The sequence below is a fragment of the Triticum aestivum genome, chromosome 1D, assembly GCF_018294505.1.
Source record: "Triticum aestivum cultivar Chinese Spring chromosome 1D, IWGSC CS RefSeq v2.1, whole genome shotgun sequence".
Classification (NCBI taxonomy): Eukaryota; Viridiplantae; Streptophyta; class Magnoliopsida; order Poales; family Poaceae; genus Triticum; species Triticum aestivum.
In genome coordinates this window covers 141,150,894-141,222,982 of record NC_057796.1, presented here as the reverse complement: position 1 = coordinate 141,222,982, position 72,089 = coordinate 141,150,894, and the positions used below count along the sequence as shown (strand labels likewise).

Sequence of the window (72,089 nt, the reverse complement as noted above, 5' to 3'; positions counted from 1 at the left end):
CATTTGGTCTATACACACTAACCAACTACGCGGGAACAATTATGGGCACTCGACGTTGTGGTATCAGCCGAAGCTCTTCTTGACGTCAGCGACGGAGTGGCGCGCGCCGGATTGGACTGGAACGCCTTCTAGGCTAGGTCTGCTTCCGGCCGCGTACGCAACGTGCAGGTGTGCAATGGGCGATGGGCCCAGACCCCTGCGCGCATAGGATTTAGACGGGCGTGTTGACCTCTCTGTTGAGCCTAGGTGGGGCTGCGACGTGTTGATCTTCCGAGGCCGGGCATGACCCAGAAAAGTGTGTCTGGCCAAATGGGATCGAGCGTGTTGGGTTATGTGGTGCACCCCTGCAGGGAAGTTTATCTATTCGAATAGCCGTGTCCCTCGGTAAAAGGACGACCCGGAGTTGTACCTTGAGCTTATGACAACTAGAACTGGATACCTAATAAAACACACCCTTCCAAGTGCCAGATATAACCCGGTGATCGCTCTCTAACAGGGCGACGAGGAGGGGATCGCCGGGTAGGATTATGCTATACGATGCTACTTGGAGGACTTCAATCTACTCTCTTCTACATGCTGCAAGATGGAGGCTGCCAGAAGCGTAGTCTTCGACAGGATTAGCTATTCCCCTCTTATTCTGGCATTCTGCAGTTCAGTCCACCGATATGGCCCTTTACACATATACCCACGCATATGTAGTGTAGCTCCTTGCTTGCGAGTACTTTGGATGAGTACTCACGGTTGCTTTTCTCCCTCTTTCCCCCTTTCCATTCTACCTGGTTGTCGCAACTAGATGCTGGAGTCCAGGAGCTAGAGATCCCGAGGAGGATTCTACATGGAGTTCGGCTTCGAGGAGTAGTTAGGAGGTCCCAGGCAGGAGGCCTTGCCTTTTCGATCGTTGCTACTTTTGTGTTAGCCTTCTTAAGGCAAACTTGTCTAACTTATGTCTATACTCAGATATTGTTGCTTACGCTGACTCGTCTTTGATCGGGCACTTGTATTCGAGCCCTCGAGGCCCCTGGCTTGTATTATGATGCTTGTATGACTTATTTATGTTGTAGAGTTGTGTTGTGATATCTTCCTGTGAGTCCCTGATCTTGATCGTACATATTTGCGTGCATGATTAGTGTACGATTGAATCGGGGGCGTCACAGTATTTATTGAAAAACTAGTTTCAATAAAGTCTTAATCTGTGTCAAGAAATTTACATAACTTCCAATCAACAATATGTCATGTACATATAGTATTTAGAAATATTATCATGCTCCCACTTAATTTCTTGTAAAATACAAGCATATTCGCTTTACTCGATGAAATCAATTTATTTGACCATTTCATCAGTACGAAGATTCCAACTCCACTATGCTTGCTTCAGATCATTATAGGATCTCTTGAAGTTTGCATACTTACTAGCATCCTCTGGATCGACAAAATTACCTTGGATCATATGAAACATACAACCTTGGTTCTATTTCCATCTCATGGAATTATTTTGACATCCATCTGTTTTGTCTCATAATTCAAATATTTAATAATTGCTAGTTTAACCCGAACTGACTTTAAGTATTACTATGATGAGACAATCTCGTCATAGTCAATTCTTTGATCTTGTCTTTAACTATTTGTAACAAGTCAAGCATTATAAAACAATTTTGATCTTTGTCAGTTTATTGATCCATCACTATTCTTTAGACTCTAAGTCTTTCGAAGGGTTCATCAAGTTCTAAGCTTGAATTATGTGAATGGATACTATCTTGGATTATGTTGGCATATAGCCAATTTCCGGAGTCAGGGCCCATCAACTCTTCTCTGTAATTTATAGGTTCATTGTTTGCCCAACAATATAGTTCAGCTGCAAGTTCAACCGTAGTCTCTACATCTCATGTAGAGGCTTTTGTACCAGTTGTAGTAAGAAATTCTAGAATTACTTCCAGTGTTTCTTTTCTTTGAGCTGATTACAAAGATTCCGCAATCTTTTCGAGTTGCAGTGTCCTCCCACTCACTCTTTTGTAGAAAACATTTTCTTCAAAACTTCCACACTCTATGGCAACACTTTGCCTCGGCGTAGTGATAGAGGAATACCCAACTATTTAGGATAACCTACAAAGTAGCACTTATTTAAAAAAATTGGATGGCGCTCCCTTTTTCAGGGTGAAAGCTAGTCTATAAAGCATCATTTTGAAAGTATATTAGCGAAATAATTAATGTCATATTTGACCTCACCATGTCATACATAGTTTGATTGCATCTACTTAAAACAATCTACTCTCAGTAGTGTTTCTAGTAGGTGCAAGCTATAAAATTCTTTTATAGCTCATCAGACATTCGCTAAATTTGTAACTCAAATAACATAATTTTCTTGTTACAATAATTTCTACTTCATTCTGAAAACCTTCTGAAACACTTCAAAAGATCCAAATTTATGCCTCAATTAGTAAATATAAATATCTACTTGAGTCATTGATACATCTCCAACGTATCTATGATTTTTTATTGTTCCATGCTATTATATTATCTGTTTGGATGTTTTCTATGCATTAATATGCTATTTTATATTATTTTTGGGACTAACCTATTAACCTAGAGCCCAGTGCCAGTTTCAGTTTTTTCCTTGTTTTAGAGTTTCGCAGAAAAGGAATACCAAACATCGTCCAAACGGAATAAAACTTTCGCGATGATTTTTCTTGGACCAGAAAACATCCAAAGGACTTGGAGTGCAAGTCAGAGAAGCCACGAGGCAGCCAAAAGGACGGAGGGCGCGCCCAGGGGGTAGGGCGCGCCCCCCGCCCTTGTGGGCCCCTCGTGACTCCACCGACCTAGTTTCTTCGCCTATAGATTCTCATATATCCCAAAACCAATAAAGGGAGCCGCAAAAACACTTTTCCACCACTGCAACCTTCTGTACCCGTGATATCCCATCTAGGGGCCTTTTCCGGCGTCCTGCCGGAGGGGGATTCGATCACGGAGGGCTTCTACATCAACACCATTTCCCTTTCGACGAAGCGTGAGTTGTTGACCACAGTCCTACGGGTCCATAGCTAGTAGCTAGATGGCTTCTTCAATCTCTTTGATTTTCAATACCATGTTTTCCTTGATGTTCTTGGAGATCTATTCGATGTAATACTTTTTTGCGGTGTGTTTGCCGAGATCCGATGAATTGTGGATTTATGATCAACTTATCTATGAATATTATTTGAATCTTCTCTAAATTCTTATATGCATGATTTGATATCTTTGCAAGTCTCTTCGAACTATCGATTTGGTTTGGCCAACTAGATTGGTTTTTCTTGAAATGGGAGAAGTGTTAGCTTTTGGTTCAATCTTGCGGTGTCCTTTCCAAGTGACAGTAGGGGTAGCAAGGCACGTATTGTATTGTTGCCATCGAGGATAAAAAGATGGGGTTTACATCATATTGCTTGAGTTTATTCCTCTACATCATGTCATATTACTTAATGCGTTACTCTGTTCTTCATGAACTTAATACTCTAGATGCAGGCAGGAGTCAGTCGATGTGTGGAGTAATAGTAGTAGATGCAGGCAGGAGTCGGTCTACTTGACACGGATGTGATGCCTATATTCATGATCGTTGCCTTAGATATCGTCATAACTTTGCGCTTTTCTATCAATTGCTTGGCAGTAATTTGTTCACCCACCGTAATATTTTCTATCTTGAGAGAAGCCTCTAGTGAAACCTATGCCCCCCGGGTATATTTTCCATCATATAAGTTTCCGATCTACAATTTTAGTTTCCAATTTACTTCATTTGCAATCTTTTACTTTCCATTCTACAAACCAAAAATACCAAAAATATTTACTTTACCGTTTATCTATCTCTATCAAATCTCACTTTTGCAAGTAACCATGAAGGGATTGACAACCCTTTATCGCGTTGGGTGCAAGTTGTTGATTGTTTGTGCAGGTATTCGGTGACTTGTTCGTTGTCTCCTACTGGATTGATACCTTGGTTCTCAAAACTGAGGGAAATACTTACTCTACTTTGCTGCATCACCCTTTCCTCTTCAAGAGAAAAACCAACGCAAGCTTAAGAAGTAGTAGGAAGAATTTCTGGCGTCGTTGCCGGGGAGATTTACGACAAGTCAAGTCAAGATCTGTCTCCCATAAACTTGCCAATTTCTGGCGCCGTTGCCGGGGAGATCTACGCCAAGTCAAGACATAACAAGTACCCATCATAAACTCTCATCTCTTGCATTACATTATTCGCCATTCGCCTCTCATTTTCCTCTCCCCCACTTCTAAAACGATTTTCGAAAAGATTTTCCTTTTCTTCGCCCCTCTTCCATTCGTCTTCTTCGTTTGCCTTTTGGTTGCTCGTTTGCTAGATCCGTTTGTCGTCACCATGTCTGAAACTGGGGAGGTTATTGTTGAAAATATTGGGGAGAAACTTGAATCTTGTTCTTTGGATTATGAAACTGAAAAGCCTCCTAATTACAAAACGAAAAAAATTCATGTAGGAGACGGTAATATTATTGGAAAGAGTGTTATCCAAGAATTCTTCAATTGTACGGGATCCATGCCTATTAATAAAAGATCTATTCTTCTTGAGACAAATTGTTATGCAGATGCTATTATTATGCTTATTGAGAAATTAGAAAGAAAATTTGTGCATCGTCATCCTGCTTTGCAAAAAGTGTTTTATGAACTTCCTAATATCAATCATCCAATGGCTAAAAAGAGTGCCACCATTATCCTTATGCGTGAATTTGATTTTATAATACAAGAGGCTAGGGATATTTTTGCTTTCTATAAAAAGGATGTTGAACACCCTCCAATTATAGATATCCTCCATGACAAAGAAACTATGCGTAGTTTGGAATCTAGGGACTATCAATCTTATAGTGAAAATCTTAGGAGGAGAGTTCCTCATTCAGAGATATCTCAATCTTTGTATCTTGAGGCTTCTGAGGAGTTCGATTGGATAACTAGGGGAATTTATGTAGGATTTAATAGGGATTGGTTGAATAAAATGATGAAGGAACCCGTTAGAAACGAGCTACGTATTTTATATGATGATATATATGGTGATGATCCCGACTATGGGTATATGAATGTTAAAATTACCAATCAAAGTCCCTTTCATGATTTAAGTTTATCTACTAGAAGGGAAATAAAGGAAAGGATGGAATTGCTAAGACGAGTTTTGGAAGACTTGATGAGAAAATTATTGCATACCGAAGATGAAAAAACTTAGATCTTTTCGTGTTTTATGCCTAGCTAAGGGCGTTAAACAATAGTGCTTGTTGGGAGGCAACCCAATTTTATTTTTTGTTTTTGATTTTTAGGTTCTGTTTTGCAATAAATAATTCATCTAGCCTCTGCTTAGATGTGGTTTTATGTTTTAATTAGTGTTTGTGCCAAGTAAGACCTTTGGGATAGCTTACGATGATAGATGATTTGATCTTGCTGAAAAACAGAAACTCTTGCGCTCAGTCCCAGAATTTTTTAAAATCGCAGAAGCGTGATGAAATATTGATTCTTTTTGCAGAAGATTAATAAACAAATTGCTTAGGTTGTCCTAACTTTTCAGAATTTTTGGAGTTACAGAAGTATTCGAAATATCCAGATTGCTACACACTGTTCTGTTTTTGGCAGATTCTGTTTTCTATGTGTTGTTTGCTTATTTTGATGAATCTATGGCTAGTATCGGGGGGTATGAACCATGGAAAAGTTGGAATATAGTAGATATTACACCAATATAAATAAAGAATGATTTCACAACAGTACCAAAAGTGGTGATTTATTTTCTTATACTAACGAATCTCATAAGATTTTCTGTTGAGTTTTGTGTTGTGAATTTTTCAAGTTTTGGGTAAGGATTTGATGGACTATGGAATAAGGAGTGGCAAGAGCCTAAGCTTGGGGATGCCCAAGACACCCCAAGGTAATATTCAAGGACAACCAAGAGCCTAAGCTTGGGGATGCCCCGGAAGGCATCCCCTCTTTCGTCTTCGTCTATCGGTAACTTTACTTGAGGCTATATTTTTATTCACCACATGATATGAGTTTTGCTTGGAGCGTCTTGTATGATTTGAGTCTTTGATTTTTAGTTTGCCACAATCATCTTTGTTGTACACACCTTTCGAGAGAGACACACATGAATCGTGATTTATTAGAATACTCTATGTGCTTCACTTATATCTTTTGAGCTAGGCAATATTGCTCTAGTGCTTCACTTATATCTGTTTAGAGCACGGCGGTGGTTTTATTTTATAGAAATTGATGAACTCTCGTGATTCACTTATATTATTTTGAGAGTTTCTAAACAGCATGGTAATTTGCTTTGGTTATAAATTTAGTCCTAATATGATAGGCATCCAAGAGGGATATCATAAAAAATTTCATATAAAGTGCATTGAATACTATGAGAAGTTTGATTCCTTATGATTGTTTTGAGATATGAATATGGTGATATTAGAGTCATGCTAGTAAGTAATTGTGAATGTGTGAAATAGTTGTGTTAAAGTTTGTGATTCCCGTAGCATGCACGTATGGTGAACCGTTATGTGATGAAGTCGGAGCATGATTTAGTTATTGATTGTCTTCTTTATGAGTGGCGGTCGAGGATGAGCGATGGTCTTTTCCTACCAATCTATCCCCCTAGGAGCATGCGCGTAGTACTTCGTTTTGATAACTAATAGATTTTTGCAATAAGTATCTGAGTTCTCTATGACTAATGTTGAGTCCATGGGTTATACGCACTCTCACCCTTCCGCCATTGCTAGCCTCTCTAGTGCCGCGCAACTTTCGCCGGTACCATAAACCCACCATATACCTTCCTCAAAACAGCCACCATACCTACCTATTATGGCATTTCCATAGCCACTCCGAGATATATTGCCATGCAGCTTTCCACCGTTCCGTTTATTATGACACGCTCCATCATTGTCATATTGCTTTGCATGATCATGTAGTTTACATTGTATTTGTGGCGAAGCCACCATTCATAATTCTTTCATACATGTCACTCTTGATTCATTGCACATCCCTGTACACCGCCGGAGGCATTCATATAGAGTCATATTTTGTTCTAAGTATTGAGTTGTAATTCTTGAGTTGTAAGTAAATAAAAGTGTGATGATCTTCATTATTAGAGCATTGTCCCATCTGAGGAAAGGATGATGGAGACTATGATTCCCCCACAAGTCGGGATGAGACTCCAGAAAAAAAGAGGCCAAAAAAATGAGAGAAGGCCCAAATAAAAAATGAGAGAAAAGAGAGAGGGGGCAATGTTACTATCCTTTTACCACACTTGTGCTTCAAAGTAGCACCATGATCTTCAAAACATGATTGAGCATGTGTGTTTCATGATCTTCAAAACAAGCAAAAAATGCGAGTGTGTTTCATGAATGGATCAATGATTGAGCATGATGGGCTAGGGATAACTTTCTTTAGTGTTGATATTTTGAAAGACATGGTCGCTTGTTGATATGCTTGAGTATTGAAATCTTCATGTCAAAACTAGACTATTGCTTTGAACCATATAAAAGTCCAAATGTCTGATACGTCTCCAATGTATCTATAATTTTTTATTGTTCCATGCTATTATATTATCTGTTTTGGATGTTTAATGGGCTTTAACATGCTCTTTTATATTATTTTTCGGACTAGCCTATTAACCGGAGGCCCAGTGCCAGCCTCTGTTTTAGAGTTTTGTAAAAAAGGAATACCAAATGGAGTCCAAACGGAATGAAACCTTCGCGATGATCTTTTTTGGACTGAAAGCAAACCAGAAGACTTGGAGTTGAAGTCTGGAACTCCACGAGGAGGCCACGAGGCAGGAGGGTGCGCCCAGGGGGGTAGGCGCGCCCCCACCCTCGTGGGCCCCTCGTAGCTCCACTGACGTACTTCTTTCGCCTATATATACTCTTATACCCTAGAAACATCGGGGGAGCCACGAAACCACTTTTCCACCGCCGCAACCTTCTGTACCCGTGAGATACCATCTTGGGGCCTTTTCCGGCGATCTGCCGGAGGGGGAATCGATCAGGGAGGGCTTCTACATCAACACCATTGCCTCTCCGATGAAGCGTGAGTAGTTTACCACAGACCTTCGGCTCCATAGTTATTAGCTAGATGGCTTCTTCTCTCTCTTTGATTCTCAATACAAAGTTCTCCTCGATGTTCTTGGAGATCTATTCGATGTAATACTCTTTTGCGGTGTGTTTGCCGAGATCCGATGAATTGTGGATTTATGAACAAGTTTATCTATGAATATTATTTGGTTCTTCTCTGAATTCTTATATGCATGATTTGATATCTTTGCAAGTCTCTTTGAATTATCGGTTTAGTTTGGCCTACTAGATTGATCTTTCTTGCAATGGGAGAAGTGCTTAGCTTTGGGTTCAATCTTGCGGTGTCCTTTCCAAGTGACAGTAGGTGCAGAAAGGCATGTATTCTATTGTTGTCGTCGAGGATAAAAAGATGGGATTTATATCATATTGCTTGAGTTTATCCCTCTACATCATGTCATCTTTCTTAATGCGTTACTCTGTTCTTATGAACTTAATACTCTAGATGCATGCTAGATAGCGGTCGATGTGTAGAGTAATAGTAGTAGATGCAGAATCGTTTCGGTCTACTTAACACGGACGTGATGCCTATATTCATGATCATTGCCTTAGATATCTTCATAACTATGCGCTTTTCTATCAATTGCTCGGCAGTAATTTGTTCACCCACCGTAATACATGCTATCTTGAGAGAAGCCACTAGTGAAACCTATGGCCCCCGGGTCTATTTTACATCATATTAGTTTCCCGTCTACTTGCCAATTTCTGTCGCCGTTCTTTTATTTTGCAATCTTTACTTTCCAATCTATACAACAAAAATACCAAAAATATTTACTTTACTATCTCTATTAGATCTCACTTTTGCGAGTGACCGTGAAGGGATTGACAACCCCTTTATCACATTGGTTGCAAGGTTCTTGATTGTTTGTGCAGGTACTAGGTGACTTGTGCGTTGTCTCCTACTGGATTGATACCTTGGTTCTCAAAATTGAGGGAAATACTTACGCTACTTTGCTGCATCACCCTTTCCTCTTCAAGGGAAAACCAACGCATGCTCAAGAGGTAGCAAGAAGGATTTCTGGCGCCGTTGCCGGGGAGATCTACGCCAAGTCAAGACATACCAAGTACCCGTCATAAACTCTTCTCCCTCGCATTACATTATTTGCCATTCGCCTCTCGTTTTCCTCTCCCCCACTTCTAAAACGATTTTCGAAAACCTTTGCCTTTTCTTTGCCCCTCTTCCGTTCGCCTCTTTTCGCTTGCTTGTTGTGTTCTTGTGTGTTGGATTGATTGTTTTTTACAATGGCTCAAGATAATACTAAATTGTGTGACGTTTCCAATACCAACAACAATGATTTTATTAGCACTCCGATTGCTCCTACTACCAATGTTGAATCTTGTGAAATTAATACCGTTTTGTTGAATCTTGTTATGAAAGATCAATTTTCTGGCCTTCCTAGTGAAGATGCCGCTACCCATCTAAACAACTTTGTTGATTTGTGTGATATGCAAAAGAAGAAAGATTTGGATAATGATATTGCTAAATTGAAGCTATTTCCGTTTTCTCTTAGAGATCATGCTAAAACTTGGTTCTCTTCTTTGCCTAAAAATAGTATTGATTCATGGAATAAGTGCAAAGATACTTTTATCTCTAAGTATTTTCCTCCCGCTAAGATCATCTCTCTTAGGAACGATATTATGAATTTTAAGCAACTTGATCATGAGCATGTTGCACAAGCTTGGGAGAGGATGAAATTAATTATATGTAATTGCTCTACACATGGTTTGAATTTGTGGATGATTATACAAAAAATTTATGCCGGATTGAATTTTGCTTCTAGAAATCTTTTAGATTCGGCCGTGGGAAAATCACTTTAGGAGAAGCTACTAAACTCCTAGACAATATTATGGTTAATTATTCTCAATGCCACACCGAATGATCCACTAGTAAAAAAGTTCATGCGATTGAAGAGATTAATGTTTTGAGTGGAAAGATGGATGAACTTATGAAATTGTTTGCTAATAAAAGTGTTTCTTCTGATCCTAATGATATGCCTTTGTCCACTTTGATTGAGAATAATAATGAATCTATGGATGTGAATTTTGTTGGTAGGAACAATTTTGGTAACAACGTGTATAGAGGAAACTTTAATTCTAGGCCATTTCCTAGCAATTCCTCTAATAATTATGGTATTTCCTACAACAACTCTTATGGAAATTTTAATAAGATGCCCTCTGAATTTGAGACTAGTGTTAAAGAGTTTATGAGTTCGCAAAAGAATTTCAATGCTTTGGTTGAAGAAAAATTGCTTAAGATTGATGAGTTGGCTAGGAACATGGATATAATTTCTCTTGATGTTGATTCTTTGAAACTTAGATCTATTCCACCTAAGCATGACATCAATGAGTATCTCAAAGCCATGAGAATTTCCATTGATGAGTGCAAAGAAAGAACCGCTAGGATGCGTGCTAAAAAAGATTGCTTTGTGAAAGCGTGTTCTTCTAGTTTTCATGATAATAATGATGAAGATCTAAAAGTGATTGATGTGACTCCTATTAAATATTTGTTTTCCAATATGAATCTTGACAAAGATGGGACTAGAGATGAGTCAACTTTAGTTAAAAGGCGTCCCAATGATTCAGAGTTTTTAGATCTTGATGCAAAAATTTATAAAAGTGGGATTGAAGAGGTCAAAACTTTACATAGCAATGAACCCACTATTTTGGATTTCAAGGAATTTAATTATGATAATTGCTCTTTGATAGATTGTATTTCCTTGTTGCAATCCGTGTTAAATTCTCCTCATGCTTATAATCAAAATAAAGCTTTTACTAAACATATCGTTGATGCTTTAATGCAATCCTATGAAGAAAAGCTTGAACTAGAAGTTTATATCCCTAGAAAACTTTATGATGAGTGGGAACCTACTATTAAAATTAAGATTAAAGATTATGAATGCTATGCTTTGTGTGATTTGGGTGCTAGTGTTTCCATGATTCCAAAAACCTTGTGTGATGTGCTAGGTTTCCGTGAATTTGATGATTGTCTTTTAAATTTGCATCTTGCAGATTCCACCATTAAGAAACCTATGGGAAGGATTAATGATGTTCTTATTGTCACAAATATGAATTATGTGCCCGTAGATTTCATTGTTCTTGATATAGATTGCAATCCTACATGCCCTATTATTATTGGTAGACCTTTCCTTAGAACGATTGGTGCAATTATTGACATGAAAGAAGGAAATATTAGATTCCAATTTCCGTTAAGGAAAGGCATGGAACACTTTCCTAGGAAGAAAAATTAAATTTCCTTATGAATCTACTATGAGAGCCACCTATGGATTGCATACCAGAGATGAGAATACCTAGATCTATTCTTGTTTTTATGCCTAGCTAGGGGCGTTAAACAATAGCGCTTGTCGGGAGGCAACCCAATTTTATTTTTGTTCTTTGATTTTTGCTCCTGTTTACTAATAAATAATTCATCTAGATTCTGTTTAGATGTGGTTTTATGTTTTAATTAGTGTTTGTGCCAAGTACAACCTTTGGGAAGACTTGGGTGAAGTCTTTGCGATCTTACTGTAAAAAACAGAAACTTTTGCGCTCACGAGATTAGCTGTCATTTTTTACTGGAGAGTGATTTTATGTTGATTCTTTTTGAAGATAATTAATAGACAAATTCCTCACATCCACCAATTTATTTCAGAATTTTTTGAGTAATAGAAGTATTCTAATGATACCGATTGCTACAGACTGTTCTGTTTTTGGAAGATTCTTTTTTCGTGTGTTGTTTGCTTATTTTGATGAATCTGTGAGTAGTATCGGGGGGTATGAACCATAGAGAAGTTGTAATACAGTAGGTTTAACACCAATATAAATAAAGAATAATTTCATTACAGTACCTTAAATTGGTGGTTTATTTTCTTATACTAACGGAGCTCATGAGATTTTTTGTTGAAGTTTTGTGTTGTGAAGTTTTCAAGTTTTTGGGTAAAGATTTGATGGATTTTGGAATAAGGAGTGGCAAGAGCCTAATCTTGGGGATTCCCAAGGCAACCCAAGGTAAAATTCAAGGACAACCAAACGCCTAAGCTTGGGGATGCCCCGGAAGGCATCCCCTCTTTCGTCTTCGTCTATCGGTAACTTTACTTGAGGCTATATTTTTATTCACCACATGATATGTGTTTTGCTTGGAGTGTCTTGTATGATTTGAGTATTTGATTTTTAGTTTACCATAATCATCCTTACTGTACACACCTTTTGGGAGAGACACGCAAGAATCGGAATTTATTAGAATACTCTATGTGCTTCACTTATAACTTTTGAGCTAGATAATTTTGCTCTAGTGCTTCACTTATATATTTTTAGAGCACGGTGGTGGTTTTATTTTATAGAAATTATTGATCTCTCATGCTTCACTTATATTATTTTGAGAGTCTTTTAGAACAGCATGGTAATTTTCTTTGGCTATAAAACTAGTCCTAATATGATGGGCATCCAAGATGGGTATAATAAAAACTTTCATATAAAGTGCATTGAATACTATGAGAAGTTTGATTCTTTATGATTGTTTTGAGATATGAGGATGGTGATATTAGATTCATGCTAGTAGAGTAGTTGTGAATTTGAGAGATACTTGTGTTAAAGTTTGTGATTCTCGTAGCATGCACATATGGTGAACCGTTATGTGATGAAGTTGGAGCATGATTTATTTATTGATTGTCTTCCTTATGAGTGGCGGTCGGGGACGAGCGATGGTATTTTCCTAAAAATATATCCCCCTAGTAGTATGCGCGTAGTACTTCGTTTTGATAACTAATAGATTTTTGCAATAAGTATGTGAGTTCTTTATGACTAATGTTGAGTCCATGGATTATACGCACTCTCACCCTTCCACCATTGCTAGCCTCTCTAATACCGCACAACTTTCACCGGTATCATACACCCAAGATATAACTTCCTCAAAATATCCACCATACCTACCTATTATGGCATTTCCATAGCCATTCTGAGATATATTGCCATGCAACTTTCCACTGTTCCGTTTATTATGACACGCTCCATCATTGTCATATTGCTTTGCATGATCATGTAGTTGACATCGTATTTGTGGCAAAGCCACCTTCATAATTCTTTCATACATGTCACTCTTGATTCATTGCATATCATGGTACACCGCCGGAGGCTTTCATATAGAGTCATATTTTGTTCTAAGTATCGAGTTGTAATTCTTGAGTTGTAAGTAAATAAAAATGTGATGGTCATCATTATTAGAGCATTGTCCCATGTGAGGAAAGAATGATGGAGACTATGATTCCCCCACAAGTCGGGATGAGACTCCGGACGAAAAAGAAAAAAAAGAAAAAAGAAAAAAGGCCATAAAAAAAGAGAAGGCCCAAATAAAAAAATGAGAGAAAAAGAGAGAAGGGACAATGCTACTATCCTTTTACCACACTTGTGCTTCAAAGTAGCACCATGATCTTCATGATAGAGAGTCTCCTCTGATATCATTTTCATTGGGAATTTTTCATTATAGAACTTGGCTTGTATATTCCAATGATGGGCTTCCCCAAATTGCCCTAGGTCTTCGTGAGCAAGCGAGTTGGATGCACACCCACTTAGTTTCTTTTGTTGAGATTTTATACACTTATAGCTCTAGTGCATCCGTTGCATGGCAATCCCTACTCACTCACATTGATATCTATTGATGGGCATCTCCATAGCCCGTTGATACGCCTAGTTGATGTGAGACTATCTTCTCCTTCTTGTCTTCTCCGTGGCTCACGCTCATGTATTGCGTGAAGATTGAAAAAGTTTGGGAACATCAAAAGTATGAAACAATTGCTTGACTTGTCATCGAGGTTGTGCATGATTTAAATATTTTGTGTGATGAAGATAGAGCATAGCCAGACTATATGAATTTGTAGGGATAACTTTCTTTGGCCATGTTATTTTGAGAAGACATGATTGCTTTGTTAGTATGCTTGAAGTATTATTATTTTTATGTCAATATTAAACTTTTGTCTTGAATCTTTCGGATCTGAACATTCATGACACAATAAAGAATATTACATTGATAATTATGTTAGGTAGCATTCCACATCAAAAATTCTGTTTTATCATTTACCTACTCGAGGACGAGCAGGAATTAAGCTTGGGGATGCTTGATACGTCTTCAACGTATCTATAATTTTTTATTGTTCCATGCTATTATATTATCTGTTTGGGATGTTTAATGGGCTTTAATATGCTCTTTTATATTATTTTTGGGACTAACCTATTAACCGAAGGCCCAGTGCCAGTTTTTGTTTTTTTGCCTATTTTAGAGTCTTGCAGAAAAGGAATACCAAACGGAGTCCAAACGGAATTAAACCTTCGCAATGATCTTTCTTGGACCGAAAGAAAACCAGAAGACTTGGAGTTGAAGTCTGGAACTCCACGAGGAGGCCACGAGGCAGGAAGGCGCACCCAGGGGGGTTGGCGCGCCCCCACCCTCGTGGGCCCCTCGTAGCTCCACCGACGTACTTCTTTCACCTATATATATACTATTATATCCTAGAAACATCAGGGGGAGCCATGAAACCACTTTTCCACCGTCGCAACCTTCTGTACCCGTGAGATCCCATCTTGGGGCCTTTTCCGGTGATCTGCCAGAGGGGGAATCGATCATGGAGGGCTTCTACATCAACACCATTGCCTCTCCGATGAAGCGTGGGTAGTTTACCACAGACCTTCGGGTCCATAGTTATTAGCTAGATGGCTTCTTCTCTCTCTTTGATTCTCAATACAAAGTTCTCCTCGATGTTCTTGGAGATCTATTCGATGTAATACTCTTTTGCAGTGTGTTTGCCGAGATTCGATGAATTGTGGACTTATGAACAAGTTTATCTATGAATATTATTTAGTTGTTCTCTGAATTCTTATATGCATTCATGAGGCCATGACTACCTTGGATACGACCAAAAATATTGCATACATGCATATTTGTCGAGTGATTTCTAGTGCAAACTATTCAATAATCTATTTATATTATTCAGAACAAAAATACTTCACACACTTTTGTGTTTTGTCTAATTGCAGGTGTATGGGACATTTGTACAATCCACATATGGAGATAAGGGAAAATGAGAAGTTTAGGTTCTGTTCAGAAAGTCCTCTCACGTCACTTTTGGGCCAAGAGAAGATAGAGTCCAAGTCTCTCACGTTTTGTATTCAGATTCGGACTGCATAGACATACCTGACTCAAAACGCCAACAACTTTTTCATACGGACACCGAATTGGGTGATTCTTTTTTTGTTGGAAAGTAGATTTCATTCTCTTTCCAACCCAATTGGATTCACCTTCAAATTCGTCCGGAGCATTGAGATATCAACGAAACAATCTGACGTTGCAGCAGAATCTGAGTCAAACAACAAGTCCAAAGGTGTTGCATCACCTCCACTTGGGCCCATGAGCCTTGTACGACCTAGGGTTAGTTTTAGGCTTGCTTGGGACGTCGTTCCACCTCCTTGGCCGCCACCCTTTGCTCCTATATAAGTAGATCCATCTAGTAGCTTTTTCCTTGGGTTTTGTTTAGATTAAAGTTCGCCATAGCTGCAACTTCGCGTACTTCGTTTGTGTTCAACGACCAGACAAAAGCGTCACAGAACCCCACCTTGATCAATAAAGCTTTCCTCTTATATTTGCAATATCCAGATTGCAATCTTAGTTTCTTGCTTGTTCTTCGTTTGCCTGCAGGAAACATACCTTCGTGGTCAGGTTGATCGTGCTCCGGCGTGGTCAATAACCTCTCGGAGTTGGTTTAGCGATTGCTAAGGCGCGACGTCCTCGCACGTTCGTAGTCGGATCGTCAAAGTAGACGTCCTCCAAAACGATAGCCACCATCTGATCGAAAGACGGGACACCTTTGCCTCTATCAAGTGGTATCAGTTTTCAGCTCGCTCGGTGAGAATTTTCGGCTTTCCCTAGATTATATTTATTTTCTTACCTACTGTCCAAGAAATAGCCACAAAAAAAAGTTAGATCTATTCATCCTTTGTCCAAACCAGTCTGAGCCTTTGCATTTTTCTTTTCATTGTTTGCATTATTGAATTATCGGTTGCATCGTCGTGTCGAGTTGCTGGTCTTAGTGTCTAGTTCGTTTAGAGCTTCGAGTTCTGTTCACATTAGTCACACCGCCGCTGCATCGTTATCCCTTCCATTGTCCACCACTCCATCCATCAATTTCCACCATGTGTTACCCATCGTTCATTGTCACAATCATAGTTGATGTCGTTCACATCTTCGCTTGATCCAATCTGCATCTTATCTAGTTTGTCTTGGAAAGAGGGAGGGCAAAAAAAAAGGCAGAGAAAAAAAAGAGAAAAAAAGTTAAAAAAAGTCAGAAAAAAAGGAGAGAAAGAACAAAAAGTGTGAGGAAAAAAAAGAGAGAAGAAAAAAAAACAAAATTCAGATCTATCAAGACTCAATCTCGTGGTTGAATTCGGATTGGAATCTGTTTTGTGCAGTGTTCAGTAAAACAGGCATAACTTCCTCATACGAAGTCCGTTTTGGCTCCACGAGTACTCAAATGAAAGCTAGCGACGAGCCGCATCTATATAGTTGTAGAAGCTAGTTCAATATTTGGCACCTCAAAAGCAGCTTCGAAATAGGTCTTTTTGCCCTCCGAAGTTCGCGAACACAGCTTATTCCAGTTTTTCAGGCCAGTTTTAGAATTTTTTGACTCCTCATATCAACTTGGAGTTGAGTGATTCCTGTTGCGTTTGAAAGCTTGAGTCAGTACCTTTCTTGAGGAAAATTATCAAAAAAATTGGCACAAACTTTTCCAGAGGAAAGTTGGAGAGAAAGTTGTTGTATATCCTGCTTGGCAGTTGTTTTTCATCATTATCTTTACTGCCTTGTGATCTTCACTTATATCTTGCTGTCCAGAGCTACTTAGTATCCTTCATTGATGCTAGTTGTGCTACGCCGTGACCTCATTAGTGTTCTAGGCTCGCGTCTCTAGTATGGTCTAGCCTAGGACCAGCACAGTACCGTCGTTGAGCATTTATTCAACATTGCATCTTTGAATTGATTATTGCTAATCTTTTGCTACCATATGTAGCCAACCCAGCTCCACATATTCTACACCGTGTATACGTACATTCCACTGGCAATCGCTTTACACAATCTTCGGAGTTATTTGACACCGCTGGTTGCCTGTCACCACCTGCCGCATGGTAAGAACTTGTAAGATATTGATATTTGCTTTACTGTGAGCACTTTACAACCACATCCTACTAGTTCATAGGAACATTATTCTCGGATTTTGTTTCTTATTTCTACTAATCATGACAGGTTCCGGAGATAGAAGTTCTTGGACGACGGACACATCTTCACCATCACGAGAGTTGGGACAACACACACAAGCACATGGTCAGGTTATCTCTTTACCGTCATTTGAGGGTAGATTTAATCCTGCTATTTATCTAGATTGGGAGCTTGAAGTAGAACAAGTTTTTAGTCACCATTACTTTTCTGAACTTGAGCGAGTACGAGCTGCCACTAGAGCATTTACTGGTTTTGCTTCTGTTTGGTGGAGTGTGCATTGTAAGAAAAACATTGATAACCAACCCACAACTTGGTAAGATTTGAAAGATGTAATGAGACAACAATTTTTCCCTCCTTACTATCGTCGTGAATTGCTTTGCAAATTTGAACAATTTAAACAAGGCAACAACACTGTTCATTCTTACTACCAAGAGTTCAAATCTTATATGCATCATTGTGACATAGAAGAATCTGAGGATGATATAATGAATAGATTTTTTGGTGGTTTGACCCATGATATTCAGGCAAGATTTCAGTATATTCCTTATTGCATTACTGGTATGTATGTTCGTGCTTGTACTTTTGAGAGACAGTTACAGGAGGATGCATTAGGTGACTACAACAACTACTATTCCAATTCATGCTCACTACCATCGGTTGTTTCCTCCACCGTTGCACCTACTAGAGCAGCCACACCTTAGATTGTGAGTGCGACATCATCTCAAGTGTATGGTACATTGTCATTGTCCATACCTACATCAGCTACGTCTTTGCGACAAGGTAACAGTAAAGGTATTGATGATATAACTTCACATGAGAATGATACATGCCTAATTAACTTAAATACATCATGTGTTGAGTTACCTGTTGATTTGAGCCCGCCACCTATTTTAGAGAATCATGTTACTGTCATGAATGCATCATGTGATCAAACAACTGAAATACCAATAATTTTGAGTGCGCCCATTGAATTAACTGTTGATGTCAAAGAACCATGTGAATCGGGAAATAAATCAGATTTGGATCAAATATATTTTAAAATAATTGTGCCAATGTTTAATCATTTTGATATGACCTCTGATCTTGGTGATCATTCTGTGTCGAATGACTTATTACATGTTTTCTTATTTAAGCATGTTGTATCATGTAAAATTGATGCACGTAAGGTTTATTCACCAATGTTGGGATGGTTTAATGATGAATATTGTCAATCTTTTGATATGAATAAGAGCTTCACTTATATGTGCAAACTGAGTTGCAATATTTTCTTCTACTTATGATAATATTTTGGCTTTATATTTTATGATCTATGAAAGTTACTCATGTATACATGTGTCGTATGTGAAAAAAAATCAAGGGAAGTAAAAATGGATGACATATACATATACAACATGTACACCTTGTCTTTTTTATTAGCCACAGTTCAGATTAAGCAACACCGAGGACGGCTTTGTTTTCAACAAGGGGAGGATGATGAGGACATGACTACCTTGGAAACTATTAAATAATGTATTTATATTATCCAGAACAAAAATACTTCACACACTTTTGTGTTTTGTCTAATTACAGGTGCATGGGACATTTGTACAATCCACACATGAAGATAAGGGAAAAGGAGAAGTTTAGGTTCTGTTCGGAAAGTCCTTTCACGTCACTTTTGGGCCAAGAGAAGATAGAGTCCAAGTCTCTCACGTTCTGTATTCAGATTCGGACTGCACACACATACCTGACTCTAAACGCCAACAACTTTTTCATACGGACTCCGAATTGGGTGATTCTTTTTTTGTTGGAAAGTAGATTTTGTGCTCTTTCTAACCCGATTGGATTCACCTTCAAATTCGTCCGGAGCATTGAGATATCGACGAAACAATCTGACGCTGTAGCAGAATCCGAGTCAAACAACAAGTCCAAAGGTGTTGCATCACCTCCACTTGGGCCCATGAGCCTTGTACGACCTAGGGTTAGTTTTAGGCTGCCTTGGGACGTCATTCCATCTCCTTGGCCGCCACCCATTGCTCCTATATAAGTAGATCCATCTAGTAGCATTTTCCTTGGGTTTTGTTTAGATTAAAGTTCGCCATAGCTGCAACTTCGCGTACTTCGTTTGTGTTCAACGACCAGACAAAGGCGTCACAGAACCCCACCTTGATCAATAAAGCTTTCCTCTTATATTTGCAATATCCAGATTGCAATCTTAGTTTCTTGCTTGTTCTTCGTTTGCCTGCAGGAAACAGACCTTCGTGGTCAGGTTGATCGTGCTCCGGCGTGGTCAATAACCTCTCGGAGTTGGTTTAGCGATTGCTAAGGCCCGACGTCCTCGCACGTTCGTAGTCGGATCGTCAAAGTCGACTTCCTCCAAAACGATAGCCACCATCTTATCGAAAGACGAGACACCTTTGCCTCTATCATGCTTGATTTGATATCTTTGCAAGTCTTTTCGAATTATCGGTTTAGTTTGGCCTACTAGATTGATCTTTTTTGCAATGGGAGAAGTGCTTAGCTTTGGGTTCAATCTTGCGGTGTCCTTTCCCAGTGATAATAGGGGCAGCAAGGCACGTATTGTATTGTTCCATCGAGGATAAAAAGATGGGGTTTATACCATATTGCTTGAGTTTATCCCTCTACATCATGCCATCTTGCTTAATGCGTTACTCTGTTCTTATGAACTTAATACTGTAGATGCATGCTGGATAGCGGTCGATGTGTGGAGTAATAGTAGTAGATGCAGAATCATTTCGGTCTACTTGACACGGACGTGATGCCTATATTCATGATCATTGCCTTAGATATCTTCATAACTATGCGGTTTGCTATGAATTGCTCGGCAGTAATTTGTTCACCCACCGTAATACATGCTATCTTGAGAGAAGCCACTAGTGAAACCTATGGCCCCGGGTCTATTTTACATCATATTAGTTTCCCGTCTACTTGCCAATTTCTGTCGCCGTTCTTTTATTTTGCAATCTTTACTTTCCAATCTATACAACAAAAATACCAAAAATATTTACTTTACTATCTCTATTAGATCTCACTTTTGTGAGTGACCGTGAAGGGATTGACAACCCTTCATCGCGTTGGTTGCAAGGTTCTTGATTGTTTGTGCAGGTACTAGGTGACTTGTGCGTTGTCTCCTACTGGATTGATACCTTGGTTCTCAAAACTGAGGGAAATACTTACGCTACTTTGCTGCATCACCCTTTCCTCTTCAAGGGAAAACCAACGCATGCTCAAGAGGTAGCAATGTCCATGCTGCAAAAGAAAAGAATATGTGATGAACATGTTAGGCAGCATTCCACATCAAAAGTTCTATTTTTATCATTTACCTACTCGAGAACGAGCAGGAATTAAGCTTGGGGATGCTGATACGTCTCCAACGTATCTATAATTTTTTATTGTTCCATGCTGTTATATTATCATTCTTGGATGTTTTACAATCATTTTATAGCAACTTTATATTATTTTTTGGGACTAACCTATTGACATAGTGCCCAGTGCCAGTTGCTGTTTTTTGCTTGTTTTTTACTTCGCAGAAAAACAATACCAAACGGAGTCCAAACACAGTGAAACTTTTTGGAGATTTTTTTGGACCAGAAGACATCCAGTGGGCAAAAGAAGTACCGGAGGGGGCTCTGAGGGGAGCACAACCCACCAGGGCACACCCAGGTGGGTTGTGCCCACCTCGGTGGCCTTCCGCACCGCCTCTTCGCCCTATAAATACCCAAATATTCCAGAAACCCTAGGGGAGTCAACGAACACAATTCTAGCCGCCGCAAGTTCCAGAACCACGAGATCCAATCTAGACACCATCACGGAGGGGTTCATCATCCTCATTGGTGCCTCTCCGATGATGCGTGAGTAGTTCATCATAGACCTATGGGTTTGTAGGCAGTAGCTAGATGGCTTCCTCTCTCTCTTTTGATTCTCAATACAATGGTCTCTTAGAGATCTATTTGATGTAACTCTTTCTGCGGTGTGTTTGTTGGGATCCATTGAACTTTGAGTTTATGATCGGATCTATATCCATGAATATTATTTGAGTCTTCTTTTGATCTCTTATATGCATGATTATTTATAGCCTCGTATTTCTTCTTCGAATCTTTGGTTTAGTTGGGCCAACTAGATCAATTTTTCTTGCCATGGGAAGAGGTGCTTTGTGATGGGTTCGATCGTGCGGTGTTCTTTCTGAGTGACAGAAGGGACAGCAAGACACGCATGTATCGTTGCTATTAAGGATAACGAGATGGGGGCTATTCCTACATGAATAGATCTCGTCTACATCATGTCATTGTTGTTATTGCATTACTCCTTTTCTCCATGAACTTAATACACTAGATGCATGCTGGATAGCGGTCGATGTGTGGAGTAATAGTAGTAGATGCAGGAAGGAGTCGGTCTACTAATCTTGGACGTAGTAGATGCCTATATATTGATCATTGCCTTGGATATCATCACAACTATTCAATTTTCTATCGATTTCCCAACAGTAATTTGTTTACCCACCGTGTGCTACTTCTTGAGAGAAGCCACTGGTAAAATCTACGTCCCCCGGGTCTATTCTTTATCATATTTGCTTTGAGATATATTTTTATTTGCTTTTGGTTTCAGATCTAATATTCCAAAAACCCAAAAATACTTTGCTGCACTTTTTATTTGCATCTTTTATTTCGCGTTTCATCGAGATCTATTTATCCAATCTATCACAATTTTATACCGTCAACTTGATAATTTCTGGCGCCGTTACCCCTAGAGGGATTGACAACCCCTCATAAGCGTCGGGTTGCAAGTATTTGTTCTTTGTGTGCAGGTACCGTTTACATAGTGTTGCTTGGTTCTCCTACTAGATTGATAACCTTGGTTTCATAACTGAGGGAAATACCTACCGTAGTTGTACTGCATCATCCCTTCCTCGTTGGGGAAATACCGACGTAGTTCAAGCGACATCAGCGACGTGACAATCTGTGAACAGAACTTGAAACTCTAAGGTAAGTAGACACTAAGGCCAGCAACTCAACACGTCGATGAAACCACAAATTCAACAAAGCAAAACACTGAAAAGAAAAATTGCAAAAGGCTCAGATTGGTCCAGATATGATGATCTAACCCTAATGCCTTTTTGGCTTTTTCATGGACTGTAGGTATGAAGAACAAATGCGGTCCAAACTATGAAAAACTGGTAGAATCTCACCGAGCAACCTGGAAATTTGATACCACCTGATAGAGGCGAAGGTGTCCCAATGTTTCGATGAGAGGTAGCTATCTGTTTCGATGGAGTCGACTTTGATGATTCGACTACGAACGTGCAAAGACGTCGCGCCTTAAGAATCGCTAAACTAACTCCGAGAGGTTATTGACCATGCCGGAGCACGATCAACCTGACCATGGGTCTATTTTCTGCACGCAAACACAAAACAAGCAAGAAACTGATATTGCAATCTAAATATTGCGAATTTAAGAGGAAAACTTTTTTTGAATATCTGTACAGACTTAAGTGCTCATACATACGCGCATACACTCACCCCTATGAATGCACACACGCACGCCCTACCCCTATGACCACCTCCGAGAGACTGAGCCAGCATATCATCTTGAAATTTACAAAGTCACCGTAGGCGCCTCGTCGTCGACGGGAACGTCTCCTCCCACTGAAAGCGTATCACCGGAAATCCTGAAATAAATCCAGGAATAAATGCGGGCACTAGGACTTGAACCCTGGCAGGCTGGGGATACCACTGTCCCTCTAACCATCCAAGCACAGGTTGGTTCGCAGGAAGACTTTATTAAGCAAAGTGGGGTTCCGTGACATCTTGGTCTGGTCGTTGAACACAAACGAGGGACATGCGTTGTAACTATGGCGAACTTTAATGTAAACAAAACCAAGTCTAAAATGACGCCCTAAGGGTTGTATTTATAGGGAGACAAGGGGGAATTCCGTCCACCCTTGGCAAGATGGGACTAAATTCTATTCTAAGTCGTTTTCCCAATTAATACGGACTCTAAAAATAGCCTATTATATGTATTTCGAAATTACATGGGTCTGACCCAAATATAAGGTGGCACAAGACCTAAAATAAACTATGGACACAATTTATGAAAGTTGTATATTTCGTCCATGTCTTTGTATGTCATCACGGTGGCTTCAAAGTGCTGAAAACTCCACTAGAAACTCCGTTCTTGTTCCCTTCGCATGCACCTTCATCTCCACGCTTGATCATATTCTAATGTTCATCCTTCTTGTCTATGCTAGACCCTTCATTCATAAGCAAAACTAATGTATACAATTTAGGCAACATCATATTCTCGTGAACATTAAAATCATTACCAAGAAATGGAAGTACCTGATATTTTATTTGGTGTGCACCAGCTCTAGTAATTGGTCCAACATGTGTAGCAGTAGGGGCTATGGGTGTAATTGTGGTAGTGATGTCCTTATCAGAATCTTTCAATGATTTTGAGGAGTTTTTGGAGTTTGAACTTTAAGAACATGGAGCAAATGGCTCATTATCATATTCTCATCCCCTTTTGGTATTATCGGAATGCCTATGGACTCAATGTGATCATCGATCACAAATAAAATGTAGAATACTTTGACTTTTCCAACACTTCTTTTTAAGCATTTTTATGGGCCATCTTCCATTTCTTTGTTCTACCTAAAAGAACATTTTCTGAAATATACTTTGAAGGAGACATTAGTTCCTTGAAATATGTTGACATGAATTACCAAAATTCACCTTGAGAATTAGATGCACTTTGAGGAGCCCATATGCGTTGTACTTTCTAATAGGCCCCTTTTGGACATGTGGGGTTTTGGGTCCACAAATTATTTCTCAGCATGTATTGCGTATTGCGCTCATGGAGAAGCCATTCTGACGATGTGTTCTGCACATCGTGCTCTACACAGGGGCACATGATGACATGTTCAAAGTGTGGACATATATATTTGTATATTTTTCTATATGTTTGGTCGAACTTATTTTTTCTACTTACGATAAACTCTATAACTTCAATTAATTCGCTCTTTGTTGCCAATAGGCCTTTTGCTGCTGCAATAGTTTATCAAGCTGGACTTTTATATCTTTTTGGAGAAAACTCTCCCTACTAGTGAGATGTCTGAAGTTTTCTATTGCATCTAGCATTTCAATCAAAGCATTGGCATTAGAAATATCCTCCTTCACATTAGATAGTGTTTTAGCCCATGTCTTTAAGTTCTTCCTTAATATTTTCATTGTGGCATTAATCCTCTTGGTAGCATCTGCATAATGAATACCCTGCCTCCAAATAGACTCAACTAGAGGCAGAAATCTGTCTTGTTGTGGCCATGAGTTTCAAAATCTGAAAATGGTACTCTTTAGCATGGAATTTTGAATTTGCACCACACAAGGCACATGATCTGATGTGGTCATGGACAGAGGGAAAGCTAGGGTATTAGGATATGACAAGGTCCAAGAAGCTGAGGAAAAAACCAATCAAAACTCTCTAAGAGTGGGCTCTCTAAGTGGGTCACTCTTGGTAGAAAATTCCCAATTTTTCCATGCAATGGCCACAATTCACCATAGAAATAATGCTATTACTTATCTCATTGGAAATGATGGAGCTGAGGTCACCAGCCATGTAGCCAAGGCCTCCCTTTTGCATGAAGCTTTCAAAGACAGATTGGGGAAATCTAAGCAATACAGTATCCAACCAGAGCTACTTAATCTCTTGGGCACTCACTATGATTTGTCTTTTTTGGAGGATCCATTTACCGCTGAGGAAATTGATGTTGTCATTAAGGATCTTCCTTCCAACAAGTCACCAGGACCTGATGGTTTCAATACTGACTTTATCAAAAAATGCTGGCCAATTATTAAGAATGACTTTTATGATCTATGTCATCAATTTCATAAAGGGGAGCTCTATCTGCAAAGTATCAATAATTCATTCATTTCCCTCATTCCTAAGAAATATGATGCTTCCACTGTTAATTATTATGGCCCATTTCGCTACTCAGTTGCACTATCAAGTTGATTACCAAGTTACTTGCTAACAGACTTCAGTCTATCATACTTGAGCTAGTCAATGTAAATCAATATGGCTTTCTTAAATCTAGAACCATACAAAATTGTATTGCATGGGCTTATGAATATCTTTTCCAATGCCACAAGAGCAAGAGGCCTACAGAAGTTCTAAAACTGGACTTTGAGAAGGCACTCGATAAATTGGAACATGGTATGATCCTGGAAATACTAAAGAAGAAGACCTTTGGTTCACAGTGGTGTTCCTACACTGGTGCGCGTTGGTCCTAAATAAACGGTTTTTAACCCCTTTCCGTGATGGCATTTGGAACCGTCTCCAAGTGAGTGTGGGCGATAGGGGGGTCCTTCCCACACGACCCAGAAACCATCGGGGATATGCCCTACTGGCACACACGTTCGGCAAAATGAGGTCGTGTGCGACCGGCGAGCGCTCAAATACAGAAATACATACAGTAGAGCTAAAAAAATACAATTATACGACGAAATTGTTTCCAGTCGCAAGTACATCCCACACAGTCAGTCCCCGCTAAACGTTTCCGTTCGTATGCACATCCCACACAGTCGCTCCAAGGAAAATGTTTCCGTTCACAGGTACATCACACATAATTTTTCCCGTTAAATCGTTTGCGTTATTGAATGTATCACACATGGTCCATAGAAGAAACTGTGTGGCAAAGGCCGTCCATCACACACAGTTTTTATGTGGTAAACGTTTGCGCAAGGTGGCCTAACGCAAACAGTTTTCAAGAGAAAGTCGTGTGTGATTGTTCATTGATCCAACACGGTTTATTCCTAGAAACTGTGTGCGTTGTCTGAGGTCATCGCCCACGGTATTATTTCAACAACCGTTTGCAATAGCAAAACCCAATTAGCAGGCAAATTCACCATTACCAGGCTAATTATCCGATTATTCATAATCCATTTATTAATCTAATTGACATTTCATATTAAGCACACAATATATTTCATTTCCATATTAAGGAAGCAGAATTTCATAATTGAAATACATCAGAGTACAACATGATATAGCTTCAGCACTCAGCTACCCCATTACACAACTGCACCGGCAGCAAGTTCCACATGCAACATGTAGAACCTTTCGAAATTAGCATCATAGATGGTATATAGACAGATGCATCTCATCTGGAAAACTGCTGAAGCGGAAGGCGAATATTGAGCCTTCATTCATGTTGAAGGTCTTTGCAACTTTAGGCCAGTGCCTGTGGATGATTGACCATCCGTCCTTCGTCCTCTTCAGGAACACTTCAATATTGAACCGTGGGTGTTGTATGAAAACCTTCCTCGCCTCCTGACCATAGAGGTGGTTTGAGAGGGTAATCAATATTGAACTGCTTTGGAAAGGCCTGAAAACAAGGATGTGCATAAATATCTTCTCTATATTGGAAATGGGGCAAAGGAATAAAAAAGGCAAGGTATAATAGTTAGTACCATCTTGTAGTGAACTGATGTCTTCTTCATTGTGCAGACAAAGATCTTGTTGTTTTTTGTCTCTAATTTCTCTATCCTGACAATATTTCTGAGTTTCTTGATTTGATTGATATTCATGGACAACTCATTTCCCCATATGCAAAAAGGGCCGAACAGTGGGTCAAAACCTCTGACACCAGGACCTACATGTGCAAGACCAAATTGTTAAAAACCAAAATATTATCTCTTGATACCGAAATTAGCCTAAGGAAACAAGCTAGTGAAGGTTTGCTCTCGCCCTCTTCCTCACCAGCTGAGTTAAGTTACTTGTTTTTTTACTATTTTTATGTAACGACTCGTGCTTCGCTTTCAAGAGCAAGAAAACGTATCCGCTTTAGCAACAAAGCGCTCATCCCTTGCTTGTTCTTGAGCGCGCAAGGCTCTCAAGACGGTGATTCTTGCTTAAAAAAGGGCTAAAGCACTCCAGCTTCGAAGCTGAAGTTTGCAAGAATGGTTCCTGCAATTGCACAATAATGTGCTATTAGAGAACAGACCATGCACGTGCTAACCTCGATTGTAAACCTCAGTGCTTCCCATTATTTCCCTGCAACACATATAAGGTAATTAGTCATCAGGTTAAGTAAGGGTTCACATGCTATCAGTAAAATATGTTTATGAAAAATAAGCACATTGCAGATTATCAGATTAATTCAAGCCACACGGAAAAGCCATTTACCCAAACCAAGCATGATTAAGAACTAGGAAATATAGCACTTGTATATGTTTCTCATGTATTAAGTGCAGCCAAATTCGATTTATTCCTCACATGCACAACATTACAAAATTCTACCCACGACAATTGGACATTGCATTGCAGAATTGAACTAAGCAGTTAACTAAACACCACAACAAATGAACCAAACATTAACTGAGCACCACATTGCACAATATAACATACTCCTAATAGAAGATCAGACAGTTAACCAAATAGTTAACTACGGCCAATTGTAGCAATTGTATTTGTTTCTCATGTATTTACTATAGCCAAACTCAATTTATTCCTCACATGGCATACAATAACAGAATGCACCCACAATTTTGTAAAGATAAATTCGATTTATTTCTCACACGGAAGACAATACAAAATTGTAGCCTGAAGAATTGAATATCACATTTGCAGAATTGAACCACACAGTTAACTGAAGACGACAACTAATTAACAAAACAGTTAATATGTGAGCACCACACTGCACGACATATAGAACACATACACTAGAGCAACAGATTGCATGGTAAAATTAGATAGCACAATTCACTAGAATTTGTGAAGGAAAGGCAGGAGCAGCACACGCAACGCGTAAACCGAGCATGCTTAACCGGCGTAGCTAGCAAATGGCAAGGTGCTCCTTCAAGATCTGGGGGTCGACGCGAATGGCAGCCATCGCGACCTCATAACGCGCGTGCGGCCGTGATTTGCTTCTCCGCTGCCAAATGCTCCTTGAGGTCCTGGCTATACTGCTTGCACCATGGCTTAGGCCGGCGCTTATTTGGTGGAGGGGTCGGTGATTTGGGTGAAACGTGTCGCGCTCGCGCCGGCGGTCGGGGCATGTGGATGTGGAAGGAGGAGGACGATGGGGGTCGGTGTGTATTACCTGCCTGGATAGAGGAGGCCGAGCAGCGTGAAGGGGGGTCGCCGACGAGGAGGCGGCGCTGCAAGCAAGGAGTGAAGGTTTCAAATTGGAAGGCGGAAAGAGGGGAAATGTGGCTTTTGGTAGGGGGGAGGGGGCGGGGAGTTAGATATTTTCACGGAAGCCAAAAATTTGGAATCGCTTCAGCAAAAAAACTGGCACGCAAAGTGTCATCAGACACGGTCCCTTATTCAGAACTGTGTACGATATGTGGACATCACAAACGATTCAGATAGCTTAACCCGCGTGTGATGAGTTTGAACATCAAAAGTTTTGGTTCGAATTTCCATGGTTATAGTGGTCATCCACGTCATTGCATAATTTGGGTACACAAAGGAGACTACAGCACACCCACACTTTTTAATCGAGCAAGTTCAGCAATTAAACAGAGCTAGCTGACCTAAACATTACTCTGACAAATTAAAGACCGACGCTCATAATTAAACAAAACAAAGAGTACTACTACGGCTGGTGCTCGTCGATCTCCGCCGCCGCCTCCATGTCCAGCTCGCGCCCGACGGTCTCCTGGGGAAGGGGCTCCATGGCATCCATCGCACCATACTCGGCAAGCATCTCACCATCCACGTCCGCCATCACTTTGGAAAAGGCCACCACGAGCTGGGCGTGGGCGGACGCGATCTGGGCTTGGACGGGCTCTGTCGTCGCAAGGTATGCGGCGGAGGAACGGACGGCTGCTCGAACGCTCTCGACGATTGCCAGCTCTTCGGCTGTGGGTTGCCGACCATTGTCGGAGAAGCTTCGTTCGATTTGTGCGGTGACCGCCAGGAGCTGGGCATGGGCGGCCTCCATCAGGGCTAAGGCCGCCGCTGCGGAACGGACAGCTGCTGTGCCGCTCTCGCAAGTTGCTATTCCCGAGGTAGATGTTGCTGCCGCCACCTGAGAAGCAACAGCGGCCGTTTGGGCTGCCTTTGCCGCCTGGTCGCAGACTGTGGCTGCGCTCATGCACCTTGTTAGCACGCACATGGCGGCTGCGGCCGCGCTCTCGCCGGAGTGGGCCACCGAAGTTGCCCTCACGATGCGGGTCCACGTGCCCATCTTTCACCGGCGACGATTGAACAGTGAAATGATATTTGGGGAGCGAGCTAGTGTGCTTGAGACGCCGGCTGTAGACTGTAGCCGACGCACCTTCTTGCGTAAGCCATAGGGGTACTATACACCGACAGTGCTCCAGGATATTTTATGCTGCATCTCACACGGTTGCTGATAATAAACTATGTGCGATCTACTTGATTTTTCATCTTGATTTGAATTACATAATGGGGTCACAGCGGCAATGGACGGTGTTTGAATTGCTAGACCTTTTATCTGGAGTGAACATGCAACTATATGTGTGTCGTAAAAGAATTGGAATTATTCAGGGTTCGTTTGAACATTTAATACATTAAATTGGATTTCTAGCCATTTCAGGTGAACAATTCAAATTTGAACTACATGCACGTGCTCCAGTGCATATAAATTGGTCGGAAAATCAAATCTGTGTCCTTGGGTGCATGCTTAGGTCCCATGCAAGAAATGGGAATGAATTTCAAACACCAGGGCACCGTTGATTGCCGACAAAACATTGAGATGCCTGGTTTTTAAATTCTAGTAAATCAAAAACTTGTCTGAAATTCATGAAACCTGGCATGCTATCATGGAGCGGCATCAACATGCCGTGGTAAAATTTTTGTCCCATTTGGGGCAGGTTTGGGTATATGCTTCTCACAAACCGGAGCTTCTCACAACAAGCATGATGGTTTTCGATAGGGAACGTCCCACCTTTGGGGACGAAACGATATCCATTGCCTCTTATTGCTTTCAAATTTTTTTTTGTGTCAACATAGAACAACAGGAGTGTTGTGTGAATTTTTGTGATTTTTCGGGGTTCGTTTGGACATTTTTATGCATTAACTGAGTTTTCAATGCATTTATGTGCATAATTCAAATTTGAACTACATGCACATGCTCCAATGCATATAAATTGGTCGAAAAATCAAATATGTGTCCTTGGGTGCATGCTTAGGTCCCATGCAAGAAATGGGAATGTATTTCAAACACCAGGGCATCGTTGATTCCCGACAAAACATTGAGATGCCTGGTTTTTAAATTCTAGTAAATCAAAAACTCGTCTGAAATTCATGAAACCTGGCATGCTATCATGGAGCGGCATCAACATGCCGTGGTACAAATTTTGTCCCATTTGGGGCAGGTTTGGGTATATGCTTCTCACAAACCGGAGCTTCTCACAAACAAGCATGATAGTTTTCGGTAGGGAACGTCCCACCTTTGGGGACGAAACGATATCCATTGCCTCTTATTGCTTTCAAATTTTTTCTTGTGTCAACATAGAACAACAGGAGTGTTGTGTGAATTTTTGTGATTTTTCGGGGTTCGTTTGGACATTTTTATGCATGAACTGAGTTTTCAATGCATTTATGTGCATAATTCAAATTTGAACTACATTCACATGCTCCAATGCATATAAATTGGTCGAAAAATCAAATATGTGTCCTTGGGTGCATGCTTAGGTCCCGTGCAAGAAATGGGAATGTATTTCAAACACCAGGGCACCGTTGATTCCCGGCAAAACATTGAGATGCCTGGTTTTTAAATTCTAGTAAATCAAAAACTCGTCTGAAATTCATGAAACTTGTCATGCTATCATGAGCGGCATCAACATGCCATGGTACAAGTTTTTTCCCATTTGGTGCAGGTTTGGGTATATGATTCTCACAAACCGGAGCTTCTCACAACAAGCATGATGGTTTTCGGTAGGGAACGTCCCACCTTCGGGGACGAAACGATATCCATTGCCTCTTATTGCTTTCAATTTTTTTTCTCGTGTCAACATAGAACAACAGGAGTGTTGTGCGAATTTTAGTGATTTTTCGGGGTTCGTTTGGACATTTTTATGCATTAACTGAGTTTTCAATGCATTTATGTGCATAATTCAAATTTGAGCTACACGCACATGCTCCACTGCATATAAATTGGTCGAAAATTCAAATCTGTGTTTTTGGGTGCATGCTTAGGTCCCAAGCAAGAAATGAGAATGAATTTCAAACACCACGGCACCGTTGATTGCCGGCAAAACATTAAGATGCCTGGTTTTTAAATTCTAGTAAATCAAAAACTCGTCTGAAATTCATGAAACTTGGCATGCTATCATGGAGCGGCATGAACATGCCGTGGTACAAATTTTGTCCCATTTGGGGCAGGTTTGTGTATATGCTTCTCACAAACCGGAGCTTCTCACAATAAGCATGATGGTTTTCGGTAGGGAACGTCCCACCTTTGGGGACGAAACGATATCCATTGCCTTTTATTGCTTTCAATTTTTTTTCTCGTGTCAACATAGAACAACAGGAGTGTTGTGCGATTTTTTGTCATTTTTCGGGGTTCGTTTGGACATTTTTATGCATTAACTGAGTTTTCAATGCATTTATGTGCATAATTCAAATTTGAAGTGCATGCACATGCTCCAGTGCATATATATTGGTTGAAAAATCAAATCTGTGTCCTTGGGTGCATTCTGTGGGAATGAATTTCAAACACCAGGGCACCGTTGATTGTCGACAAAACATTGAGATGCCTGGTTTTAAAATTCTAGTAAATCAAAAACTCATCTGAAATTCATGAAACTTGGCATGCTATCATGGAGCGGCATCAACATGCCGTGGTACAAATTTTGTCCCATTTGGGGCAGGTTTGGGTATATGCTTCTCACAAACCGGAGCTTCTCACAACAAGCATGATGGTTTTCGGTAGGGAACGTCCCACCTTTGGGGACAAAACGATATCCATTGCCTCTTATTGCTTTCAATTTTTTTTCTCGTGTCAACATAGAACAACAGGAGTGTTGTGTGAATTTTTGTGATTTTTCGGGGTTCGTTTGGACATTTTTATGCATCAACTGAGTTTTCAATGCATTTATGTGCATAATTCAATTTTGAACTACATGCACATGCTCCATTGCATATAAATTGGTCGAAAAATAAAATCTGTGTCCTTGGGTGCATGCTTAGGTCCCATGCAAGAAATGGGAATGAATTTCAAACACCGGGGCACCTTTGATTGCCGGCAAAACATTGAGATGTCTGGTTTTTAAATTCTAGTAAATCCAAAACTCGTCTGAAATTCATGAAATTTGGCATGCTATCATGGAGCGGCATCAACATGCCGTGGTACAAATTTTGTCCCATTTGGGGCAGGTTTGGGTATATGCTTCTCACAAACCGAAGCTTCTCACAACAAGCATGATGGTTTTCGGTAGGGAAGGTCCCACCTTTGGGGACGGAACGATATCCATTGCCTCTTATTGCTTTCAAATTTTTTCTCGTGTCAACATAGAACAACATGAGTGTTGTGTGAATTTTTGTGATTTTCGGGGTTCGTTTGGACATTTTTATGCATTAACTGAGTTTTCAATGCATTTATGTGCATAATTCAAATTTGAACTACATGCACATGCTCCAGTGCATATAAATTGGTCGAAAAATCAAATATGTGTCCTTGGGTGCATGCTTAGGACCCATGCAAGAAATGGGAATGAATTTCAAACACTAGGGCACCGTTGATTGCCGGCAAAATATTGAGATGCCTGGTTTTTAAATTCTAGTAAATCAAAAATTCTGTTAACCATTCACGTGACGCCACGTGTCTTGGTTTTAATGGCTATAGGAGGTGCCGTGCTGACAGCTGCTTGACCTTGACTAAAAGGGAGGCGTGCGAGAGCCGAGCAGGATTTCTGCAGCTCTTGATCGCAAACGTTTTAGATAGAACACCCGTATGCAAAGTGAGAGCAGCACAGGATTTGTGCATCCCTTCAACGCAAACGGTTGTTTTGGATGACCCGTGTGCAACCACGTACAAACAATTTGGTAAGATTTGTCAATCCTTGTAACATAGATTTCATTCATAGATTAAGCATAGATTTCATTCATAGATTAAGCAGTCGTTCTTAATTTATACAAATAGTTCAACTCGACAGCTGAACTGACCAAACTTTTCCCCAATTGTTGCCAACCACGTACTGAAATAGCCAGTTCAACTATATATACTAGCTAATTTTAAGTACGTTGTACAGTTCCACCACATCTATAGTCAGATGAACAGAACAAAATAGCCCCTAAATACTACTACTACTGCGGAGGGGCTTTGTACTACTTCCGGCTGCCTCTCCTCTGCCGAGCACGCTCAGTAAGAGGCGGAGGAGGAGGAGCCTACTGACGAGCTGGGCAACCGCAATGCGGTGCCTGCCGCTAATGCAACTTCAGCGACGCTCACCTCGAACGCCCTCTGCCGCTCCAGATGACCCCTCTTGAAGCGGTGGTTCTCCTCGTAGATCTCCTGATTCCTCGCCTCTGAAGCGGCGTGTGCCGCGTCCACGGCGGCGGTAAGGCTCTTTGCGTGCTCGACGAGGCGCTCCTCCTCCTCCCGCAGGAACTCGGTGTAGCGCGCAAGGTCGCTGACGCACGTGCGTGCATCCACCTCCGCCTCCCGCCTTCGGGCGGCGGTGGAGGAGCGGGTGATGACCCCGGCAGTCGACGGTGGGCTGGCGACCACGGCGGCCGACGACGGGGTGGCGGCCACGACCACCACCTCCCGCCTTCGGGCTGCGGTGGCGGAGCGGGTGATGGCCACAGTGGCCGGCAGTGGGGTGGCGGCCACGACGGCCACCTCCCGCCTTCGGGCCGCGGCGGCGGAGTGGGCGATGGCCCTGGCTTTCGACGGTGGTGTGGCGGCAACGGCGACCGACAACAGCTGCCTATGGGCACCGGCGGCGGAGCGTGTGGTGGGTGTTCCGCGCACACCCAACAGGGATGCCACACACACTACACTATGTCGGGGACTGCACCGCCGCTGCGGTGTAGCCTCCCAGCTGGATCTGTCCTCTAATGATGGCGGAGTGGCTGAGCGATGACGAGGGACCAGTGCCATTGGCGATTGTGGGAGAAGCAGACGAGATAAGCTACAGGGATGGAGGGGAAAATGCGACGCAGGACTCGCCGGTCGTGAGGGTTTTATAGCAGGCCGTAAGCATTGGTAATTTGGGGGATTTCACCGAGTCGGGCGGGAAGCTTGCGCGGGAACCTGCGAGGTTGCGCGGGAATGGGCTCACCGACGATTCATTGGCGCCACCATTTGGCAAAAAGAACGCCCCCGCGCGCTACACAAGCTTGCGCTGTAAGCCGTCTGCGGCAGCGGGGTGACAAGACGTGCGAGAGGAGGACGAAAGGCCACGTACACATACGGTTAATAAAAAAACATTTGCGATTTAATTACCTACTATACCACCGTCCTGGTTTATAAGTATGATTTAACTAATAAAATACGAATGCATGTCGCCAAAGGCCTTGCGAGCGTTCCTCCAGGTTTATCAAGAGCTCCGACTATAGTTTCGCTACGGTGGACACCACCAACGATCTAAAAGCACTCAAGGTTTCGGACTTGAAATGCCCGAATCTTGTCAACATCGAGCACCACTACAAGGTCTAGGGCAGCGACAAAAACAAACTGAACTCCCTGGTTGACTTTGCCTCGCGAAGATGAAGGAAGAGAGCAATAAGGACAAGAACGCCTGGCACAGTGTGTGGCATAAGAGACTGGATGAACAACATGTCAAGTATGCGGCCATGGACGCGTACACAAGCTACGAGATGTACAGGAGGATCGTTGACATGAGGAACTATCTTCTTCCTGACAAAGACGAGGGATCGAGCCACATAGCAGTGGCGGGAGCGTCACAAGAAGTAGATGACTAGACGATTGTTTCTCCTACTTTAGAATGCATGCAATTGTTTATTGAGGTGTGTGTGAATGATCTGTATAGTCACTTACGTAATTGGATGTTTATTTCAGTTATATATATACATGTTATTCTACTGTAGACAGAGCAATTCACACGGCTTATTAGCAGCAATCGTCTGTGTTATTATTGGTCTTCGCACACATTTCAGATTACGGACCCGTTTGCTGCGTATGACACACATCTTGTTCAGTTGAACCGTTTCCATTGTGTTGCCTAATCACACACAGTTCATCCGAGTGAACCGTATGTTGTATATCGCACACGCCTTCATCTGGCTACCCGTTTCTTTTGTGCCTCCTCATCCCAAACAGTTAATTGAGCTGAACCGTATGCCCTGCATCGCACATGCAACTAAATCCTGAACCGTGTTTGATGCATCTGTCATTGCAAACGTTTTGCACCTTTTTTGACGGTTTTTTTACACCACCGTTTGCGATTATGGCATCGCACACAGTTTCTTCGAAGGGTCTCTGATCGTAGTGTCACGTTTGGCCCATCCCGCAATAGTGCTAGATTCAGCAAATTTTAAACACGGCCACATCAGTTGTACTATTAAATGGCATACCTGGGAACTCTTCCAAGTGCGGAAGAGGTGTAAGGCAAGGGGATCCCCTTTCTGCCTTGCTCTTTGTGCTTGCTGTAGATTTTTTGCAAACTATTCCCAATGACGCAATGCACAAAGGAACCATCCAATCCCCTCTATAGTTTGCATCATGCCCAGATTTTCCAATATGTTAATGATACTTTGATCATCATGCCAGCATGTCCTCAATAACTAGCAAATTACAATCTTTAGTGAACCTTTTTTCTCAAGCCTTTGGTGTAAAGGTAAATTACTGGAAATCCAACATTTTCTCTATTAATGTGCCTGATGACACAATGCAACAGCTCTCCTCGATTTTGGGATGTTCTGTTGGTACATCCCCCTTTACATATATGGCACTCCTCTCAGCTTTACCAAACCTCGAATGGAATTCTTTATGTACATCATTGCCAGAAATCAAAAGAGACTAAATTCCTATTCTCAGTACCTTAGTTATGATGGGAGACTCCTCGTGGTTAATGTTGTTTTCTCATCCTTACCCACTTCCATTATGAGCTGTCTGCTTCTATACAAAGGGGTCATTGAGCAAATTGACAAGTATAGGAGACATATATTTTGGAGAGGGAAGGACCTGGAAAAGAAAAACCTTCCTCTCGCAGCTTGGGACTTAATTTGCAGGCCAAAGGATAGAGGTGGTCTGGGAATTCTGAATTTATCAACTCAAAACACCAGTCTTTTGCTTAAGATGGTGCACAAATTTATTAATCACTTGGATATTCCATGGGTGCACCTTGTGTGGGAAGTTTTTTATAAAAATGGTTTTACTTCAACCTGTATGGCCAATTGCTCCTTTTGGTGGAGATACTGCATGAAACTCTTTCCAATATATAAAGAGCATGCATCTGTCATTCTGCACAATGGCCAAACCTTAAGCTTCTGGCCTGACACTTGGGATGGGATTGCTAAAGCTCAAAGATGGCCACATCTTCACTCCTTTGTTGACAATGAAAACATCTCGATTGCTGAACTATTCAAATCTGAGGATCTCACTGCCCTTTTCCACCTGCCTCTATCAGAGGAGGCATATGCTCAGTTTCAAGAATTGGGAAATTTTATTATGGACCTTCAACTTATGCCTGATGATGATTGTTGGCAAATAACTACGGGCTCGGCTTCCTATAAGGTTTCCAAGGTCTACAACATCTTAATTCCTATGACACCAGTGATCCCAGTGGTAAGATGGCTATGGAAGACATGCTGCCAACTAAAACATAAGATCTTCTTTTTGGCTTCTAGCGAACAACAGGTTAAATACTAGAGCTCTCTTGCTGCGCAAAAATTTCTTTATACAGGACTATATGTGTGTTCTTTGTAGCATGAAGACTCTTGAAACAAGAGATCATCTTTTCTTTCACTATCTATTCGCAAAGATATGCTGGAACTACATATGTCCTTCTTGGACATCCAATGGATTAGGTCTACAGGACAAGATTGATCGAGTGAAGCGACTAATCAACTTGCCTTTCTATTTGGAAATTATCATTCTTGTGACTTGGGCTCTATGGAACACAAGGAATGACTTCATATTTAAGCATATAAGCCCTGTGCGAGAGCAGAAACTTCTTAACCTCGGTGCGAGGGGACGTGCTGCATATTATAGGCAGGGGCGCATGATCCCTGAAGCGCATACAACGATAGTTGAGATATTACAGGAGACTTGGAGAAGAAGAGATAAAGAGATAAGGTAGGTTACAGAAGATATATTTCAACTAACTACCTAGCTTATCTCTACCTCCTGGAACGCACGCAGGACTCCTCCTTCGGTCTCCTCCTTCAGTGTACACATGTTACGTGACATGATGTTTAACACCCTCCCTTAATCACAACTTCATCAAGTTGAGATTATGTTTGAAGTCTTCAAAGCTTCTTGTAGGTAATGGTTTTGTGAATCCATCTGCAATTTGATCTCTAGAATGCACAAACCGAATATCAAGTTGCTTCTTGGCAACCCTTTCTCTCACAAAGTGGAAATCTATCTCAATATGCTTTGTCCTGGCATGAAAGACTGGATTAGCAGATAAATATGTAGCACCCAAGTTATCACACCACAAGCATGGAGCTTGAGTACTTTTGACACCAAGTTCCTTCAACATGGATCGTACCCAAATAATCTCAGCTGTGGCATTTGCTAGTGCCTTATACTCTGCCTCTGTGCTAGACCTGGAAACTGTGGCTTGTTTTCTTGCACACCATGATATTAAGTTTGGTCCAAAAAAGATTGCAAAGCCATCAGTAGACCTTCTATCATCCAGACAACCTACCCAGTCAGAGTCTGAAAAAGCACTGACAAGTGTAGATGATGACTTGCTGAAATTCAAACCAATGTTTGCAGCATTCTTAACATAACGAACAATACGTTTTGCAGCAGTCCAATGAACTATAGTGGGTGCATGAAGAAACTGACAGACTTTGTTGACAGCAAATGAGATATCAGGTCTAGTAAATGTGAGATATTGGAGTGCACCTACTAAACTTCTGTACTTTGTACTATCATCTTGATCTAAAAGTTGTCCTTCTGTGAGAGATAATTTTTCTGAACTTGACATAGGAGTGGGTGAGGGCTTACAACCTTGAAGACCTGCCTTTTTTTACCAAATCTGTTGCGTACTTTTCCTGAGAGAGATGAAGTCCATCCTCATGCTTCTTTACCTCAATCCCTAGGAAATAGTGCAAGTCTCCAAGATCCTTGAGAGCAAACTCTATACTGAGATCTTTCAAAAGTCCTGTGATAGCCTCATCTGATGAGCTAGTAACAATGATATCATCAACATATATAAGTACAAATATATATGTGTTATACTTGTTGTAAATGAACAGTGAGGTGTCAGACTTAGAAGGAACAAAGCCAAGTGTTTGCATCTTGTGACTTAGACGTGAATACCATGCCTTTGGAGCTTGCTTCAACCCATATAGTGATTTGTCAAGTTTGCATATATAAGAGGGAACATTTTTGTTCACAAACCCAGGAGGTTGCTTCATGTACACTTCCTCTTCCAGAACACCATGGAGAAACGCAATTTTGTACATCTAGTTGCCTGAGACTCCAGCCCCTGAAAACAGCAATAGACAAAACTAGACGAATAGTAGCAGCTTTTACAACAGGACTAAACGTGTCCTCGTAGTCTATGCCACACCGTTGTTTGAATCCCTTTGCAACTAATCTAGCTTTGTAACGGTCAATGGTTCCATCTGACTTTCTTTTAATTCTGAAGACCCACTTGCAGTCGATGAGATTTTTACCTTTCTGTGGAGGAACCAAATGCCATGTTTTGTTCTTCTGTAGTGCCACAAATTCTTCATTCATGGCCTTTTTCCACTTCTCATCACCCAAGGCTTCCTCAAGGGTGTGTGGTTCACCTGGTTCACCTGTAGAACATACCATGTCATACTTTGTAACATGCTTGTAGTTAATAGGTTTTATTACCCCTTTTTGTAGACGTGTACGTCGCGGAGATGATGTAGCTGCTGTTTCTGCCACAGAAGATCCTATGGCAGAAGTTGAACCAGTAGCAGCCGCCAAGTCCTCCTGAGCCGGATCTTCTATGGCGTTGGAGGGCGCAGACGCCGCAGCCAGCGCAGAAGATCCCGCCTTGCAGGCCGCATCATTGGCGCAGGATTGAGTGGGCCACGTATCAGCACGGGATCCCGCGCCGATCGGGCCTGCAGCTGCCGGGTGGCGCAGGTTGCGTTGTTTGTAGCAGACCGGCTGAGCCGGAAACCGTGCCACCATAGGTCCAGTGGCGGTGCGCCACCTTTCATCGCCTGATCGGCGCGGGGCGGAGGAGGTGTGTTCCCCAGCCACAGGGTGCCGCGTGACAGGCTCGACGTCGCTGTCACTGCGCGGTGGCCCATGCCTGGTTTGCCTGGCGCGGAATCTGAGGTGGATCCGCCTGACCTGCCTGCCGCGTCTCGCCGCGCTGATCCCGAGGACGATTCTGCTGGCGCACCTGGATGGACGGATCCCGAGGAGGATTTGTTCCCCTTGCCTGGACACATGAAATATGGCGCTGTGGAGCGCGTTTCTTCATTGTTTCGGCTGCTGTTTTTTTCTGTGCTTTCTCCTGCATCATCATCATGCTCATATGTGGTATTAAGAGGGTCAGTCAACACTTGATCATTACAGTTATCACCCCCGTGATCAAAACCAGTGAGATGAGGAGGAAGAGGTAGAACTTCTTTGCAGAGAAGTGCACCCGCATTGGGGTGAAGATCAGCAAACGGAAACTTGGTCCCGTCAAAGACAATGTCACGTGAAATATACACACGTCCAGAGGAGACATCAAGACATTTGACACCCTTATGTTGGGCACTATACCCCAGAAACACACGCTGTTTTGATCGAAACATCAGTTTTCGATTATTGTATGGACGAAGGTTGGGCCAACACGCACAGCCTTTTTCCATGGGGGCTTCGTTGTTGATGACACGGCTGGGAAGCATGTTTACGATGTGCACAGCGGTGAGAAAAGCTTCATCCCAAAACATGAGGGGCATGGAAGCACCAGCTAGGAGAGCTAGACCCACCTCAACTATGTGACGGTGCTTACGTTCGGCAGAGCCGTTTTGTTGGTGTGCGTGAGGACATGAAACATGATGGGATATGCCGAGAGTTTGGAAGAAGGAATTCAACTTTTTTCGTATTCCCGTCCCCAATCAGACCGTACCGCAATAATTTTGTGATCAAATTTTCGTTCGACAAGTGCTTGGAAGTTTTGAAAAACTTCTGATCGTTTCTTGAGAAGATAGATCCAAGAAAACTTGCTATAGTCATCAATGAAACTAACATAATATGTGTGTCTACCAACTGAGCTAGGGGCAGGACCCCAAACATCCGAATAAATTAACTGAAGTGGTTGAGTAGAAACACTGGTAGAAATAGGATAAGGCAATTGATGACTTTTTGCTCTTTGGCATGAATCACAAATAGTTTCAACATGATGCTCACCAACAAACAGGAGCTTATTTTTCCTAAGCAAGCGTTCAACTAAAGAAAATGAAGCATGTCCTAGACGATCGTGCCACCGTGTTGAAGAAAGCTTGACAACACCATAGGCTTGTTTATTGTGTCTTCTAAACTCCGGAAGAAGTGGGTAGAGTCCACGAACGCATCTACCTCGATAGAGAGTTTTCCTCGTGGCCAGATCCTTGATCAAGAAGAAAAAAGGATGAAATTCAATGAAGACATGATTGTCAAGTGTAATTCTGTGAACGGAAAGGAGGTTTTTGTTGGCACTAGGAACATGCAATATTTTTCTAAGATGAATCTTACGACTAGGGGTATGTATAACCGAATGACCAATGTTGCTGATGCTCATACCTGCACCATCGGCGGTGTGGATTTGATCCTTCCCGTGGTACTTCTCACGAAGAGTCACCTTCTCGAGTTCTCCGGTGAGATGATTGGTGGCGCCGCTGTCGAGGTACCAGTTGGTGTCGACGCCATACGAGCCATCAGCAGCCGCAGCGATCTTGTCATCATCTTGGGAGTCGTCCTTGTCTTCATCATAACGGTACCAGCAGTCCTTGGCGGTGTGGCCTGGTTTGCCATAGATCTGACAGCACGGGGCGTCCGGGCGAGTTCTGCTAGAGCCGCCACCACGACGGCCTCTGTTGCCACGGCCGCCACCACCACTGGTTCCGCCACTGCTGCTGGTTCCGGCGCCACCGGACCTACCCTTGCCACAGGAAGGACCACAGTAGCGAGAGCCGCCGCCACGACCACGGGAAGCAAGGTTGGCGGAGGATTTGAAGTCGCTGGAGTTCTGGAATTGCGCCATGCGCTGGTCAAAGTTGCTGAGCATGGAGAAGATCTCGTCGAGGGAGGCGGGGCTGACGCGCGCATTAAGGGCGGAGACGAGGGGCTGGTACTCTAGATCCAGCCCGTGGAGGATGTACGAGATCAGTTCATCATCTTGGATGGGTTTGCCGGCCGCAGCCAGCTCGTCCGCGAGGCCGCGCATGGTGGTGAAGTAGGCGGCGGCGGACTGGGTGCCCTTCTGCGTGTTGATGAGCGAGGTACGGATATTGTTGACGCGGCTCAGCGACTGCGACGAGTACATGCCCTCCAGCGTCGTCCGGAGCGCCTGCGCTGTGGTGATCGTGGTCACCGTGACGAGCACCACCTTGGAGAGATTGCTCAGCAGGTAGCCGAGCACCTGCTGGTCCTCCCGGACCCAGATGGGGTGGAGAGGGTTGGGCACAAAGGTATCCTTGCCGTCCTTGTCCTTGGTGGCTTGGAGCTTGGCCGGCTCCGGCGAGGTGCCATCAACATAGCTGAAGACACCGGTGCCACACAGCTGTGGCGTGATCTATGTGCGCCATAACACGTAGTTCGTGCGGGAGAGTTTCTCGATCACCTGCCCATTGAGGCTAGGGTGAGGTGCGCTGGAGGAGGAAGACATGCTCGTTGGCAAGGCTGGAATCAAGAGAAAACTAGATGGAAAGTAGGATGGCTCTGATTACCATGTGCGAGAGCGGAAACGTCTTGACCTCGGTGCGAGGGGACGTGTTGCATGTTATAGGCAGGGGCGCAGGATCCCTGAAGCGCATACAACGATAGTTGAGATATTACAGGAGACTTGAAGAAGAAGAGATAAAGAGATAGGGTAGGTTACAGAAGATATATTTCAACTAACTACCTAGCTTATCTCTACCTCCTGGAACGCACGTAGGACTCCTTCGGTGTACACATGTTACGTGACATGATGTTTAACAAGCCCAAGCCTTTATGCTTGCAGGAGAAAGTTCAAGGAAGAACTCAAGTGCAAAGAAAAAGGACTACAGTGGGCTACAAGATTGGGTCAAAGCTTTCATATAGCTCACTTGAACTGTTATATTTGTATATGTTTAGCTTCTTTTCTTCTTTGGCGCTCCTCTGCAGCTGTTGTTGTTGTATTTTCTTTCTTCTAGATTCTGTTATATTTGTATATGTTTAGCTTCTTTTCTTCTTTGGCGCTCCCCTGCAGCTGTTGTTGTTGTATGAGTAAAATGCATCCGCGGTCATTGAACTTTTGTCGAAAGCTCACTTTGGTCATTGTACTTAGAATACGGTCAATACGGTCACTATATACGACTTAAGGTGATTATACGGTCACTGCCTCACCGTATAGCTCTGTATTTTGTCCTGTTGACTGGTCAAACATCACAACACTCTCTCTACGACTCTACCTATGTGGGACTCACCTGTCAATTTTTTTTAAAGAAAAACACCGCCATCGCATGAGAATCAAACCAGGGATCTCTGCTGAAGCCCACGTACTCTAACCACTATGCCCACACAAGTTTGTGTTAAATCTATGGAGCGTTATGAATATTTAATTAACACGCACAAAACACACTTACACAGTTACACGCATGCACGCAGCACTTTTGAACCCTTGCCGTGCTCATCATGGTGTCCACGTTGTGGAGCTAAGACCTATGCGGCTGTACGTACGTACATGCCGGTGAATGGGAACATGTCAGTGTTCAAGCGAGGACACCGGGCTGAGCTGCTTGTGCCCCAGATGTTGGAGAGTCCATGTCCGGCTTGGACTGGAACAATCATCCGAGCTTGTACCCCTGTAATATTTTGAATCAGCTCAATAGAAAGAAAACAAAGATAACTGATACGGTCCTGTGGGCTGTGGCCATCAACTCGGCGTGACTCGCGTGTCCTCATATTGCCTCGGGTGCGTGTGCTTCGAGCGATCAGATCGATCAGCCAGCGGCGTGTTGTTACATATACCTGCCTGTGCTACCTAGCCTAGGAAAATGGATCGAGCAGCTAACTAGGCTTCTTCCTTTGTACGTGTATCTCTCGCCGTCTATGTCTGAACGGAACCGATTTAGCTCAGAAATTACTCGAGCTAGCCTCATACGCGTGTATCGACGAAAAGCACTCGGCTATATCGCCGTTGAGGTCGGTACCTGCGCGGCTGCGCCAACAGCGGCGATGGTGGCCGGGCTCATCGAAGTGCAGGTGGCGATGGCGTGAGCGGAGCGGCGCATCCTCGGATGATGCGTCCATCGGTGAAGACAGCGAACGTTCGATATAGTACTATGTATATATTTATGTAACAGACGTACATACTAGAGGTATAACAATGGCCGCGTGGCTGAGTCTTTTTTTTTTTGAGCCCGTGGCTGATTCTTGAGTCTTGAGTATAAGGATTGTTGAGGACGGAGCGTCGACCCGTTGGCTGGGCAGCTGAGGTTGCTGACAGCACACCCGAGTTCGAGTCATGGCTCGGACGCGTGATGCTCGCGGAGTTTCTCCTATAAAAAAAATGCCAACAAAGGTTAGCTCTTGGGTTGGTCTCTTTTTTTTTTGAGTATAAAGATTGTTGTCTTTTTTTGTTCTGGGAAAGGAACACTGAAGGGAACTGAGCAGCCGTGAAGAAAGTCGGGAGCAGGGATCCTAGCATGCAGCCCCGTCCAGCAAGCACTCGATAGCATGCATGCATGCACACATGCGGCGGTACCAGCCTAAGAAAAATTGTTGCTGTGTGCTGTCCACAGATCGATGCGGAGGTCAACTGACAGGTGGGACCCTCATAGGGTAGAGAGAGGGTGTTGTGATGTTTGACCAGTCAACAGAGCAAAATACGGAGCTATACAATGAGGCAGTGACCGTATAATTACCTAAAGTCATATATAGTGACCGTATTAACCGTATTCTTAAGTACAATAACCAAAGTGAGCTTTCGATACAAGTTTAATGATCACGGGTGCATTTTACTCTTGTTGTATTTTCTTTCTTCTAGATTAGCATGTATAGTTGCTTTGTTTTCTTTTCGTCAGACTTCTGTATCATTTATTTGAAAATCAATAAAAATACGCACCAAAGTCCTGTTGTTTCCCTTAAAAAATAACTTCAATTAATTTGGAAGGACGTACTCCCTCCGTCTGAAAAAACTTGTCCCTCTCTCTCTGTCCGAAAAAGGTTGTCCCTCAAATAGATGTATGTGCTGGATACATCCATTTGAGAGACAAACTTTTTTGGACGGAGGGAGTAGTAGTTAAAACTTGATATTCTGTGCAGTGAGTGCTGCACCAGTATTTACACATGAATAGCCTAGTTGTGATGTTCCTTTTCCCTTGGATATGTGCATGAAGTAACCGAGCTTAAAACAAACGAGCAAAACAATGAGGCGTAATATTATCTCGCATCTGTATTGGTTGCAGCGACTTCTTACAGTAAAACCAAACTTTTAAAGAATGCACTATCCGTATGTTTATGAGCCTTGAAGCTTCCAGCGAAGCCGCAAGCCTGCAAGCAAAACTAACAAGTGGAAACGCATACACAAGTAATCGTGACAGACGCATGTCACGGACGGCTATCTTCTTGCTGTAGTAATGATCAACTCAACTGCCGGGGCGGCTGCTCCTGGTACTCATCGTCATTGGCCAGTCAGTACTGCTGCATGGGGGAGTTGAGCCCCTCCTGCATGGCCATGGGGTGCGGCGCGTTGTGCCGCTTGGACAAGGACGTCATGGCCAGCGACTCCCTGAAGGACGCCCGCCGCTCAAGGCGCTTCACAGTGAACCGCGTGTAGGCGACGCGGAGGTAGGGCGCGGCGGCCTCCTTGACCTTGAGGACGAAGAAGAAGGTGATGCGGTAGGCCAGGAGGAGGATGAAGATCATGGCTAGGTCTAGCCACTTGGAGTAGCTGACGCTCAGCCCCATCATGTTGGTGATGATGAACTCGCCGGTCAGCTTCTCGCCTCCCGGCGTCATCGGCTCGAACTCCAGCCCGAGCAGGTCGTTCTTGTATGCACCCTGCATGCCAAGGCAGTGCTTTCAGTTTCAGATGCATGCTAGCTAGTACAAGGATTTTACTTGCATAATCCATTGCAGCTGACCGATCAAAAGCTGTACCTTCAAACCCCAAGAGCCGTAGACAATGTAGGACACTGGGTATTTCCAGAAAATCTTGGGAAGTTCTGGAAGGAGCCGGAAGAATCCAGACGTCAACATCATGATCCCCTGCAAAATGCAAGCATCGATCCTGTCAGACACCAGAATGCACGTGCCAAGTGATGAAATACACAGAAGAAGAAAAAATTGGTTGCAGAATTACAATGACGCCGGCGCCAAGGATGAGGCCCATGAGGAAGTTGGGCACAAGGGCGGAGATGATCATCATGAGGCTCTCGATGACGGAGACGCCGCCATAGAGGTTGAGGGCGAAGAAGGCGAAGTAGCTGAATCCTGGCCGGAACTTGACCATCCAGTATGTGATGGAGGCGCTGGCCCAGGACATTGTCAACAGGAACGGCATGGAGGAGAGGAAGTTGGATATGATGTAGGCGGCGACGCCGTAGTGGCCGTTCTGCCGCTCGAGGGAGAAGACCTTCATCTCCTCGATGAAGGAGGGGAAGCCGCCGATGGACATGAACGTCATGAAGCCCGAGACGAAGCCGCCGCAGGAGGCACGCGCCTGGATCGCGGTGTAGCCGTTGCCGACGTCGTAGTAGATGGTGCCAAGGCAGATGGCCATCAGGACGTAGATGATGATGCGCAGCCTGTAGTAGCCGAAGTCACGGTACATGTTGATGTAGGAGCGCTTGGTCAGCGTGCGCAGCTGCTTGCACCAGGTCGCTTGGCTGCCCTTCACTGCCTCCTCCATCACACCCTCCTGCAAATCCAATGCAACAACATCAAAATTTAGAAGAAGAAAAAAAAACTCGGATCGAAGGAAATTCGAAAAGATGCTTGGAATTTGGGAGTGGCTTACTATTTTGCTTATCTCGTGTATTGTGTTCCTAACCATCATGGCGTAGTCTGAGATCCGGTACTTATCCACGAGCCGCTCTCGGATCTCCGTAGTCGAGTACTTCAACAGGGGATCAAGATCTGCCTCCTTCAAATCAAACAAAAATGCATTTACCCCAATCAGAAAACATGTAGCAAACGTCACCATGCTGCTCATACTGCATTAAAAAGGAAAACCAGTCCTAAATTTTCTCATACTGCTCGGAGCTTCATGGATCCTTTCAGGGCCGTGGCGACATCGTCGAAGTCCGAATTGACGCACCGGAGGAAGTGGTCGGATGGGTTCCTCCGGCTCGGGCAGGGGAATCCGGTTTCTGCAAAGAACTGACAAAAAACAAAAGCAACCGTGTTTTTGAGCCCAAGTTCTCATACAAAACACATGCAAGCGCTTCGTGTGACCATACATATAGTACTGTAGTAGTACTACCTGTGGTGCAAGCTTGGCATCCCCGAAGTAGACACTCTCGCCGCTGGAGAGGAGGCAGAGATCGTCGAAGAGCGCAAATACCTCGCTGCTGGGCTGGTGCACCGACGAGACAATGGTGCGTCCGCCATCAATGGCAAGTGTGCGGAGCGTCTCGATGACGGAGAAGGCAGAGGCGCTGTCGAGGCCACTGGTGGGCTCGTCGAGGAAGAGGAGGCGCGGCCGGGTGAGGATCTCCAGCGCGATGCACAGCCGCTTCTTCTCGCCGCCGCTGATGCCCCGGAGGTGCCACGTGCCGATGGGCCGCTCAGCGCACTCCCGGAGGCCCATCTCGTCCAGTGTGTCGTCCACGACTCGGCGCACCTCAGCCTTTGACATGCTCGACGGCAGCCGCAGCTGCGCCGAGTAGGTGACCGTCTCCCGGACGGTCAGCGTGCCCAGCAGAACGTTCTCCTGTGTCACGTACGCCTGTAGACCGAGGTACACACCACCGACGTCAAACACTTGAGAGCTCACTATATCTTGGTTCCTCGTATCGTACTAGTTATTAAGACAAATTTGGTAGCTCGTAGTTTCAGTAAAATATTCAGGGGTATTTCAGATTCAGCTGGATCCTCCTTTATGTTAGTATTGTGTAATCTTATCCCCATCCAGTGATAATTCGTACTACTTCCATATGGATCCTCTTTATGTCGTGAAATTGATTGTATGTACTGCCCCGCAAAGGAAGGAATTAAATTGTACTGAGTTAAACTAGAGCAACTAATTTCACAACTATACGTCAAACATAATCGCTTTTGAAATTGCTACTATCCAGTACCCACTACCCACAACTGCCGTGTAGCATCAGAATTTCAGTATTGATTAGTTCTTTTAATCATTTGGTTTATGTTCTGACACCGATTGGTCTTAAACACTCAACAACTACTTAAACTGCAGTTAGTCCTATTTACCACCAATACATGGCCATGTTCCTTATATGCGCAAAACAACTCTTCAAAATTTTGGTAAGATTAGGAGGTCATCTTTCTGGCAAGGTGCTGCTGCAAAAAGGAGGTATCATCTAGTAATGTGGGGCCTGAGGTTTGGGCATGAAAAACTAGCCTAAACTGAATAATAGCTTAATGTGCAAATGGTGGTGTTGTTTGGAAGCTGAATCTGAACCATGGCAACGTTTTGTGAGAGCTAAATACCTGAGGGGAGCTGAAATCTTGGAGTTCGGCATAGGGCACATGAGTTTTTGGTTGCTTAACACATACTCCCCCTTAAAGAAATATAAGAGCGTTTAGATCACTACTTTAGTCGCTCTTATATTTCTTTACAGAAGGAGTACTTACTTTTTATATTTTGAGGAGCATATGACTAGATAAATTTTACGAGTTTGGCATGGTTAAGGTTTTACTAGAATCTGAAATTTGCACTTCCTTTTTCCTGGAAGAGAAGCATTCCATTTCCAACTTGTAGCCTTACACAAGTCAAAATTTTACACAAGAGTGGAGTGTCTATTCCACATTAATTATTTTCATTGACTAATACTATTAGTGTGTGGCATGCATGTCATACTGAAAGGGATTGACAACTGCATTTTGTAATATGACATACGGAAAGGGATTGACAACTGCATTTCGTAATCCAATGCATCCTCCTATTTAACATCAAACAAGAATTGGTTGGGCTTTTAATGGCAGTGTCATTCTCGTAGTACATGTTCCATGGCAACAGTTTGACAAAGTACCTTGAGACACTCAGCTGAAATGGACTTAGGCTATTTTTGGCACTGTTCAGTGGCTTTTCAAAAGCATGCGTATTATTATTATTTCTACATTAGAATGTGATAGCTTGTTGAGATAAGATCTATGTTAGATCATTAGATGTCAACCCCGAACTGCCCAATATACTTTCCTAAGCAGTATACTCTAAAAACTGAATTCAGATGGGGAAACCACCAGAAGACTAATTATGAAGTATGAACCGGCACATGACGGGCTTGATGTGTTCCAAGTCCTAGCTACCAACTAACGGCTTGCTTTTGGTACCAACCATATGATCCATCGAAATTAAAGGGGATCAAAAGGAACCATTCCGTGGAACATGTGTTTTTAGGCGGTGTTTGTTTTTACGTAAAGGAAAGAGTGCCCCCAGCCTCCGCATCGATCGATGCCCGGTGCAACGGATACACAGACGTCGGATAACAAACTCAGCGATTGGATTGTCTCGGTATGAGCTTAACGGTAACTACAACTACTGTTATGCATCCTGCTCTTAGCCAATACAGTCTGAACTTTAACTTGACCCCTGATTATCCAACCTTTCAGCTTGGCTAATAAATGTGCTTATGGTCACTTTGTGCATAGGGAGTACTCAAGCTCAACTTGATTACAGACAAATTCGTCCACAAACAATAAGAAATTAAAGAAATCGTAAGCATAGTACTGAAGCTTCATTTTGTTGACACAACGTCTTGATTGAGAAAATGGAATTGAAGCCCATGATAGGTTTGGTTGCAGGAAATGGCTCACTGTTGAGAGTATAATTAGGCTTCTACTAATTTTCACACTCACCACCGCGCCAAAGTCGAGCCGCCTCTTCTTGCCGTTGAGCAACACCTTGCCGGTCTGGAGCACATTCCTCGCCAGCCTCCCTGCAACGAACGCAGAAATTATTAATTTTACTACTATTACAACAACAACAAAAAAATCCGAAAGGAGGGTAAACCCGCTGGAACAACAAACGTGCCAGAACTGGATCCAGAGGAGAGTATGTAGATTGGGATGCATACCGGAGAGGGAGTCGAGGAGGGTGGACTTGCCGGAGCCGGAGGGCCCCATGATGGCGACGATCCTGCCGGGCACGGCGTAGCCGTACAGCCCTTGCAAGAGCTTCTTGGTCGGCCGGCCGCCGGACCCAGGCAGCACGGCCGTCAGGTTCTCCCATGTCAAGCTCGCCCCTCCCGTCTCCGCGTACCGCGCCGCCGGCGACAGCGCCCCCGCCCACGCCGTCCCGTTCCCCTCCCCCATCTCCTCTCCGCCACCACCTAGTCGGTTTTCCGTCTCTTCAACTCCGAGATGGATGCAAGCACATGCCCGCGACCCCTCTCCTCCAGCGCAGCCGAGCAAGGCAGGCAGCTTAGCTTAGCAACCCAGGCAACCCCCCACCATTAATGCTGAGAGAGAAAAGGAGAGAGAGGGAGTGAGAAACAGAGGCATTGCTCGGCTGGAATTTATGCTGCCGCGTTCTCTCGATGTTGGACCTCGTTTTCTCCACGACACTTCACTTCATTTTCAATTTACGGTTGGGGAGGTGACGAGAGAGAGGCATGGATGGGGCTGTGAGCAGCAGCAGCCCTAGCGGCCTAGTAGTAGATCACGCATTCATGGCGGTGGGGGTTGCGAAGCAGGTGGTAGTAACTGTGGCTAATTAAAGTCGGCCTGGGATCGACGGGTGTACGCCACCACAACACTGCCGCTCCTTGGCTCTCTCATGTCCTCGTTAATCAATGGAATTAGCTGGGGCGGGTTGGGTTATTAATCCGACAGGGTTGCCATGAAAGAGCCAACGACGTGAAAGAGCCAAGGAGCGGCAGTGCTGTAGGGCTTGTTCTTTGCACGAAACCCTCTAGTTTTTCTCTCTATCAAATCAAGGCCTTTGCCTCTTTGGTAGTACATCACAGTTTGAGCGAATGACAAGAAATTCCCCTCCTGTACCTCCGGATCTAGAAGCCTTCATCTTTTATTTCCGAGAAGGGGCGCTTTATTACTTAAAAGGTTTAAGCATTATATCCGACCTCTGCATAACTAAGATGTACACAACCAACAACGTTCTCACACCAAGCTAAAATAAAAGAAGAAGGCGATATACAAGGGAATGAATTCTGTATAACGCCTAAACTGAAGGTGGCCCCATCCTAAGATCATGCTGCCACCCATGTTGGATAAAAATATCCCTCGCCGTAGCCTCCAAACGTGTACACACCTCCGTAAACAGGTCTCGATTCTCCACTCGTTGTAGAGAGGACCATAAACGAAGAATCCCGGTACATCTGTAGATAACCTGCATAAGAGAATTATTTCTATCATTAAAAACCTTATCATTTCTACATAGCCAAAGCGACCAAATCACGGCAAGCGCTCCCACCCTGAGAAAGAGTTCTAAACTTGTGATCAATCCCATGTAGCCAGTTGCCAAATATATTAGCAACACTACAAGGAGGATAGAAGCCAGAAGCTATTTGGATGACTGACCATATAGAACGAGCCAATTTACATTGAAAGAAGGAATGTTTTATTGTCTCATCATGCGGACAAAAAGACACATTGTGTACTTCCATGCCAATTCCTCTTAATAAGGTTATCTTTTGTAAGAATGACTCCGCGACGAAGATACCATGCAAAGATTTTATTCTTAAGAGGTATCTTCATCTTTCAGATCTTCTTATTATTATCAACTGGCACGTCAGACTGGATCAAAGCTCTATACATAGAATCCACTGAGAAGTTTCCATTCCCATGTAGGTTCCAACGAAATACATCGGACCCTTGTGACAACTGTACTGTGGCTAACCGCTGGAGTAGTATGTTCCACGATTGGAATCTAAGTCCAATTAAATCCCTTCTGAACGTCACATTTGGCGGAAATGATTCCAAAACCTTGGCGATAGTATCACCCTTGTGACGCACAATATTGTATAGAGCTGGATATTGTTCTCGGAGTGTAGCATTACCTAGCCACTTATCCTCCGAGAATCTAATTTCCGATTCATCCTTAATCGAGAAGGAACCATAGCGGAAGAAATATTTCTTTGTTGCCATTAGTCCCGCCCAAAAATGGGAGTCCCCAGGCTTCCAGTATACTTGTGATACCGCCTTTGAACCCACATATTTTCTCCTTAGGAGGGTTTGCCATACACCATCTTTCGTCAATAACTTAAACAACCATTTGCCAAGAAGGGCCCTATTCTTAACCTCTAGGTCATGAATGCCCAACCCACCATGGTCCTTGGGACGGCAAACCACACTCCATTTAGCCAGCCGATATTTCTTTCTCTCGCTATCTCCTTGCCAAAAGAATCTTGATCGGAAGTAATCCAATCTATGTAATACTCCTTTCGGCAACTGGAAGAAGGAAATCATATATAGTACCATATTACTTAGTACTGAATTTATGAGGACCAACCTTCCACCCAGAGATAGCAGTTTAACTTTCCAACTGCTAAGTCTTTTTTGTAGTCTCTCCTCGACGTGTTTCCATTCAGCATTTGTGAGTCTCCGATAATGTATCGGTATCCCCAAATAAGTGATTGGAAACTGGCCCAACCCGCATCCGAACAGGTCAGCATACAAGTGAGCCTCATCTTCAGCCTCTCCAAAACAAAACAATTCACTTTTATGGAAATTGATCTTAAGCCCTGAGAGTTGCTCGACTGCTGATAAAATTAATTTCAGATTGCTTTCTCGAGGTCATGATCCATAAAGAGAATTGTATCATCAGCATATTGAAGGATGGAGAGACCACCATCAACTAGATGATTCACCACCCCATCAATTTGGCCATCAACCTTGGCACGCTAAATCATGACCGCTAGCATGTCTGCCACTATATTGAATAGCATGGGCGATGCTGGGTCACCTTGTCGCAATCCTTTCTTCGTTTGGAAATAGCTACCAATGTCATCATTGACTTTAATGGCAACACTACCTCCAGTCACAAAGCTATGGATCATTGCGCACCACTCTGCAGAAAATCCTTTCATTCTGAGAGTCTGTTGAAGAAAAGACCACTTGACTTTGTCATAAACTTTTTCAAAGTCGATTTTAAGAACTATCCATTAAGTTTTTTTCGATGCAATTCATGGACTGTTTCATGAAGGACAACCACCCCATCTAGGATGTTTCTGCCTTGCATGAAAGCAGTTTGAGAAGGACGAACCACATGTTCAGCAACCAAATGTAGCCTAATTGTCGCAACCTTGGTGAAGATTTTAAAACTGACATTAAGGAGGCAGATTGGCCGATACTGTTGTATCCTTTCAGCCTCATTAACCTTAGGTAATAAAATAATTTCACCAAAGTTTAAGCGAAACAACTCTAGTTGGCCAACGTGAAGGCAACCAAACAAGTGTAGGAGATCATGTTTGATGACATCCCAAAAGTTCTGGTAGAACTCAGCGGAAAAACCATCTGGACTTGGTGCTTTGTTGTGCTCCATTAGGAAAACCACCTTTCTAACTTCCTCCTCGGAAAATGGAGCTGTTAGAAGGCTATTTTCCGCATCAGAAACTTGCGGGATGTCATCTATTCGAGACTCATCCATCGAGAAGTTTCCTTCCTCAGGGGTTCCGAACAGATTTTTGTAATAATTAGTTATATAAGACTTAAGTTGCTCATGCCCTTCAATCGTGCCCTCCTCTTGATGTAGGGAATGAATGAGTTTCTTCCGGTGTCTACCATTGGCGACTCCATGGAAATATTTCGTATTCGAATCACCTTTCAAGATAAACTGAGAGTTCGAATGTTGGTACCACTTAAGTTCCTCCTCACGTAGCATGCGAGCTAACTGGGCATTCGATTGACTCTTGATCTCTATTTCATGCTCAGAGAGAGGTCTAATCTCAGCCAAAGCTTCTAAATCATCAATAATAGATGAAAGACAAAGCTTTTCTTTTTTGAGGATACCCGCAGTGTGCCTAGCCCAACCACCAAGGAACATACGTAAAGCACGCATTTTGTTGTTCCATTTGTGAATTGGGGTAAGTCCGGCAACCGGTTTATCCCACACCTCTTTGACCATGTCATGGAATCCATCCCGATGTAACCAACCCAGTTCAAACTTGAACTTGCGTCTGTACTGTGGTCGTGGCAATCCAGTAGATAAGAGGATGGGTGCATGGTTTGAGATAGTCTCTATACGAGGTAGAGCGCGAAAAGAGACCATAGGGAATTTGGATTCCCAGTCGGTATCCATTAATACGCGATCTAGTTTCTCATATGTCGGCTCCGGGGGACTGTTCGCCCAAGTGAACTGTCTTCCAGTCATGGAAACCTCTCGCAAATCTAGACTGTCTATGACAGCGTTGAAAAGGAAAGGCCAATGATTATCAAACCTACCACGGCTTTTCTCATTTGGAAATCGTAGCAAATTAAAATCCCCACCAATAAGAATGGGGTAGGGATTATCTTTCGCCAGATTAACCAATTCACAGAGAAAAGTAGCCTTGAACTCATCCTGGGCTGCCCCATACACGGCGACGAGGGACCATGTGAAGTTGTCAGCTTTGTTTCGGATATGGAGTTTAAGTGAAACTCTCCCTCCGAAGATGCCAGAACATCCATAGTCCTTGTGTTAACGCCAAGTAAAATGCCCCCAAAACGACCTCGGGGCGGCCGTGAAATCCAATTATAGTCTATCCCGCCAGAAAGACGGTTAAGAAGACTTACTGAGAAATTATACTCTATCCTCTTTTATTTGGATTTATACGATACAATTTTCAAAAGAAAAGAAAAGGAAAAGATCATGCCCGGACGTCAGTTCTCAAGGAGTTTGGCCCGAATGCTTTAATCACCGTCCGTTTGCGCTGCACGAATCTTTGACACTCGCTTCGTTGACACACCACCTCCTAAGTTCATTCGTTCCGACGGGTGGTTCGACGAACCCATTTTTCTTTGACTCGACCAAAAAGTCTCCGCACTCTTATACCAACCAAATCCCCTTCTTGTACTCTCATATCAACCAAATCCCCTTACTGTCTCATTTCTAACTGCCCCAACCATATCCTGTACCCAATGACATGACTCAAGGAGGAGGATGAGTCATCGGCGAGAGCTGCTGCTCACGGGGAGAACGGTGACGAAAACCTGGGGGCGACGGAGGTGCCGCTCGCAGGGAGCAGCGGCGGCGGCGACTGCCCTCCAGCGGAGCTGTTCAACGTCACAGAAGGGCCTACCACGGCTCCGACATGTTGCTCGCGCGGGGGCCTACCATGGCGCCGTGATTTCCTTTGGCACGTCGACAAGGTGGACTTCTACGTCTGCGCTGGAGCCTACCTCGGCGCCATCTTCGGCAGAGTTGAGATAGGGTTAGTGGTGGCTGTGCCCATCTCGGTGTTGCGGGTGCTGCTCTTCATGGCGCGGCCAAGGACCGCGATTATGGGCAACGGACCAGACACGACCATCTACCAGAGGATGGACCAATACACGACGGCGCGAATGGTGTCCGACATGCTCGTGCTGTGCATGGACTCGCCCATCTACTTCGCCAACTCCGGCAACCTGCGCGACAGGATCACCCCGGTGGATTGACGGTGAAGACGAACGGACCATCGCCAAGGGTGAGACCGGCGTGCAGTACGTCGTCCTCGATATGGGTGCTAAATTACAACAACTTGGACTGAATTTTTGCCCACACCTAAGTATCTCAAGCAGAGAATGTCTGAAACTTGTTCTTTCTGGATGCAGCGGTTGGCAGCATCGACACCAGTGGCACGAGCATGTTGGACGAGCTCAAGAAGATCATGAACAGGAGGGCATTCTGGTAAGAACAGAGTTATGAGATCATCACTACTACAGTTACACCCACAACCTCTGCTGATACATACACTGGAACAATTACTAGATTTCGCACACGCCAATTAAATTACCAGGTACTTTTGTTTCTTGGTAACGATTCTAATGTTCATCAGAATATAATATTTTCTAAATTGGATATATTTGTTTTGCTTACAAATGAAGCGCTCATCATGGACAAGAAGGGTGAACATTAGAGGATGATCAAACATGGAGAGGATGGCGCATGCAAGGGGAACAAGAACAGAGTTTTCGATGGAATTTTTAGCACTTTGGAGCCACCATGATGACGTACAAGGACATGGACGAAATATACAAGATGGTCTTTCATAAATTTCGTCCATAGCTTAATATAGGTGTTGCGCCACCTTATTTTTGGTGGCCAGGCCCATGTAATTTTGAAATACACTTAATAGGCAGTTTTTAGAGTCTGTATTAATATGAAAAAAGACTTAGGATAGAATTTAGTCCCACCTTGCCAAGGGAGGACGAAATTCCCCTCTATCTCCCTATAAATACGGCCATTAGGGCGTCATTTTAGACTTGGCTTTTGTTTAGATTAAAGTACACCATAGCTGCAACTCGCGTCCTTCGTTTGTGTTCAACGACCAGACCAAGATGTCACAGAACCCCACGTTGACCAATAAAGCTTACCTCTTAAATTCGTAATACCCAGATTGCAACCTCAGTTTCTTACTTGTTATTCGTTTTCCTGCAGGAAATAGACCCTCGTGGTCAGGTTGACCGTGCTCCGGCGTGGTCAATAACCTCTTGCAGTTGATTTAGCGGTTGCTAAGGTGCGGCGTCTTCGTACATTGTAGTCGGATCGTCAAAGTCTACTCCGCCGAAAACGATAGTTACCATCAAATCAAAAGACGACACACCTTTGGTCCTATCAAGTGGTATCCGATTTCCAAGTTGCTCGGTGAGATTTTACTAGTTTTCCGTAGTCTAGTTTGCATCTGTTCTTTATACCTACAGTCCACGAGAAAGCAAAAAAATTAGGGTTAGATCATCATATCCAAACCAATCCAAGCCTTTGCATAGTCTCTTCAGTGTTTTGCTTTGTTGAATTTGCAGTTGCATCATTGTGTCGAGTTGCTGGTCTTAGCATCTAGTCCTTTAGAGTTTCGAGTTCTGTTCACAGGTTGTCATGCCACCGCCACACCACCTTCATTGTCGCTACCATATACCACCATCGCATATCCGCCACCAATCCAAGTCCATATACACCACCACATATCAACTGCCATCACGCCAATCCGAGTCCACCTCCAACATATATATGCCACCAGTTCGAATTTCACTAGATACATATCCGCCATTAGTCTGAGTTCCACCAGATTCATCTTCGCCACCAATCCTAGTCCGAGTCTAGTATATGCTTGTGTATTATTGACTTCCAGATCATGCCCTAGTACATGTCATGATCAAATCAGATTCCCCAACTTTGGTGACATCCGTAGAAGAAAAAAAGTTCCAAACTCAAAAAAATTATGGCTAGGCAGCTTTTAGACCATTTGTAGGCTTTTTCGCAAAAAAATGATGATGAGCAAAAAAAAGATGAAAAACGGCGGCTCTACTCAAGTGCTTCGAGGAGCCGCTGACACGCAATGACATCAAGGCGATCAGGAAGCTCACCGGTTTGGACTGCAAGGCTCTGGAGGTCGCGGCCGGAATGGCCAGCGCGGCTGATGAAGATGTAGTTTGATCATGTTAGGTCTATTAGTTAGTCTTCGTCGACGGCTGGTCTTAGACCAGTTCGAGTTAGGTTTAGTCTTCATGTGTAGTCTTCGGAAAGCATGGTTAGTATCTAGACAACGCCGGAATTTTGGGTCTATTGGAGGCCGGCGACACCCCACGGTTAGCTGTAATGTGTGTTGTAATCTTTCTAGCAGTAATGATAGTCGACGAAGCGAATATCATGGTCTCCATGGATGATATAAACTACAAGATTATGTCATGGAACGTTAGGGGCCTGAATTCGGTAGCTAGGCGATCGTCAGTTAGAGAGGTGGCGCACGCAAACAAGATAGCTATCTTAAACTTGCAAGAAACGAAAATAGAGACATGGACATCTGCCATGGCATGCGACGTGGGGGGCAACCTGCTGCAGGGATGCATTGTGCTTCTGGCTATGGGCACAAGGGGGCGCGACTATCTTCTGGGATAAGCAGATAGTAGAGATTACGGATCAGATCATCGCTAGTTTCTCAATCACGGCAAAGGTGAAGATAATCGGTAGTGGGCGGTCCTTCTGGATGACCACAATATACGACCCTATGGACGACCTGCAGAAAGCCAACTTTCTTTCAGAATTAGCAGCGATTGCGCTGCCTACAACGGAGCCATGGATGCTCAATGGAGACTTCAACATGATCTACCAAGCCAGAGACAAAAACAACTGCAACATCAATAGGAGAATGATGGGCCGTTTCCGCAAAGCAATTGATCTGGCAGGGGTCAAAGAGATAAAATGCAAAAATAGGAGATTTACATGGAGCAGCAAGAGGGAGGACCCAACTCTATGCAGCATAGATAAGGTGTTCTCCAACTTAGCTTGGGAGGATATGCATCCAAATTTTGTCCTCGTGGCGGCATCTACATCATTCTCAGACCACTGCCCTCTATTGTTAGCTAACGGAGATAGACCTGTCACCAAGGCTAGATTCAGATTCGAGAATTTCTGGACTATTTTCCCACTCTTCCAGGAGACAGTGCAGCATGCTAGGGAGAGGCCAGTTCATCACGATTGCCCTTTCGTCAGAGTCAAAAATAAAATGGAGAGAGTTGCAGCGGATCTCAAAACTTGGAGCAAAACATTGTTTGGGGGTGCAAAGCTGCAATTCCACATCGCCAATGAGGTGATTCTTTGTCTGGACATTGCTCAGGAGGCTAGATCTTTGACAGCAGAAGAACACCAACTGCGGAAGTAACTCACGCTGAAAGTGATAGGACTGGCTGCGATCGAGAGGGCTCGCAAAAGGCAGGCTTCTAGAATAACTTGGCTTCGAGTGGGCGACGCCAACTCAAAATTCTTCCATGCTCGGCTCCTATCTCGCAGGAGGAAGAACTACATCCACTCCATTAAAGAGGGCAACGCCATTGTAATAGAGTCGCGGGAGAAAGCAAGAATAGCCCTTGACCACTTCGCCCGAACCCTCAGTCAGAAGCAGCAACGGGGTTGTACGTTCAACTAGGAGCAGCTACAACTCCCAGTCATTGATCTGCAGGGCACCGATCTTCCTTTCAGCGAGCAAGAGATCTGGGCGGCCATCAAGGCATCTCTGGCAGAGAAAGCACCCGGGCCTGACGGTTTCACCGAAAAATTCTTCAGATCATGTTGGCAAATCATCAAGCAAGATATCTTGGCGGTCTTCCAAAAATTCTACAACCTTGCGGGGGGCACCTTGCTGAGCTGAATACAGCTTTCATTGCTCTGCTGCCAAAAAAGAACGGAGCCACGGAGATGAACCACTTTATACCTATCATCCTGATACACTCGATTGCAAAGTTGATCACCAAAGTCCTGTCTATGAGGCTGGCTGCTAGGCTCCAAGATCTGATCTCCCCCACACAAACTGCTTTTCAGAAGGGCAAATGCTTACATGAAAGTTACCAATACGTGCAGGGCTGCGCGAGGGCGCTGCACCAGCAAAGAAAGCAGGCTCTGTTGTTCAAATTGGATATAGCAAAAGCATTCGACACAATCTCATGGGAATACCTACTGGAACTGATGGAAAGACTGGGTTTCTCGACAAGATGGAGGGATTGGATTGCGATGATGATGTCGTCGGCCTCCTCCTCCGTGTTGCTCAATGGAGAGCTCGGTGACCACTTCTGGCACCAGCAAGGTCTAAGGCAGGGGGGCCCCTTTCCCCCTGCTCTTTATTCTTGCAATCGACCCGCTGCATCACCTACTTGCTGCTACTTCTGGCCTTCAGATTTTGGCGCCCTTGCCGGGCCGAGGACCAAGCCTGCGGGTGAGCCTGTATGTAGATGATGCGGTCATCTTCGCAAACTCATCAACGCAGGAGGTGGACAAGCTGATGGATTTGCTGGATGGGTTCACAGAGGCCACCGGACTTAGACTAAATCGACGAAAATCCTCTGTCGCCGCAATACGCTGCGAAGGACTGCATTTGTCGGATGTGCTACAGGGTTTTGGTGGCCAAGTTGTCAACTTTCCAGTAACCTACCTGGGCCTACCAATCATGCCAACAAGGCTCAGAATGGTGCATTTCCAATTCCTCATCGACCGGGTGAAGGCGAGTTGGCGGGTGGAAAGGCAAGCTGCTTAACCTGGCGGGGAGAAGGGTTATCGTCAGAAGCGTCCTCTTTGCTCTCCCAACCTTTGCTATGACAGCTCTAAAGGTTCCAAAGAAAATTCTGAAAGAAGTGGACAAATCAAGACGACGCTTCCTCTGGGCTCAAGATGATGAACTTTCTGGAGGCAAATGTAAAGTGGCCTGGGACAATGTATGCTCACCACTAGCTCAAGGAGGCCTCAGAATCTTGGACCTGAACAAATTCAACCGGGACCTGAGAATCAGATGGCAATGGCTAGCTTGGGTGCAGCCGGACAAACCTTGGGTCGGCATGCAACCACCTCCTGACGATCAAGACTGGGCTCTGTTCGGGAAAGCCACAAGGATCCAGATAGGCAACGGAAACAAGGCGAGCTTCTGGAAGGATAACTGGATTGGCGAAGCACCGCTGAGCGTGACTTTCCCTGCTCTGTTCAGTCATGCTCGTCGCAAAAACAGATCAGTTGGGGCTGCCCTCACCAACGAGCAATGGATTATGGACCTGCAACATGGAGACACAACCGCAATAGCACCACAATACCTGAGGATGTGGTGGCTGATCGACGAGGCACACATAGCCATGGACCCTGGCCAAGAAGATAAGACACTTGGAAGGACACACGCGATGGACGATACACGGCTAAGTCGGCTTACAAGATATAATGCCTTCAAAACCCCAGCTCAAATTTTAACAGTCTCATATGGAAGGTCTAGGCTCCCAACAAGCTAAAGATGTTCATGTGGCTCCTCCTCCAGAACCGCCTTTGGTGCAATGATAGGTTGTAGAGAAGAGGTTGGCCCAACGGCTACTTCTGTCCCTTGTGCCTCAGGAACCTGGAAACGTCAACACACCTGATATGGAGCTGCAACTTCTCCCAAGAGATTTAGAGGAAATGTGCCAATTGGATTGGATGCTCCTTGCTCACGCCAAGGGATAGGCCTTGATACGTCTCCAACGTATCTATAATTTTTTATTGTTCCATGCTGTTATATTATCATTCTTGGATATTTTGCAATCATTTCACAATCATTTTATATCATTTTTTGGGACTAACCTATTGACATAGTGCCAAGTGCCAGTTGCTGTTTTCTGCTTGTTTTTTACATCGCATGGAATCAATCAAACGAAATCCAAATGCAGCGAAACTTTTTGTGGATTTTTTCTGGACCAGAAGACACCTGTTGGGCCAAGAAAGTACCTGAGTGGAGCTCTGAGGGGAGCACAACCCACCAGGGCGCGCCTGGGGGCCCAGGCGCGCCTAGGTGGGTTGTGCCCACCTCGATGGCCGCCCGCACCGCCTCTTTGCTCTATAAATACCCCAATATTCCATAAATCCTAGGGGAGTCGACAAAAATCAATTCCAGCCGCAAGTTCCAGAACCACTAGATCCAATCTAGACACCATCACGGAGGGGTTCATCATCCTCATTGGTGCCTCTCCGATGAAGCGTGAGTAGTTCATTGTAGACCTACGGGCTATAGTTAGTAGCTAGATGGCATCCTTTCTCTCTTTTGATTCTCAATACAATGGTCTCTTGGAGATCTATTTGATGTAACTCGTTTTGTGGTGTGTTTGTTGGGATTCGATAAACTTTGAGTTTATGATCAGATCTATGTTTTTATCCATGAAATTTATTTGAGTCTTTTGATCTCTTATATGCATGATTACTTATAGCCTCGTATTTCTTCTTCGAATCTTTGGTTTAGTTAGGCCAACTAGATCGATTTTTCTTGCCATGGGAAGAGGTGCTTTGTGATGGGTTCGATCTTACGGTGCTTGATCCCAGTGACAGAAGGGGAACCAACACGTATGTATCGTTGCTATTAAGGATAACAAGATGGGGTCTATTTCTACATAAATAGATCTTGTCTACATCATGTCATCGTTCTTATTGCATTACTCCATTTCTCCATGAACTTAATACACTAGATGCATGCTGGATAGCGGTCGATGTGTGGAGTAATAGTAGTAGATGCAAGCAGGAGTCAGTCTACTAATCTTGGACGTGATGCCTATATAATGATCATTGCATGGATATCGTCATGATTATTTGAAGTTCTATCAATTGCCCAACAGTAATTTGTTTACCCACTCAATGCTATTTTTCTCGAGAGAAGCCACTAGTGAAATCTACGGCCCCCAGGTCTCTTCTTTATTATATTTGCCATCACGGTCTATTTTTATTTGCTTTTATTTTCAAATCTATTAATCCAAAAATACAAAAATACCTGGCTGCAATTTTTATTTATTTATTTTATCTCGCATTCCCACGAGATCTATTTATCCAATCTACTACAATTTTACCTATCTTTTTACCCGTGAGGGATTGACAACCCCTCTCTTACGTCGGGTTGCAAGTATTTGTTCTTTGTGTGAAGGAGTTGTTTACGTGTAGTTGTGTGGTTCTCCTACTGGTTCGATAACCTTGGTCTCATCACTGGGGAAATACCTACCGTAGCTGTGATGCATCATCCCTTCCTCTTTGGGGAAATACCAGCGTAGTTCAAGCCGCATCAAAAGGAATTTCTGGCGCCGTTGCTGGGGAGACACCATCAACATCTACCAGGTTCCTAATCACAAATCTCATCTCCTTGCAATTTACATTATTTACCATTTGCCTCTCGTTTTCCTGTCCCCCACTTCACAAAAACTTGCTGTTTTATTCGCCCTCTTTTTCGTTCGCCGTTTTCTCGTCAGATCTGTTTTTGAGTGCAATCTTGTTGCGTAGTTGATACGTCTCCAACGTATCTGTAATTTTTGATTGTTCCATGCTATTATATTATTTGTTTTGGATGTTTAATGAGCTTTATTATGCACTTTTATATTATTTTTGGGATTAACCAACTAACTAAAGGCCCAGTGCAAATTGCTATTTTTTTTACCTATTTCAGTGTTTCGCAGAAAAGGAATATCAAACGGAATCCAAACGGAATGAAACCTTCGGGAGAGTTATTTTTGGAACAAAGGCAATCCCGGAGACTTGGAGTGGACGCCAAGGAAGCAACAAGGTGGACACGAGGTAGGGAGGCGCGCCTGGGGGGTAGGCGCGCCCCCACCCTCGTGGGCCCCTCGTGGCTCCACTGACCTACTTCTTTCGCCTATATATACTCATATACCCCGAAAACATCCAGGAGCACCACGAACCCTATTTCCACCGCCGCAACCTTCTGTACCCGTGAGATCCCATCTTGGGGCCTTTTCCGGCGCTCCGCCTGAGGGGGAATCGATCATGGAGGGCTTCTACATCAACACCATAGCCTCTCCGATGATGTGTGAGTAGTTTACCACAGACCTTCGGGTCCATAGTTATTAGCTAGATGGCTTCTTCTCTTTTTTTGGATCTCAATAAAAACTTCTCCTTGATTCTCTTGGAGATCTATTCGATGTAATTCTTTTTGCGGTGTGTTTGTCGAGATCCGATGAATTGTGGGTTTATGATCAACATTATCTATGAACAATATTTGGTTCTTCTTTGAATTCTTATATGTATGATTTGACATCTTTGCAAGTCTCTTCGAATTATCAGTTTGGTTTGGCCTACTAGATTGATCTTTCTTGCAATGGGAGAAGTGCTTAGCTTTGGGTTCAATCTTGCGGTGTCCTTTCCCAGTGACAGCAAGGGTAGCAAGGCACTGTAGCGACCCGACCTCAGACGGTCAAGTCTCTGTGCTTAAGTGTCATTCCTGGATCGGTATGCTGACACACACAGTACTTGAGGATTTATAACAGAGGTAAATCACACGTATAAATAACGTAAATACTATTACCTCAATCCAAATAGCGGAAGTAACAACAAGGTTGTGGATTCCCATCAACACCAACGGCAATGTTGAGTGTAGAAATCGTAACCCTAACGTATCACTTACTCGTCGTAAGAATCCTGCAACATGAGACGTTGCAGCCACAAAGGGTCAGTACATTGAATGTACTGGCAAATTCACACCATATGATAATGATGGATAACAACTATCACTACATGCATATATGGCTGGTGGAGGCTCTATGGTTAACATGTTTTTGCGAAAAGCCAATTTTTCCCTACTGCAAAAGAATATATTTTATTTAACTACAAAATTGGTTGATGAACGTTGAGAAGGTTCCTCCAACTCAATCCCAAATTAAAAGTTAACAACCCAACAAAATTATTTAAGTAATGTGATGAGATCAACACGATAATTCAAGAACCAGATACTCAAGATGTCCATAACCGGGGACACGGCTAATCATGATTAGTTTGTACACTCTGTAGAGGTTTGCGTACTTTTCCCCACAAGACTCGATCTCCTCCGTTGGATTTCTCGCACTACATGGTGTTTGAGAAATGGATGACCGAGACACAGTCTTTCAGAAGCATTAACTCTAACCCTGGGTAGACAGTACCAACCTACATCCCCTACATCTGCTAGCCTACCACTGGAAGAGGTCATGCGACATACTCAACTATGCTAGAGCCCATAATAGCTTGTGGCTGCACACGGAAGTTTCTAGCATGAATAATCTTATGATCCCTTTGAGCCTGGGTGGCATTTCATAGGGTGATCACATGGGTCCTCCGGGATCCCCTTGGGCAAGCACTAGGTTCTCCAGGTGCCCGGGCAACCACTGGGTGCTCCAGGGTGCCCCTACCATTCCACCTAGATGTGTATTAAAGTAGCCACCTTAACTTAACCATTAATTAACAATCTCACATCAGTCATGGATTCACTCACCCAAACCACGTCTACGAGCATAGCATGGCAATACAAGCATAACGTAGAAGTAATTCCCAAGGGTTTGATAATAAAACAGGTAATAGGTTCTACCTCATCAACTACTTCCCAATACCCACATGTTATCAAGTCCTAACCATGCAGTGTTCGAGGGTTGAAACTAATGCATAAAAAACTGGGTAATAAAGGGATATGATCAAAGTGTGAACTTGCCTTGTACTGTTGATGAAGATGATTCACACTCATAATTCCTGATACTTCTACTCGTCACACTCCGTTTCAATCTATCGTAAGCAAGCAATAGTAACCACACATAAGCCATCACTCAGAAGATCGGAAAGAACGAAGAAAACAATTCGGAAAACTTCAAAACCAAGAAAATAACTCTTTCAATAGAAAACAATTTCTAATAGTACCAAAATTAAGTGAATTTGGCCTTATCAGAGAGTTTATGACAAGAGCTTCGATTTGCAAAAAGAATCAACTCAAACGGAGTTATAAAACTCGAGTTACGATCAAACAAAGTTCAAATACAAATCTATTTGAATTCAAATTTTAAAACTTTCAAAAATATGTTTAAGTTGTTTTATTGGATAGAGGGGATCGTAACGAAGAAGTGGGCGTTGGTTTCGTTGGGTTTGGATAAACGATCAAAAAGTTGTGAACGTTTGAAGAACAGGGACTAAATTGTAAAATAAAACAACTACAACTAGGTCCCTGGCAGAAAAATAAAAATAAAAAGAAAAACTCTACCGAACGAACGTTCGCTACCGAACGCTAACGAACGAAAACCGTTCGCTCTAGAGCCTAAGCTAACGAACACTCTCTAAATAGAAAAAAAACGCTTAGAGAAAAAAAAACAAATGGATCTAGATCCTTAGATCTAGATCGGACGGACGAGGAGGGGCGGTGGTTGGAGTCGCCGGCGACGGAGAAGATGGCGGCGGCGGCTACAGACGAAGCAGCGGCTCCGGTGGTCGAGGAGGGCAACGGAGAGGTCAGGGAGGGGCGGCGCGGCGAGGCGGATGCAGCGGTGGGGTCGGCGGCGCTCGGGGGCGTCGGAACCGAGCGGGCGGCTGTGGCAGATCTCGACGGAGGCGAAAGCTCCGGCGAGGGCGGCGGTTGCGACGGAGGAGGAGGAGAGGGGAGAGAGGGGCCGGCGGTTTCGCCTTTTAAAGGCGGAGGGGAGAGGGCGTGGCTTGGAGGAGGGGCGCAAGGCGGACGCGGAGTCCAGCTGGACTCCGGCGGCGGCGCTCCTGTGCGGGAGCCGGTCTCCCGCGGCTCTGGGAAGGCGGTGGCGAGGCCTGGGCCGGCTGGGCTTCGGCCCAGTCGGTCCGAAGGTTTTTTTTAACAGATTGACAAAGAAATAAAAAGAAAATAAAGTAAAATATTATATAGGCATATAATATATCAAAATTTTCAGAAAAAGATTTTCTACAACATGAACATTTTTGCAACATCAAATAAAATCCACACAAATTTAAATAAATCAAACAATGCTAATGCTCTAATAAAATCCAGTAAAAGTCATTTAAAAAATACCAAAATGATTTCAAATTTATTTCTCTCCAATTTTCTAATGTAGGGAATAATTTTACCCTAATTTCCATATATTTTATTTTTGGAGAAAAATAATTTGAATAAAACTCAAATAACTCCAAATTTGAAAATAATTTCAAAGGGACGTTAAATTTGATTCTTTGAAACTCCCAACTCATATTTCATATGGTTTGAAGAAGTCATTTTATCTTCTCTCATGAAAATCATTGAGTTGCTTAAAGTTTCTGAATTTGAAAATAGTTCCAAATGAGATTCAAATATTTTCAAATACCCTTTTCATTTAATTAAATGGAAGAAGTCATGTCATCTTCTCTCCAGGGTTTTGTGATGAAAAGAATTTGAATTCACGGAGATCATAAATGCAAAATGAAAGTTTGGGAAAGTCCTTTTATTCCCTCTCATTTAACTTTCAAAAAGTTTCGAATTTCACTCAATTTCAGACAAGCAACCACACCACATTCAAACAATCAATCAAATCTATTTATTTAATATAACATTCCAAAATTTAGAATTTTGGGATGTTACAAACCTACCACCCTTAAAATGAATCTCGTCCTCGAGATTCGAAGAGGCTAGCAAGAAATAGGTTAGGTTTGGGGGTCTTCTCAAAATCCGTCGATCATCACAGGGGGTCTAGGGTGCTACCACCATTAGAAGCATGGTTACGGTTCCATTGAAACTCATATACTCCCTCCTTATTGTTGACAGTGTCGGCCTTCTCAGATTCTCGGGAAAATTCCTTCTCTGGGATCTTCCGGTAGTGGCATAACCTTTTCCTCAATTCTTCTGTCCTTTCATCTTGGTAAGGTTATTCCGAGACTAGGTCTTCTTAGCTGACGGATCTGGCGCCAATACTAAACAACTATCGATATCTCATGGTGGTCAACAATTTATGGTCTCTCCTGCAGGAAATGGGTCTGGGTTGAACCTCACCGTATATCCTATGATTGGCAGCAGCTGCCTTGTACAAGGGAAAATTGTCATACCATTCTAGGTTTTAAACAAGGTTTTGATCGTCGTCGCTCTACTATGGGTAAGTCACTCAGATTTACCATCCCATATAACAAGGCGAATGATAAGAGTAAGTCGGTATGGTGATCAATCCATCCCGCACCCAAATCATTACCGTGTATATGGTTTAGCGAAACTTGTATTCTAACACTCGGTCATCCTCACAAGCATTGCAGAATTTCTCTTGTCGACGAACTAAGTTCGGATAAATCCATTGATTCTGCAAGCCAAACAAAACATCCATCGTTCCTTCACAACTCTCAGGTTTTGCATTACTCCTATAAAATAGTTTGTCGATAAAATCGTAACTCCTTCCAGGGTTTTTCCTTCAGCAAGAGTGTGCTTGCTTCTTGGCAGGACCCGGGGCCTGTGGGTTATGGCCTATCCCATCACTTGTAAACCTTGAACTCATCAACGGGGCAACTGATCATTATTCCAACATCTTGCTTCTTAGCATACTTAAAATCCATCCAATTGTACTGTCTCTCCCCCTTCTATTGGTAACAAACTAAGACGTGATTACTCAAACTCATCATGGAGTTACAATTGCTCCTTATTACCAACATTATACCTCCTTTATATCCAATAATACTTCATCCCTTCATACTCTTGGGGTATCCCACATATCAAGATAAAACTTATACTTATGAAGTCCACTCCGTGGAACATCATTATCCTTTCCAGGGGTTAAATCTCCTCACAGGGTACTACCACCCTTACAATGCTCCAATCTTCCATAGACCATATTTCTCATATCCTCAAAAATGGTCAAAATCTTTCTTCATAGAGTAACACTCATAAAATCCAAATCAGTACCAACGATGCTAACTTTATTGATTCTCCAATGATTACAATCTCTTGCTTTTCCATTACATGCCTCAACCCATCGCCTCAATATAAAGGAAAATGTTCTCACTACTACTACTATACTCCTCACAGATACAACTAATTATCACAAGTCTCCTTCTCAATGAGACAATCTCTAGCAAGGTTCCCTGCTTCATTACAGCAGAAACATACTACTTCTGACAAATCTCGTGGTTTTGTCATGATTACATAGCCTCCTTGGGTCCTCGGCTTCCTTTTTGGGCAACTGCCGAGGTAGTGCCCTGACTCCTTGCACCTGTAACAGGTGATATGACTTAGGTCCTTCCTGGAATCCAATCTACTTCTCTTCCTGGACTTTTCCGTTCCAATCAGGGCTTCTATTTCCTGTGGGTCATACTCTACTTCCTCTGTCAGGAATTCTACTAGGTCCCTATTCAGACAATTTTCGGAGATGTGTCCTTCTTCTCCACATGAATAGCATGACTTAGTGCATGGTTTAATTGGGTTTTATTTGGGTGTGTCCTTCACCTCTTCCTTCATCACAGGTTCTTCTAAAATTTCCATGAGGGCTCCTTTCATTGCTTCTTTCTTTTGTTGGATGGTTCTTTGTACCATGGGGTAAATGTGACACTGAGCAGGGTAGTGGGTAGTTCCTTCACATAAGAAACAAGTAATCTGCCTAGTTGGGCATTCTTCAGTTGGGTGACTTCCTTCACAATTAGGGCATTAATCCTTGTGTTCCTTATGGTTGTGTCCTATTTCTCCACAAAGCTTGCATGCACAAGTTTTCTTCATATCCTTCCCATAAGGCTTCAACTCCTGGGACACAAACCGAGACTTTGACAAAGTCAACTTAAATTCTTCCCAAGTGGTTACTCCTTGCCATCCATTGATGGTTTGGTACATCCTCCACCAAGTAGCAGCACCTCTTTCAAAGCATTGAAGAGCATGCTGGGTCATATCCTTTCCGACTATAGGGTTATTCTTCATGTGATCCTCCATGTTCTGAATCCATTGGTCCGTCTCCAATTGTCTTATCGGTCCAGGAAACATGAGTTCATCTCCATTTATCCTCTATTGGGTCCATGGGTTTGGGGTGGGATAAGAGAGATAGAGAGGGATACACACAATGCAAACAATAGTTTTGGAAAGACAAATTTTATTTGTGGCTGTCGGAAAAACATCAAACAAATGACAACTCACAAATGTCGCATCTAACGTAGGTATATAACAGGGGTTTGGTCTGCTAATGGTTAATAGATCTCACAGTCATCAAACTCTTCAAGTCTTGGTCATGTCTCCGATGGCTCCTTCCGATCGTGCTTATCCTTCTCAAGTTATTTTGCCAGATCATCTCTGTTGACGCGAAGTCTCTCGTGACATCCTTCAATATTTCTAGAGTTGCGTTCCAAACTTCTGGGTTTTCTATATCCTTGGCATGAACCATGGTCCTAATGTCCTTCAGTTCCTGACGAATCTCTGGTATCTCAAGGTTTTGCTCCTCCAGCTTGGCTACTTCAGCTTCTGGATCCTGAGTTCTTCACGAAACACTTCTTTGTCAAATACGGATTCCTGAAGGTCCATCTTAACTTCTGCTGTAGATCCTGGTGATACACCAGCTAAGGTTAAAACTTCATCTTTTGCTGATAAATGCTCCATCAGCCTTCTACCATCCAATCCTTCCGAAGAATGCATGCTTAACTCAGCACAGTGACAATAGCATAAGCGGGCGATAACATCTTGGATATCCATGTTTTTGCCCTTGTCATTGCCATGAGCTATCATTCCATAGTTGATATCTCCTGCCTTAGGGTTTTCTTGACAAAAACTATGAGTTCTAACGCTCCATGTTCCGGTCTTTCTCCAACACACCTTGATCTCGGGTATTGACAGCTTCAATAGTCTGACTAGTTCCATAAGGGTAACCCTCCTAGGTCACACCAATCCGGAAATTCTTCAGAGCCTTCAAATTCTCCTAGTCTTCGGAGTCTTCAACCGTTGTAGTTTCCATTATTATAATGCTCCATAAAATCCTCTTCATTCCAAAGTGGTCTTAGTTGTCCGATATCTTGTCCTTCTTGGAGTGGTCTCATCAGTCGAATCTTCAAGTGTTACAAAGGAAAAGGGGTATGGTCTCACTAAAAGGGAATATTTTGATAAAGCTCAGAAAAGAAGAGAGGTAGAAGATCCTTTTGAAATGAAGTTGTAGAGAAAAATCTTTCCTATGGGCTTGTCAGTTTCTAGGGGTCACGTCCTACAGTCAACATGTGCTCTAATACCATCTTCTAGCGACCCGACCTCAGACGGTCAAGTCTCTGTGCTTAAGTGTCATCCCTGGATTGGTATGCTGACACACACAGTACTCGAGCATTTATAACAGAGGTAAATCACATGTATAAATAACGTAAATACTATTACCTCAATCCAAATAGCGGAAGTAACAACAAGGTTGTGGATTCCCATCAACACCAACGGCAAAGTTGAGTGTAGAAATCGTAACCCTAACGTATCACTTACTCGTCGTAAGAATCCTACAACATGAGACGTTGCAGCCACAAAGGGTCAGTACATTGAATGTACTGGCAAATTCACACCAAAGGATAATGATGGATAACAACTATCACTACATGCATATATGGCTGGTGGAGGCTCTATGGTTAACATGTTTTTGCGAAAAGCCAATTTTTCCCTACTGCAAAAGAATATATTTTATTTAACTACAAAATTGGTTGATAAACATTGAGAAGGTTCCTCCAACTCAATCCCAAATTAAAAGTTAACAACCCAACAAAATTATTTAAGTAATGTGATGAGATCAACACGATAATTCAAGAACCAGATACTCAAGATGTCAATAACCGGGGACACGGCTAATCATGATTAGTTTGTACACTCTAGAGAGGTTTGCACACTTTTCCCCACAAGACTCGATCTCCTCCATTGGATTTCTCGCACTACATGGTGTTTGAGAAACGGATGACCGAGACACAGTCTTTCAGAAGCATTAACTCTAACCCTGGGTAGACAGTACCAACCTACATCCCCTACATCTGCTAGCCTACCACTGGAAGAGGTCATGCGACATACTCAACTATGCTAAAGCCCATAATAGCTTGTGGCTGCACACGGAAGTTTCTAGCATGAATAATCTTATGATCCCTTTGAGCCTGGGTGGCATCCCATAGGGTGATCACACGGGTCCTCCGAGATCCCCTTGGGAAAGCACTGGGTTCTCCAGGTGCCCGGGCAACCACTGGGTGCTCCAGGGTGCCCCTACCATTCCACCCAGATGTGTATTAAAGTAGCCACCTTAAGTTAACCATTAATTAACAATCTCACATCGGTCATGGATTCACTCACCCAAACCACGTCTACGAGCATAGCATGGCAATACAAGCATAACGTAGAAGTAACTCCCAAGGGTTTGATATTAAAACAGGTAATAGGTTCTACCTCATCAATTACTTCCCAATACCCACATGTTATCAAGTCCTAACCATGCAGTGTTCGAGGGTTGAAACTAATGCATAAAAAACTGGGTAATAAAGGGATATGATCAAAGTGTGAACTTGCCTTGTACTGTTGATGAAGATGATTTGCACTCATAACTCCTGATAGTTCTACTCGTCACACTCCATTCAATCTATCGTAAGCAAGCAATAGTAACCACACATAAGCCATCACTCAAAAGATCGGAAAGAACGAAGAAAACAATTCGAAAAACTTCAAAACCAAGCAAATAACTCTTTCAACAGAAAACAATTTCTAACAGTACCAAAGTTAAGTGAATTTGGCCTTATCAGAGTGTTTAGGTCAAGAGCTTCGATTTGCAAAAAGAATCAACTCAAACGGAGTTATAAAACTCGAGTTACGATCAAACAGAGTTCAAATACAAATATGTTTGAATTCAAATTTTAAAACTTTCAAAAATATGTTTAAGTTGTTTTATTGGATAGAGGCGATCGTAACAAAGAAGTGGGCGTTGGTTTCATTGGATTTGAATAAACGATCGAAAAGTTGTGAACGTTTGAAGAACAGGGACTAAACTGTAA

At 43.1% G+C, this 72,089-nt stretch overlaps 1 protein-coding gene across 1 annotated transcript; it reads right to left on the bottom strand.

Annotated features, from left to right (window-relative positions):
- Positions 1 to 45,003: 45,003 nt before the first annotated feature.
- Positions 45,004 to 50,414, bottom strand: LOC123180772 (ABC transporter G family member 12). Its single transcript, XM_044592905.1, has 8 exons — positions 49,843 to 50,414; positions 49,625 to 49,704; positions 47,067 to 47,531; positions 46,838 to 46,963; positions 46,602 to 46,727; positions 45,945 to 46,502; positions 45,743 to 45,850; positions 45,004 to 45,643 (listed from the first exon to the last, which is right to left on the bottom strand). Exons 1-8 carry the CDS (start codon positions 50,078 to 50,080, stop codon positions 45,275 to 45,277), a joined length of 2,070 nt encoding a protein of 689 aa, XP_044448840.1. The 5' UTR covers positions 50,081 to 50,414; the 3' UTR covers positions 45,004 to 45,274.
- Between the last annotated feature and the right edge of the window lie 21,675 nt (positions 50,415 to 72,089).

Bases quoted from the DNA above. Each gene is read 5' to 3' on its own strand.
- LOC123180772 (XM_044592905.1), bottom strand. From the start codon at position 50,080: ATGGGGGAGGGGAACGGGACGGCGTGGGCGGGGGCGCTGTCGCCGGCG. The intron at 46,964-47,066 runs GTAGTACTACTA...GTTTTTTGTCAG, and splicing joins ATGCCAAGCTTGCACCACAG to TTCTTTGCAGAAACCGGATT. The intron at 46,503-46,601 runs GTAAGCCACTCC...TTGGATTTGCAG, and splicing joins TACACGAGATAAGCAAAATA to GAGGGTGTGATGGAGGAGGC.